Source organism: Ruditapes philippinarum, unplaced genomic scaffold (assembly GCF_026571515.1).
Source record: "Ruditapes philippinarum isolate M1 unplaced genomic scaffold, ASM2657151v2 ctg6405_1_1_1_1, whole genome shotgun sequence".
Taxonomy (NCBI): Eukaryota; Metazoa; Mollusca; class Bivalvia; order Venerida; family Veneridae; genus Ruditapes; species Ruditapes philippinarum.
Genome location: NW_026858499.1, coordinates 37517 through 96168, shown reverse-complemented (window position 1 = coordinate 96168; position 58652 = coordinate 37517). Strand labels below are relative to the sequence as shown.

The 58652-nt window shown below is 32.3% G+C and overlaps 1 protein-coding gene across 1 annotated transcript; it reads right to left on the bottom strand.

Annotated features, from left to right (window-relative positions):
• Window positions 1-28536: 28536 nt before the first annotated feature.
• LOC132753361 (LON peptidase N-terminal domain and RING finger protein 1-like) lies at window positions 28537-53626 on the bottom strand. The gene is made up of 11 exons (XM_060743820.1): window positions 52988-53626; window positions 36056-36174; window positions 35301-35423; window positions 33425-33661; window positions 32730-32790; window positions 31417-31581; window positions 30943-31139; window positions 30538-30659; window positions 30120-30290; window positions 29674-29858; window positions 28537-29408 (listed from the first exon to the last, which is right to left on the bottom strand). The coding sequence occupies exons 1-11, from the start codon at window positions 53568-53570 to the stop codon at window positions 29119-29121; spliced, it is 2253 nt and encodes a 750-aa protein (XP_060599803.1). The 5' UTR covers window positions 53571-53626; the 3' UTR covers window positions 28537-29118.
• Window positions 53627-58652: the final 5026 nt, after the last annotated feature.

The following is a 58652-nucleotide window of genomic DNA, read 5'->3' as shown; positions in this document are numbered from 1 at the left end:
TACAGATCAGTTTTACCTAGTTTTGGAGATAAAATCCATGATTTCTCTTTACCATAAATTTTTAAGTAATATAAATACACTTTATAACTATATTTATTATTTTAATGTCACAGGGTGTTGAAAATTTGCAGTCTGACCAGGACTCGAACCTTGGAAAAATGTTTTATAGGTCTACTAACTGAGTTATGCAACCTCTTACATGTTTTCTGACCATAACAGTGAGCAGTTCTATATTATCCCTACTGTATTTAAATTCATTCTTGAATTTCTTATGGTACTGAGAACACTTCACAGTGACACTGAAGCTATAAACAGCTCATACTGTGGAGGCACCAAATGTCACAGGGTGAGGAAAATGTGCATACTGATCCATACTTAAACTGGGGACCCTAAAAATACCAGCATCTTACATTTTTACCTCTAGTAAGTAAGACAGTTCTATTCCTAAACACTAAAATGTTTTCTTTATGGTTTAAATGACTGTTAGAATAAGAAACATTTAGAATACAAGTTGAATGTTCTATGTGTTTTATGTCAGGACTGTCAGGACCTCCAGGAGCCGGGAAAAGTACTTTTATTGAAGCATTCGGGAAGTTCCTTACTAATGATGGTCATAGGGTAGCAGTATTAGCGGTGGACCCGTCATCTTCACAAACAGGAGGTAGGTCAGTACCTCCATATCTCATATATCTTACCTCAGTATATCCATGATTTTATTCTCTTTTTTTTATTCATTTATATTGACATTAAATTACTAATTTGTATATATTAACATACTGATTGAAGTCAATCTCTATACTGTTGAAATCAGAATCAGCCATATCATACATTATAAGTTATAAAGATTTTTGACAGGTTATATGGCCTTAAATTATATTAAACTATATAAACATCATAATTATCCAATGAAAAGCAATGTTACAATCTTGCAGAATTATAAAACTATTTATACATGTATTTCCTCTTATAGCATGCAAGATTTCTGTGCTAATGATTCAATTTATTGATCCAAAAATGCAAAAACAGACATATAATTTTATGTTTAATACAAAATTATGTATGTGATGATTGTATTATGGCATATATTTAGGACATATCTACAGCTTTTATGCCAAAACAGTTTGGTTTTATTTCATGTATGTTGTTGTTACTCCAGAGAAATCCAGTTTGGTTTTATTTCACGTATGTTGTTGTTACTCCAGAGAAATGTATAAAGAGTTAATTGTAAAATTTTAAGGCTAAAATTAAATATTATTTCAATTGTAGTTTGCTTCTTTTATCATTTCTTTTCAAGGTTCTCTTCTTGGAGATAAGACGAGGATGCCGGAGTTGTCATGTGACATGAATGCCTACATTCGACCTTCACCTTCAAGGGAAGTTTAGGTGGTGTAACTAGGACAAAACCAATGATGCTATAGTACTGTGTGAGGCAGCTGGTTATGATATTATACTTGTAGAGACTGTAGGTAAATATATTCTTACTCCTATTTATGTATATAATATATCTTTAATGAGGGTCCAACCGCCCATAAGGGCACAAAAAGCAGCTGCTTTTTCTATCAAATATGGACCCCGGACATGTCACCAGAGATGCCCTTAAATGTTGTTTTGAAGCACATAATAGTGATAACTTACCTCCAATTTCCACAGAGTTTAGCCAAAGATGTGAATTTTAGCCAAAGTAGGTCACTGCATGGTCAATGAAAACCTCATGAAAAGTATGAGACAAATTATGAAAAAGTTCTGGTTTTTGTTTGTTTACCACTATCTTGAGTTCTTCACATCTTCTCCCGATGCCCTGTGCCTTCTCTGCAGCATGCACACACCAAGGGTGTGTGGAAGAATGACGTCATTTAAAGCACCCAACCTGTCTTACACAAGGGTTTTTTCTAGCACTGATGTAAATAGTAGATAATCCTATCTGATATGCAAGAAAACATGTAGATCTATACGTTATATTCTTTTTTAAAATGCATCTATTATTATTTAAGTTTATTGAGAAGAATTCAATGTAATTATTTCTTTAATATTTGGTAGGTAGGTAGATACCTTGTGTGGTTCCTCTTACTTTGGGTTGAGTAAAGGAACTTTACAGTGCTATGATATATTTTTATGCTTTGGTTATACAGCCTTTATTAATTTATTGATAATGTCTCTTCATTTTTGGTAGGTTTATATTTTTAGTGATCTCTTTACTTTGGGCGGAGTTTGGGTCTTAGGGATCACTAGAATCAAGGCTGCTGGTGTTACAAATACTTTTGCTCTTACTTACTTTTTTCATTGATATATGTGCATTGATATATGTGCATTGATATATGTGCATTGATATATGTGCATTGATATATGTGCATTGATATATGTGCATTGATATATGTGCATTGATATATGTGCATTGAAATACCTTGACATATTACTAAGCAAGCACCACCTGTAGTGATAAACAGTTAAACATGTCTAATCTGAACTCCTCTGGACCAAAAGAAAAGTTTGGATAAGAAAGGATTCCGGATTAGAAGGGTTCCGATTAGCAAGGCTGCACTATATTTATTATAATAACAATAAAGAAGATATGTTTGATTATTGAAGGTGTTGGCCAGTCAGAGTTTGTGGTTGCAGACATGGTAGATTTGTTTTGTCTTCTTATACCACCAGCAGGAGGTGATGAACTTCAAGGTCAGTTACTGAGATACCAATAGTCATCATTAGTATTGATACAAAATACATACCATGTTATAAGAGCTATGATACAATATGTAAAAATGGTATACTTCTGCAGAAATTAAAGAGAACCATTTAACCATTATTACAACTTGCTTTACAGTTTTGATGTCATAAAAATTGAATATTTACAGATACATGCATACATAATTTATGATGGTAACCTTTCATAGTAAGTCTGACACAAAAATTCTAAATTCTGGAACTTCTAAAATTTTGAAACTTTTGAAATCTGAATAATTTTCTAAAGTAGATCTATCAATTTGTGATAATTTATAAATGCTGGATGTCCAAAGTCAGTGAAAGATTAGAATTAAGTGGAGCAAACTTTTGAGGGAAAAAGCATAACATAATTTTATACAACTTGTTCAATAAATTCAGTACTTTTGAATCTACTCTCATTTAATATCCTCTAAATCATGTCTTTAATATAACATGCACGAATACTGATAACTTTCTGAAAAAAGAAATTGGGGGGGGGGGGGGGTTATATATTCAATACTACTCAGTTTGAGAAACTTAAACATCAGACAGGGTGAGCTTTTGTGATCGCTTTTCGTCCGTCGTCCGTCCGTCCGTCCGTAAACTTTTACTTTAAATGACATCTCCTCATAAACCACTAAGCCAATTTCATCCAAACTTCACGGGAATGTTCCTTTGGTGGTCACCTTTAAAAATTGTTCAAAGAATTTAATTCCATGCAGAACTCTGGTTGCCATGGCAACCGAAAGAAAAAACTTTAAATATCTTCTTTTAAAAAACCATAAAAGCTAGAGCTTAGATATTTAGTATGAAACATCTTCTAGTGAGTGTCTACCAAGTTTGTTCAAATAAAAGACCTGGGGTCAAAATTGGCCCCGCCCCAGGGGGTCATTGATTTTCCCTGTATGCATATAGTAAAAACTTAAAAAATCTTCTTTTAAAGAACCCAAAGAGCTAGAGCTAAGATATTGAGCATGAAATATGTTCTAATGGGTGTCTACCAAGTTTGTTCAAATAAAAGCCCTGGGGTCAAAATTGGCCCCGCCCCAGGGGGTCATTGATTTTCCCTATATGCATATAGTAAAAACTTAAAAATCTTCTTTTAAAGAACCAAAAGAGTTAGAGCTAAGATATTTAGCATGAAACATGTTCTAATAAGTGTCTACCAAGTTTGTTCAAATTAAAGCCCTAGGGTCAAAATTGGCCCCGCCCCAGGGGGTCATTGATTTTCCCTATATGCATATAGTAAAAACTTAAAAAATCTCATTTATAGAACTCAAAGAGCTATGGCTAAGATATTGAACATCAAACTTGTTCTAATGGGTGTCTACCAAGTTTGTTCAAATAAAAGCCCTGGGGTCAAAATTGGCCCCGCCCCGGGGGTCATTGATTTTCTTTATATGTGTATAGCAAAAACTTAAAATCTTCTTTGAAAAAACCCAAATAGCTAGAGTTTAGATATTAAGCATGAAACATCTTCTAGTAAGTGTCTACAAAGTTTGTTCAAATAAAAGCCCTGGCCCGGCCCCAGGGGTTTCATTGTTTTTAACTATATGTGTATAGTAAAAACTTTAAAAAAAGTTTTCTTTTAAAAAGCCCAATGAGCTAGAGCTTAGATGTTTAGCATGAAACATCTTCTTATGGGTGTCTACCAAGTTTGTGCAAATAAAAACCCTTTGGTTAAATTGGCCCTGCAACGTTGGGGGATGGGGGTTGGGGGGGCCTATATACAGGTGAGCGGCCTCAGGGCCATCATGGCCCTCTTGTTTGTTAGTCCAACAAGTTTTTAGCTCACATGTCACAAAGTGACAGGGTGAGCTTTTGTGATCGCTTATCGTCCGGCGTCCGTCCGTAAAATTTTACTTTAAATGACATCTCCTCATAAACCACTAAGCCAATTTCATCCAAACTTCACAGGAATGTTCCTTTGGTGGTCACCTTTAAAAATTGTTCAAAGAATTTAATTCCATGCAGAACTCTGGTTGCCATGGCAACCAAAAGAAAAAACTTTCAATATCTTCTTTTAAAAAATCCTAAGAGCTAGAGCTTAGATATTTGGCATGAAACATCTTCAAGTTAGTGTCTACCAAGTATGTTCAAATTAAATCCCTGGGGTCAAAATTGGCCCCGCCCCGGGGGTTCATTGTTTTTCCCAATATGTATATAGTAAGAACTGAAAAAATCTTCTTTTAAAGAACCCAAAGAGCTAGAGCTAAGATATTTAGCATGAAACATTTTCTAATTGGTGTCTACCAAGTTTGTTCAAATAAAAGCCCTAGGGTCAAAATTGGCCCCGCCCAAGGGGGTCATTGATTTTCCCTATATGCATATAGTAAAAACTTAAAAAATCTTCTTTTAAAGAACCCAAAGAGCTAGAGCTAAGATATTTAGCATGAAACATGTTCTAATAAGTGTCTACCAAGTTTGTTCAAATAAAAGCCCTGGGGTCAAAATTGGCGCCGCCCCAGGTGGTCATTGATTTTCCCTATATGCATATAGTAAAGACTTAAAAAATCTTCTTGTAAAGAACTCAAAGAGCCAGAGCTAAGATATTTAGCATGAAACATGTTCTCTCTAATGGGTGTCTACCAAGTTTGTTCAAATTAAAGCCCTGGGTCAAAATTAGCCCCGCCCCGGGGGTCGTTTGATTTTCCTTATATGTGTATAGGCAAAACTTAAAAAAGGCTTTTTTGAAAAAACCCAAATAGCTAGAGTTTAGATATGAGGCATGAAACATCTTCTAGTGATTGTCTACAAAGTTTGTTCAAATAAAAGCCTTTGGGTCAACCCAAATAGCTAGAGTTTAGATATTAAGCGTGAAACATCTTCTAGTAAGTGTCTACAAAGTTTTTGTTCGAATATAAAAGCCCTTGGGTCAAAACTGGCCCCGTCCCAGGGGTGTCATTGTTTTTAAGTATATGTGTATAGTAAAAACTTAAAAATGCTTCTTTTTAAAAAACCCAATGAGCTAGAGCTTAGATGGATTAGCATGAAATATCTTTCTTATGGATGTCTACCAAGTTAGTTTCAAATAAAAGCCCTCGTGTGAAAATTGGGCCCTGCAGGGGATGGGGAGGAGAGAGATCATTGTTTTTCATTTATATGTGTTGTAGTAAAAACTTAACATTGTGAAATAAAAACTTAACATTGTGAAACATTTTCAAATGAGTGTCTTCCAAGTTTGTTCAAATAAAAGCCCAGGGTTTTAAACTGGCCCCGCTCCGGGGCCCTATATACAGGTGAGCGACCTCAGGGCCATCATGGCCCTCTTGTTGTATTTCTGTCACATTTTGAATATATGGATATAATGCAGATAGGTGATTTCATACACAAAAAATATTGGTTTTGCTATTCCTCAAGTAGTGTAACATGAATGCATTTAGAAATATCAATCCCCCATTCTGTGTGACCCTAAACAGTGTTGTATAGTGTGTTGAAATCTTGCAATTTGCTGATATGCACATCAATTTATTTTCATTCTGTCACAACAAAAGAAAAAAGCTAGAAATTCTTGTATGTATGACGAATGTATTAATTTGTTTATCAGGTATAAAAAAGGGTATAGTAGAGGTAGCGGACCTTGTTGTAGTGAATAAATCAGATGGTGATCTAATACCAGCTGCTCGTAGGATACAGATGGAGTATATAAGTGCTGTCAAATATATGAGGAAACGATCTACTGTATGGAAACCTCAGGTAATATTATATGAGGATAATAGGTTTTGTCTGGAAACCTCAGGTAATGGTATTATATATTAATAAAACTACTGTTTAGAAACTACAGTGAAATTTGATATAGGGGGAAAAGATTTTTTCTGGAAACCTGATTCTGTAAAATACATGAAAACTTAACTGAAAACATCAACAACAAGGCATTAATGAGATATGATTTATTCAATTTGACCGATCAAATATGGTGTATATTGGTCAAATATTGAAAATTGTTGCATGTTTCTAAATGTGCGCAACTGAGGGAATCATTTGAAAATATCATGACTACAATGACAACCCCATAAGCATAACAAAATCAGTATCTCTATATATGATAAACAACTTAAGAATAATCTAATCAGATGTCAAATATTGAATATATTGTATAGATCGTCATGTGAATTATCATAAATTTTTACAAATTGGAAATACTTTATTGTATGATTCTACAATAACAGGTGATATGATATTTTGGTAATAACTCTTTGATTGTACAATTATTATTGCTTTGGTTTCCTTTAATAAAGCAATTGATATCAAGGGAGAGTTATTTTTGGTAGTAATTATTGTTGACAGTTAAAGCAGCATGCCTCCAGATTTGTTCTGATTTTTCATGAAAATTTTCAAAAATGCATCTAAAAGTAAAATAGGGTATAGTGTGGAGTGAACGAAGGAAGTTATTTACACATTGCAAACAGCACTTACAATGAATTTCCCTTACAATCCATGTAAATTACCAAAAAACCACTTACTGTGTTACTTGTTAGGATGATTAATATTGCAAAATCAGTCATTAATCTTACATAACATATAAATCATTAATTGATCCTTGAATCTTTTTACTTTTCTTAAAATCTTAATACATTTTTCTTAATTTTGATTTTATTGAAATATTAAGCTTAGACTGGATGCGTGCAGTTTTATATATTATTGAATTACCAGTATGTTATATATTATTGTATTACCAGTATGTTATATATTATTGTATTACCAGTATGTTATATATTATTGTATTACCAGTATGTTATATATTATTGTATTACCAGTATGTTATATATTATTGTATTACCAGTATGTTATGTATTATTGTATTACCAGTATGTTATGTATTATTGTATTACCAGTATGTTATGTATTATTGTATTACCAGTATGTTATATATTATTGTATTACCAGTATGTTATGTATTATTGTATTACCAGTATGTTATATATTATTGTATTACCAGTATGTTATGTATTATTGTATTACCAGTATGTTATATATTATTGTATTACCAGTATGTTATGTATTATTGTATTACCAGTATGTTATATATTTATTGTATTACCAGTATGTTATATATTATTGTATTACCAGTATGTTATATATATATTGTATTACCAGTATCGTTATATATTATTGTATTACCAGTATGTTATATATTATTGTATTACCAGTATGTTATGTATTATTGTATTACCAGTATGTTATGTATTATTGTATTACCAGTATGTTATATATTATTGTATTACCAGTATGTTATATATTATTGTATTACCAGTATGTTATGTATTATTGTATTACCAGTATGTTATGTATTATTGTATTACCAGTATGTTATGTATTATTGTATTACCAGTAAATGTTATGTATTATTGTATTACCCAGTATGTTATGTATTATTGGTATTACCAGTAATGTTATGTATTATTGTATTACCCAGTATGTTATGTATTTATTGTATTACCAGTATGTTATATATTATTGTATTACCAGTATGTTATATATTATTGTATTACCAGTATGTTATATATTATGTATTAGCCAGTATGTTATAATTATTGTATTACCAGTATGTTATATATTATTGTATTACCCAGTATGTTATATATTATTGTATTACCAGTATGTTATGTATTATTGTATTACCAGTATGTTATGTATTATGTATTACCAGTATGTATATATTATTGTATTACCAGTATGTTATATATTATTGTATTACCAGTATGTTATATATTATTGTATTACCAGTATGTTATGTATTATTGTATTACCAGTATGTTATATATTATTGTAAATTACCAGTATGGTTATATATCTAATGTATTTACCAGTATGTTATATATATTATTGTATTACCAGTGATGTTATATATTTTTATTGTATTACCAGTATGTTATATATTATTGTATTTACCAGTATGTTAATATTATTGTATTACCAGTATGTTATGTATTATTTACAGGGTACTAAGGAATCTTCACTCACGAAGGAAGGTATACCTGAACCGTGGGGTACAATGAATATCCAGGTTTATCTGTCCTACAAGCTTGGTGAGTTTTGCGAAGCAAAGCCGTCGTTAGACAATATAGGGTTGTGGATGGTGGAACTATGTGAAGGGATTTCATATAATGGACCTTGTTCTTTGAAGCATTTCAGCTCGTGAATAAAATAATAGGTGACCGTGGAGGAAAAAAGTTTTTCGAAGGTGAATCTACTCCTCCAGGACAAGGGGGGCTGATTACTTTCTTAAAACAATTTATAAAAGGATTTTAGGATAAATAAACATATGTGCCCAAATATTTATTTTTAATACAAGATTTATAGTTAAATTATATGAAACCAGTTAAAATATAAGGATTTTGAAGAATGTATAATAGTTAAGATAAAGACCAACATAGGAAGTACAGTTAATTTTGTTAAACGTTTTTACATACATGGTTAGCAAAAAAATATTGTTCAGGGAAAAATTAATTACAATGTGTTTTAAGATTACATCTATGTTGAGTGTATCATAAAAAGAATTACTTTTATTCACTTCTTTGTCATTAATCTTCTGTCAGTTCATATCTCCATAAGTCACAAAGTAAATGTCTACAAAACAAACAGAAATGTTCTCTGGTTAAAGGCAACCTTTGACATTTATGAATAATTTCCATTATTTTCATAATTCTTTTATGAAACATTCTGATATAATTTGTCCACAAGTTAATTAATTTAAAATGATTAATAATGTTCCTGTATTATTTTCCAAACAAGACTATAAAATTATGTTATCCAATCAAAAATGCTAAAGAGAAAAAAAGAGTTACTAAAAAATTGAAATGTTTGTTGTTAAATAACCCGTAGATAACCACCAAAATTTCACTTAAAATTCTTTCACAAATATCAAAAATAAAGTTGTATTACAAAGTACACTTTCTGGTTTTTCCCTGACCAAATTGGTGATACTTGACTAAGGCACATAGGGTTTTAAAGCTTGAACTGTTCGCCAGAATAATTGGGAGCTAAGGCATCACCCATTTTCTGTGTCGGCGTTCCCTGGTGGTTAAGTTTTGTGTGAAGCTTGGTATCTCTATAACTTACTGAAAGGGAATGGATTGAAACTTCCACACTTGTTTCTCTGTGATTATCTAACATTGATTGCCACAAAGTCCCAATAAACCTTTTGTTTTTTTTGCATTAATTTTATACCCGTTTTCGACTTAGAAATTCTTGGGTTAAAGTTTTGGGTTGTATTAAGCTGGATCTCCAAACTTACTGAAGGGTTTTTGTACCCTTTTTTGGGACCAAATTTTATGCATTTCATAAATAAATAAAGCAAGTGATTTAAAACTCGAATAAAAAACCCAATAACAAAACAAAGCCTTGGTACCTTTCTGACAATTTTTATGGGTATTCATATAGGTTTAAAGCATTATTATAACTCGGATAAAACACCCTTTGTGAACAACTTTTCGAAAAATGGGTTCAGAAGGCCTTAAACAGTCCCTCCGACAGTTTTTTGTTTCAGCATATTGGTTTAGTTATACATGTCCAAAAAAAAAGATCAACCTGCCACATGTGAAAAAGTGCTCAAACAAAGTCATGCCTCTGCATTTATCTGCCACCCATGAAAAGTCCCAGTTAAGTTTGAAACATTTTAAGAAAAAAAAAAAACGTAATTTTATACAATGGGTGTTTACCAGCGTTTCTTACATACAATGGTTAAAAACCAGCTTGATTTTCTGAAAACACTGAAAGATTAATCACTTTGACCAAAAAGGAAATATTAAAGAGAGCCCAAGCCGCACTTGGTACTAGTATTTCGTAAAATATGGCAAAGACTGGTGTTTTATGACTGTTCAGGACAGCCTAAACAAATAAGATTAGATAGTTATTCTGTAGAACTATCGGGGCACCTAGAACAATAAGATAGGAGAAGTTATTCCCTGTAGACTGTCAGGAAAGCCTAAGAACAATAGATTAGAGAGTTATTCTGTGGATTGCCAAAGGACAGCCCTCTAGAACAATAGATTAGAGAGAGTTATTCTGCTAAAACTGTCAGGGCAGCCCCCAAGAACAATAAGATTTTTAAAGTTATTCTGTAAACCTGTCAGGACAAACCTAGAACAATAGATAGAGAGTTATTCTGTAGATTTGTGTCGTACAGCCTAGAACAAAAAGAGAGTTTATTCTGGTAGACTGTCAGGGACAACTTAGAACAATAAATAAAGAGTTATTCTGTAGACTGTCAGGACAGCCTAAGAACAATTTAGATAGAGAGTTATTCTGTAGACTGTCAGGACAGCCTAGAACAATAGATAGAGAGTTTATTCTGTAGACTGTTCAGGGAACAGCCCTTAGAACAAAGATAGGAGAGTTATTCTGTAAAACTGTTCAGGAACAAGCCTAGGACAATAAGATAGAGAAGTTAAATTCTGTATAGGACTATCGGGGAGCCCATAGAACAATTTAGACAGAGAGTTTTCTGTTAAGACTGTCAGGAAAGCCTTTAGAACAATAGATAGAGAGTTATTCTTGTAGATTGCCAGGACCCCCTAGGAACAAATAGATAGAGAGATATTCTGTTTAAACTGTCAGGGCAGCTAGAACAATAGGATTTTTAAAGTTATTCTGTAGAACTGTCAGGAGAACAGGGTGCTTAGAACTCAAATAGAATAGAGAGTTATTCCTGTAAGATTGCCAGGATAGCCTAAAAAACAATAGAGAGTTTATTCACTTGTAAGACTGGTCAGGAACAACCTTGATAGAACAAATAAATAAAGTGATAGTTTTTCTGTAGACTTTCAGGACAGCCATGAACAATAAAATAGAAGTTATTCTGTAAAACTTGGCCAGGAACAAGCCCTTAAGGACAATAAGATAAGAGAGTTATTCTGTAAACTGTCAGGGCAGCCTAGAACAATAGGATTTAAAAGTTATTCTGTAAACCCTGTCAAAGGACAGCCCTTGTAGAACAATAGAGAGTTTTTTCTGTAAACCCTGTCAGGAACAGCCCTAGAAAAAAAGAGAGTGATTCTACAGACGTCCAGGACAGCCCTTTAAAACAAATTAGATAGAGAGTTATATCTGTAGATTGTCAGGGAACAGGCCTAGAACAATAGAAGAGAGTTTTTCTGTAAACTTTCCCAAAGACAGCCTAGGAACAATAAATAAGCGAGTTATTCTGTAAACTGTCAGGACAGCCTAGGACAATAATAGGAGAGTTTTATTCTGTAAAACTTGCCAGGGCATGCCTTAAAAACAAATAGATTTTAAAGTTATTCTGTAAACTGTCAGGAAACATCCTAGAAACAATAGATTAGTGAGTTATTTCCTGTAGATTATGCCAGGGAACAGCCTAGAACAGATAGAGAGTTATTCTGTAGTAACTTGTCATAGGAGAAACAGTCTATAAGACAAGATAAATAGAGAGTTTTATTCTGTAGACTGTCCGGACAGCCTAGAAAAAGATAACGAGAGTTATTTCTGTAAGATTGTTCAGGACCGCACCTAAGAACAACTAAAGATAGAGAAGTTATTCTGAAACTTTCAGGACAAGCCCAGGACAATAGATAGAAAGTTATTTCTGGTAAACTAGTCAGGGGCAGCCTAGAACAATTTAATTTAAAAGTTATTCTTTGTTAAGCTTTGTCAGGTGAACAGCCTAGAGCGTTAGATAGAAGTTATTTCCTGTAAACTGTCGCCCGGGACCCAGCAATAGAACCTAATAGAGAGTTATTCTCTGAAGGAACTTTGTCAGACAGCCCTGGAACAAATTAGATAGAGTAGGTTATTCTGTTAGAAATTTTGTCAGGAACGGCTTAGAAACAATAAGATAGAGAGGTTATTCTGAAAAACCGTCAGGACAGCCCAGAGAAAAAAAATTTAAATAGAGGTTATTTCTGTAAACTGTCAGGGACAAGGGCCCTAGGTGACCAATAAAGAAGAAATAGGGTTATTCCCCTGTAAAACTGTCAGGGCCCCAACCCTAGAAAACAATAAGATTTAAAAAGTTATTTCCTGTAAAACTGTAATGAACAGCCTAGAAAAACAATTTAAGATAGAGAGTTTATTCCTTGTAAACTGAGTCAGGTACCAGCCTTGAAACAAATTAGAGATTTATTTGTAAGACCGTCAGGGCCAGGGCCTTGAACAAATAGATAGAGAGATTTCTGTAGATTGTCAGGGACACCTAGAAACCCAATAGATAGGAGTTAAAATTCTGTAGACTGTCAGGAAAGCCTAGAACAATAAATAGAAGTTATTCTGAGACTGTCAGCAGCCATAGAACAATAGATAGAGAGTTATTCTGTAAACTGTCGGACAGCCTAGAATTTAATAAAAAAAGAGTTTATTCTTAGAACTATCGGGGGCAGCCTTTAGAAACAATACGAATAGAGAGTTAGTTTTGCGTAGGACTTGTCAAGAAAAGCCTAGGAACAATAGATGGACAGTTATTTGTAGATTGCCAGGACAGCCTAGAACAATAGATAGATTAGTTATTCTTGTAAACTGTCAGGGCAACCTTTAGAACAATAGATTTAAAGGATTAATCTGTAAACAGTAATTAAATAAATGTTCTCAAACAACATTTTCATAATCATTTGTAAAAGTTGCTGCTGTTTAACCCAATGGTCACAAATTTGTTTTATATTTAAGTTTTTTTAAATTGTTTTCCTATATTTTTGTAATTTTTAATACTTTGGCATTTTCTCCCTAAATTCATGATTGTGTGTTTAAACATTGTTTGCCTTTGAACAATTTAAAAAAAAACCACAAACAAAAACTGCGTTTTATGTTTAGTCTTGCAGCCAATTTAAGGGTTCAATGGAAAGGGAACATTTAAGCTGGGAAATAAAACCTTACAAAAAACATTTCTTCCTGGATAACATGACTGTTTTTTTTTATGAACAAAAAAAAAAAAAACCAAAAGGAGATTTGGGTTTATTTGTAATAAACTTTATATGTAAAGTGATAATGATTTATTACATAAAAAAATATATATTGAACTTAAAAATGCTTACATAATTTTTATTTCTGGAAATAATTTTTTTAATGTTTTTATGGATAAATGTATGTATACTTTCTCTAAAGTTATTTTAAAGGACCAGACCAAAAAGGTAAGACTTTTGTTAAATTTATGTACAAACAACATTGAACATTGCCCATGTAAGTCAACAGAAAGACTTACAAACCAATAAACTATAAAAACTGGTCTAAATCCTTGCCATCATATCATGGTGGTATTAAAGTCAATAAAATGTTTAACCAGCCAAAGCACAAGCCAAACCCAACTTAAAGTCCAAGTGGGAGCAATGCCTTAGCAATTTGTTCCCCAAAAAAATTTAATGGTTGTGTCTTAGGAAAAAAAGATAGGCAAAGGTATAGAGCAGGACAAGTTTTGTTACACAACATAACTTAATAAATACTGAAAGTTCATTGTCTATATACAGAAAATTATTGCATACATTTATTTTGTATAAGGTAAACAGGAAATGATTGTAGTTATGTAAGGTTGTTTTGATGTTTGTTTTGTGGGTCTAAATCACTGACCATATTTAGCAGGTTTATATTGTTGTTTGTTGTTCTAATGTTGTTTACTTGCCAATTCAGGCATGACCCTGTACAAATAAACAAAGCAAGCTTCACGGGTACCCATGGACTGCCCAGCTTTTATTTATATATCTATTAGAAAACAACTAACAAAAATTAACCAACATTGCAGATCCATACTTTCTATAAGTGATCAATCATCCCAAAACTTTTCACTGAATTCACTTATAAAAATATGAAAAAAGGTCCATTGCATTACAATTGAATAAAGACACTCAAAGAACTTTGATGCTCAGATAAATTCCTATGTGATCTTTCAAAGAAGACAATTGGTCTCTTAATTGACATGTTTAGTGATCCAAGATGATGTTTTAGATACTTTCAAAAATTTATTTTTAAAAACTCTTAACATGAATGCCCCATACAAAAAAAAACAAGTTAAGCATCAAAATCAAGCTCATTGGTTCAATGAAGACATAGCTACTTCAATACATAAAAAGAACTATGCAAAAAAAAAATAATATTGAAGACTTCAAATACTAGAAATCACAAGTTAAAGAACTGACTTGTACTGTGAGCAAAAACAGACTTCTATTATAAGGAGATTAACTTGTATAAAAAAGAAAGAAAGTTAAAAAAAACTTTGGAAAGACTTGAAAAATTTGTCTGGAAAAAACCTCAAGGATTTTCAACAGAGTCACCCTAAAATAAACATACTGAGAATGGCAAACCAAATACTGATCCTAACATATGAAACAAATTTATTAAAAAAGCTAAAAATAAAACAGAATTATCACATAATCACATACAAAACATTCTTTTATCAAAAGAATGCAAAAGAAACAAATAAATTTTAAATACCCTTTGTTGAACAAAGTTCTGTGATACAAAAGCTTAACTGTGAATCTTCAGATATTATAGAAAAGCAACAGTTACTGGCTTAAGACAAAATTGATGCCAATTTTATTAAAAAAGATACAGATGTCATAAATGAATCCCTAAAATTTCATTGTTCCATTTTACAGTAAATCTATTTAAGTTATCAGAAAATTGAAAAATGCCATTCTCTTGTCAATCTACATATAAACAAAAAGGGGGCCAAGATGGCAAAATGAGAATCGCGCACCCTGACACAATCAAACTCATCCGGCAATTACTTTAAAATAGCACATGGGACCAAATTTGAATCGCCCAATTGAGTCTGTCCAAAAAATTGACCAACTTACTCAGTTAAACAAAGGATTTTTTCCATAATTTTGTGGACAGGCGTTGTGGTGCCCCTCTTTATTTTTGACCCCCAAGTGAACCTCCTATAATTCGATACTTACTTAAGTAAATATCAATAAAACCAAACTTGCAAAACCTTTTTCCGGGATTATTTGGATAACAACAGAAGCCACTGGAGACCAAGTTAACAAAGATTTTTTTTCCTTTTTAGCTCCTGTAACCTAGCTTTTTCACAAGATGTCCCATGTTTAAAAACCACGACCAATTACCTAGAAAAAAACATCCTGACCCCAAGTTTTGTGTCATGATTTAGGGCAAAAAATGTGACCACTACAGTGATGGTTACAAAAAGGTTTTTCAAAATATTTAGGCAGTGGGTGAACTTTGTTTGAACCCCATGCGTGACCCATATTTGGATTTTGGACCTAGGAAATCATCCAAAAAAAAACTTTAAGACCCCAATTTTCCAGGATATTGGATTTAAAACAGTAGCCAATGGAAGTGTTATAAAGTTTTTTTTTTTTTTTTTTTAAGCTCCGTGGACCCCTATTTTTTCATTCCCAGTTAATGACCCATGTTCAAACTTTATCTGAGCAAGAATTACCCCTAGAACAAGCATTCTGACCAAGTTTTGATTGATTTTGAGGGCAATTTGGGGACCCACTTAATAGGGTTAAAAACCCACAATTTTTTTTTCATTTTGGTTAAGTGTGACCAGGTTTTATGACCCCAAAGGGAACCCCCCCTTCGAAACTTTTACCTAGAAATCAATCAAAACAAACCAGACCAATTTCTGAAAACACTGAAGATTAATCACTTGACCAAAAGGAAATATTAAGAGAGCAGCGCACTTGTACTAGTATTTAAATCGCAAGACTGGTTTTTATGACTGTCAGGACAGCCTAGAACAATAGATAGATAGTTATTCTGTAGACTGTCAGGACAGCCTAGAACAATAAATAGAGAGTTATTCTGTAAACTGTCAGGACAGCCTAGAACAATAGATAGAGAGTTATTCTGTAGACTGTCAGGACAGCCTAGAACAATAGATAGAGAGTTATTCTGTAAACTGTCAAGACAGCCTAGAACAATAAATAGAGAGTTATTCTGTAAACTGTCAGGACAGCCTAGAACAATAGATAGAGAGTTATTCTGTAGACTGTCAGGACAGCCTAGAACAATAGATAGAGAGTTATTCTGTAGACTGTCAGGACAGCCTAGAACAATAGATAGAGAGTTATTCTGTAAACTGTCAGGGCAGCCTAGAACAATAGATAGAGAGTTATTCTGTAGATTGCCAGGACAGCCTAGGACAATAGATAGTGAGTTATGCTGTAGACTGTCAGGACATCCTAGAACAATAGATAGAAAGTTATTCTGTAAACTGTCAGGACAGCCTAGAACAAGAGATAGAGAGTTATTCTGTAGACTGTCAGGACAGCCTAGAACAATAGATAGAGAGTTATTCTGTAGACTGTCAGGACAGCCTAGAACAATAGATAGAGAGTTATTCTGTAGACTGTCAGGGCAGCCTAGAACAATAGATAGAGAGTTATTCTGTAGACTGTCAGGACAGCCTAGAACAATAGATAGAGAGTTATTCTGTAAACTGTCAGGACAGCCTAGAACAATAGATAGAGTTATTCTGTAAACTGTCAGGACAGCCTAGAACAATAGAGAGTTATTCTGTAGATTGTCAGGACAGCCTAGAACAATAGATAGAGAGTTATTCTGTAGACTGTCAGGACAGCCTAGAACAATAAATAGAGTTATTCTGTAGACTGTCAGGACAGCCTAGAACAATAAATAGAGAGTTATTCTGTAGACTGTCAGGACAGCTTTGAACAATAGAAGAAGAGTTATTCTGTAGATAGTCAGGACAGCCTAGATCAATAGATAGAGAGTTATTCTGTTGACTGTCAGGGCAGCCTAGAACAATAAATAGAGAGTTATTCTGTATGTAGACTGTCAGGACAGCCTAGAACAATAGATAGAAGATTTATGCTGTAGACTGTCAGGACATCCTAGAACAATAGATAGAGAGTTATTCTGTAAACTGTCAGGACAGCCTAGAACAATAGATAGAGAGTTATTCTGTAGACTGTCAGGACAGCCTAGAACAGAGAGATATTCTATAAACTGTAGAGCCTAGTCAATTCTGTAAACTGTCAGGACAGCCTAGAACAATAGATAGAGATTATTCTGTAGATTGTCAGGACAGCCTAGAACAATAAATAGAGAGTTATTTTCTGTAGACTGTCAGGACAGCCTAGAACAATAAATAGAGAGTTATTCTGTAGACTGTCAGGACAGCCTAGAACAATAGATAGAGAGTTATTCTGTAGACTGTCAGGACAGCCTAGAACAATAAATAGAGAGTTATTCTGTAAACTGTCAGGACAGCCTAGAACAATAGATATAGAGTTATTCTGTAGACTGTCAGGGCAGCCTAGAACAATAAATAGAGAGTTATTCTGTAAATGATGTCAACAACATTTCATAATCATTGTAAAAGTGCTGCTGGAAAACCATTTTGTTTTATATTTAGTTTTTTATTGTTTTCCTATATTTTGTACTTTAATACTCGGCATTTTCCCATTTATGATGATGTTGTTTAACATGTTTGCTTGAACAATATAAAAAAAACACCAGAAAGAAAAAACTGTTTTATGTAAATAATTAGTCTTACAGCATTTAAGTTCAATTGGAAAGGACAACTGGAAATAACTTTACAAAAAAATATTCTCCTGGATACATCATTTTTCAAAGATTTTAGAATTTTCATTCAATATTTTTATTTTTGTAACTTTCAATTTAATTTTTTCCTGTGGATTGGGAAAATAATATACTATTTTCAATTGGGAATATGACCCAATAACGGCTATAAAATAAGCCAAAAGAAATCCCTGTCCTGTGACCTAGTTTTTTCGCCGAGATGACCCATATTCGAACTCATCCAAACAATTACCTAGACAAGCATCCTGAAAAAGTTTGATGATGATTGAGGCAAAAATGTGACCACTTAGATCTCATGTTAACGAAAAAAAGTGGACGGACGACAGACTTTCAACGACCCTTAAAGATCATCCTGAGCAAGCTCAGGTGAGCTAAAAAGTCTAATGCTGGTATGTTTTCTTAAACTTCTACAGGAAACAGTGTAGTACATGAAGTCAATGAAAATCTTCTTTCACTGAAACTTTACTTTACTGTAATTAATACTTTAAGTTTACTTTAACTAATTAATGTTTACTTTTCATTTACTTAAATTAATTTACTATTATGATTGTAATATTATTCTAATTTTGAAAATGAGTATTTTGGCCATATTATTTTGCCAACTGATGATAATAATAGCTGAAAACAATATCTTATGCAAGACTTGTTTTATTAAAAGGTTATACATATACCTGATTTGTTTCCATATATAGAAATCATTTAATATTGAGGTAAGTAAATAATTAACACATTTTGTTTTATGTAACCAATATGAAAATAAATTACATAAATCATAAAAAGAGGAGGCCATTCCTATTAATGAACATTGTAAATAAAATCCCTCTATTGTTTTCCAATATCATAAATAACCTTACTTCAATACAACTAGGGATTATCACTATGTAGTCTACTAATGTATTATTATCAGCAGCATTCTGTTACATATGTTGCTTATAAATACTACTGTTCTAGAATGATAAGTTTATTTTTACATTACCTACAAGCAATGTCCAATAAAAAGTAAATCAGCTTGTAAATTTAAGTAACTTTAAATCTATAACTTAATTTAAAGTGCAAATATAGCCTCATTTTCCTTTTACATTTAACAAAGAGGGTCTGAGACCCTGGACAGACGTTTTTATTTATTTACCCCTTTATGTTTGATATGAAATTCAATGGTTGTTATGTAAGTCTTTGATTGATATCGGACATCAATGGTTGCTATGGAAGTCAGTGTTTTCAATGAAAGTCACTGGTTGCTATGGGAAGACACTGCTTGGTATGGCTGTGAATGGTTGCTATGGAAAGTCACTGGTTGCTTACAAAGTCACTAATGTTGCCATGGGCCATGGAAAGTCACTGGTAGCTATGGCAGTCACTGATTGCTTCGTAAAGTTAGTGGTAGCTATGGAAAGTGACTGGTTGCTAAGGAAAGTCACCGGATGCTAATAAATGATTCACTGGTTGAAATTCACTGGACATTTATGGTTGTTATGGAAAGTCAATGGTAGCTATGTAAAGTAAATGGTTGCTTTGGAAGTCAATGGTTGAAATATAAGGTCATTGGTTGCTATGGAAAGTCAATGGTTGCCATTGAAAGGCACTAAGGTCTTTTGGTTGCCATGGAATGTCGATTGTTGCTATGAAATTCAATAGTTGCTATGTAAGTCAATGGTTGCTATTGGAAGTAACTGCTTGCTATGGGAGTCAATGGTTGCTATGAAAAGTCACTGGTAGCTATGGAAAGTCATTAGTCACTATGTTATGTCAATGGTTGCTATGGAAATTTATGGTTGCTATGGAAAGTCAATGGTTGCCATTGAAAGGCACTAAGGTCTTTAAATTGGTTGTCATGGAATGTCAATTGTTGCTATGAAAGTCACTGGATGCTATGGAAAGTCACTGGTTGTTATGGACATGAACGGTTGTTATGGAAGTCACTAGTTGCTATGGAAAGTTTGTGGTAGCTATGGAAAGTCATTGTTTATTATGGAAGTCACTGGTTACTATGGATAGTAAACGTTTGCTATGAATGTCAATGGTTGCCATACTTGTCACTGGTTGCTTTGGAAAGTCAATGGTTGGTATGGCAAGTCACTGTTTGCTATGAAATTGATGGTTGTGTAAGTCAATGTTTGTTATGTAAGACACTAGTTGCTATGGGAAGTCACTAGTTGTTATTGAAGTCATAATGATTGCTATGGTAAGTTACTGGATAGTATAGAAATTCACAGGTTGCCTATATAATGAACATTTATGGTTTGTATGGAAAGTCAATGATTGCTATGTAAGTCATTGCATGGTTGTTATGGGAAGTTACTGGTTGGTATGGAAGACAATGATAATGAGCTATTGAAAGTCACTTATTGCTATGGAAGTCAATGGTTGTCATGAAAGTCACTCAGGTCACCAAACAAAGACATCAGAAAAAGGGCTGTGTGACTAAAATTGTAAAAATTTAGTTTTTACACAATAGTTCCTTTGACATTGACCCCAGTGACCCCTAATTCCACAACAAATAAGGACTATTATAGGTATCCACCTACCAAATATGGAAAATGTCTTAAATAATTGAAGTAATGATAAATTCAACTTGTAGGAATAGGTTAACCATACCAATTAGGATTTAACACTACAGTGTTGGAACAGGTAACCTCTAGATGTGTATGAAATCATGTTCACAAAGAAGAAAAATATCTTCTTACATATTTCTCATTCATTATCGTGTATAAATCGTTGTGAAGAGATTTTCGTTGCCTGAAAAGGCAAGATTTTATCATTTCATCATTCAAGTACCGGAATACGGTATTTAATATGGTGCTCAAACACTTTTTTAAGTCTCACTCTTTTCAAAGTGATAAAAAGGGAAATAAATGGGAAAAATCAATGGCACAGTTATTTATAACTTGGTAATATCATATACTTTGTATTGAGTGCGAAAAAAGCCACTAGAACTTAAGATATATCCAACAGTTTAATAGGTTATATTCATATCCATTTTCAAGGTGCTGAAAAGGGCAATGACTTAATTGGGAAAAATGGAAATCATAGCTACATAACTTGCAAAGATCATGTACTTTGTATTGATAAGTAAGTGTGTAAATTTTGAAGGCATTGGCACAGGTAGAACTTAAAAGATCAATCCAACTTGCTTGACGAAGATTCATTAACTATACCAAGGGCGTAAAAAAAACCTTCACTTACAGCAGGTTTATTTGCCTAACCATTTATCTGACTTCTTAAAATGATGAGTATAATTATTATATCTTGTCAATATCAAGTTAGGACACATTTCATTACCTGTAGAAACTAGGCAATGTTAATTTTGAATAGATTAACAGAAGTAAGTGTGCAAATATGAAGGTCAATTTTTAGGTTTATTATATAACACAATTGTCATCAATTGAAGAACAATGTAGGGTTTGAGATTTATTGTTATAAGTTCTATCATATGAGCTATCATACATATCTTCATGGTGTTTAAATTTCCTTGCAATTTAAAGGCTAATTTTTTTCATAACAGTTTTCAAAATGCCTAAATTTTCCTCTGTTGTACAAAATTTGCAACATCTTCACAATATTTAACTGATTTACTCAAAATTACTGTGCATAAGCGTGTACATGGTATACATGGTATGAGAATATGCAATTTTGACATAATATACAATATTATATAATTTTGATGATAATACAAAATGTTCTAATAGCAAGAACTTCACTACATAAATAAATTGTTATATAAACTGTACTTCTTTCTTGGTACTCTGTTATTTTTCTTTATAAATATGTACATGTATAGCAATGACCATCTTTTTCAGAAATTTATATAACAGAAATGTACCTGTTATGATATGGTGTAGGGATTGGCTTTAATAATATATTCATTTGTGAAAATTATGAAACATAATTTTGTTCACATTTAGTAGATATAGTTATGTTATTTAAAAGCTTACATTAACCTTTGTCATTATCCTATTACAATCTACATCTCTCCCCCGAGGAAATTACTTATACAACTGTCCACTGTGTTCTAAATTTATCTAACTTTATATAAGTGAAATAAGTCCTGTATACATCTCATTTCCTGTTATATAAAGGGTAAAACTTAAACATTTACAAAGCCGACAAATACCATCTCAGCTGTAGGTCTTGTTTCAGGGGAGCAGATTCTTTTTATTTAATTAAGTCAAAAAAGGTTTCCTGGTATAAAAAATTATATAAGAAAAATATTGTAAATAATTTATATAACAAAAGTCCGACTCCATGACACTGTCACTTTATATGTTGGGAAATGCTTGAATATAAACCCTTTTAAAGGTATAATCAACCATTTGCGTTTACACAAATTGTCTGTTGCAAGGGTAATTCTACATATCAATTATCTTACGCTTTTGGACATTTAGTTTCTGAAAATATAACTAATTATGTAGCATCACTCGAACTAGAATCATTATAAAACATTTGTTGAAAGTCATAATTATGAGGATAATTCCTGGAAAAATTTTATCAAAATCTACAGAGTGGTTTGATAGATAATGACATTAATAAAGAGATCTTGTAGACAAGTATGAAAGCAAAGGAACGAAGGCTGCCCATCAAAAAATGTTCTAAAATCTAGAACGCATTTTAAGATTGACTACTGATGAAAGACTGGTTGTCTTACAGAATAATATTATATCAGATGTTACTAATATTTAAGTTATTGTTAAGTATGTTCTAGTTTTCAATTTACTCATTCACTACTTCATAGATATGTCTTATTATAATACTGCAGGTTTGTAACTTCGTTTTCATAGGATAATGGTGACGTTTACATATTTTTATATACACGGCTGTCGTCGATTCATAAAGAAATCTTATTTTTTTTCTCTAAAAAAATATGCTTGCAGTACTATAAATTTGTTATAAAGATTGCTGACTCAAGTAAAATTATTTTGTGACCTACATTAAACAGATATATGGTTTTATTCATTAATTTCATTTGGCCCACTCAAGGCATCTGTAAACCTGAAGTATTGCAATGATTATTTTCAATATAGTTTTAATTTTCTTCAAAAGTAATACAAAACAATTTGTTTATCATTTATTTTCTATTTCATTTTCATTATAAATACATACATTATTACAAGATAATATATTTTTCACACGAGACAATAGAAAAATGTTCATTTTCTTATCAATGAAAACTAAGTTTGTAACACAATCAGATTATCTATGGTAAGACGAGACACATGATGACTCTACACACTGGTTAATTTTTACATCATAACTTTATTTGTTAACATGAGGTCAATAACACTAGTATACAAGTATAAACCTAGTGAAACACTATTGCACTAGAATAAACACTTGAATAACACTAGTACAACCCTAGTTTACTAGTATAAACACTTGAATAACACTAGTACAACCCTAGTTCACTAGTATAAACACTTGTTTTACACAAGTACACTAGTGTAAACACTATTACACTAGTATAAACACTTGTATAACACAAGTACACTAGTATAAACACTAGCATAAACACTAGTTTAACACAAGTACACTAGTATAAACACTAGTTTAAAACTAGTATAAACGCTAGTACACTAGTATAATACTAGAACTAACATTTGAATAACACGAGTAAACTAGTATTAACACTTGTATAACACTAGAACACTAGTATAAACACTAGTACATACACTTGTATAAAAGTACCACACTAGTATTACTCTAGAATAACAGTTATATAACTCAAGTACACTAGTATAACAGTAGTAGAGTTACACACTTTAGACCAATAGTATACTAGTATAACACTAGAATAGCACTAGTACACAGTCAGTAAATGCTGTGATATTTGTCTCCCTGTCTTACATCAGTACATGTGTTTTATTGATCAATATTGCTACAAATAATGAACATGTTTTATTTCATTTTATTGTACATATTCTCATAAAAATACAGGTACTGTCATATATATATAGATAATTCAGTATGTAACAGTTATACAAGAGGGCCATGATGGCCCTGAGGTCGCTCACCTGTATATAGTCCCCCGCCCCCAGGCCAATTTTTACCCAAGGACTTTTATTTGTTTATTTGAACAGACTTGGTAGACACCCATAAGAAGATGTTTCATGCTAAACATCTAAGTCCTAGCTCATTGGGTTTTTTAAAAGAAGATTTTTAAAGTTTTTACTATATACATATAGTTAAAAACAATGACACCCCTGGGGCAGGGCCAGTTTTGACCCCCGGGCTTTTATTTGAACAAACTTTGTTGATATTTACTAAAAATTGTTTCATGCTTAATATCTAAACTCTAGCTATTTGGGTTTTTTCGAAGAAGATTTTTAAGTTTTTGCTATACACATATAGGGAAAATCAATGACCCCCTGGGTGGGGCCAGTTTTGACCCTAGGGCTTTTATTTGAACAAACTTAGTATACACTCATTAGAAGATGTTTCATGCTTAATATCTTAGGTCTAGCTCTTTGGGTTCTTTAAAAGAAGATTTTTTAAGTTTTTACTATATGCATATAGGGAAAATCTATGACACCCTGGGGCGGGGTCAATTTTGACCCCAGGGCTTCTATTTGAACAAACTTGGTAGACATTCACTAGAAGACGTTTCATGCCAAATATCTAAGCTCTAGCTCTTATGGTTCTGTAAAAGAAGATTTTTAAGTTTTTACTATATGCATATAGGGAAAATCAATGACCCCCTGGGGCGGGGACAATTTTGACCCCAGGGCTTTAATTTGAACAAACTTGGTAGACACTCACAAGAAGATGTTTCATGCTTAATATCTTAGCTCTAGCTCTTTGGGTTCTTTAAAAGAAGATTTTTTAAGTTTTTATTATATGCATATAGGGAAAATCAATGACCCCCTGGGGCGGGGCCAATTTTGACCCCAAGGCTTTTATTTGAACAAACTTGGTAGACATTCACTAGAAGATGTTTCATGCCAAATATCTAAGCTCTAGCTCTTACAGTTCTTTAAAGGAAGATTTTTTAAGTTTTTACTATATGCATATAGGGAAAATCAATGACCCCCGGGGCGGGGCCAATTTTTACCCCAGGGCTTTTATTTGAACAAACTTGGTAGATACTCACTAGAAGATGTTTCATGCCAAATATCTAAGCTCTAGCTTTTAGGGTTGTTTAAAAAATATATTTTAAGATTTTTGTTTCGGTTGCCATGGCAACCAGAGTTTTGCATGGAATTAAATTCTTTGAACAATTTTTAAAGGTGACCACTGAAGGAACATTCCTGTGAAGTTTGGATGAAATTGGCTCAGTGGTTTATGAGGAGATGTCATTTAAAGCAAAAGTTTACGGCTTGACGGCCGGACGCCGGACGGAAAGCGATCACAAAAGCTCACCCTGTCACTTTGTGACAGGTGAGCTAAAAACAAAATGTGTAAAACAAGTGACAGATTTATACAGTAATTCAGCTTCATAAACCTTGATATTGTTAAAATAAAGATTAAGGAGCCAAGTTAAAACAGTATTAAAATCAAACATAATAATAAAGTTACATATATGTACTAATCAAGAATTTGTTGCAATCTAAAACAAAGGATTACTGGAGAAAACTTACAGGTTTTGTGTATGATCCTAACTGGATACAAATATAACCTACAAAGATTTATGTCATTTTTATCTTTCGAAAATTTTAATGAGCTTGTAAAAGTAGCATTTTAGAATTTAAAATATCAATAAAAGAGTGAATACAATAAAATGTCTATTCAATGGTGAAATTTAAAGTTAGTTATCATAAGATTGCCACAATTTACAATAAAGAAAGACCAGTGTAGTATATGATTTATTATTAGGCTTCAACTCTTAACATGCTAAATATCTGACACATACTTGTCTGTCTTTAAATCTTGAAAAAAATATTCAAATTATTTAGGGAAAATTTCAAAATATTTTTAACTGACTGAATAGTTCAGATCATTGTCAGTTAATACAGATATTTCAGCTTATCCTGATCATTCTGTACTTGTTGGGAGACATGGCAGAGATGGAATCTGTGGCTGCAGACTAAGGTTTAATGGTAACAAAACCATCATGAATCGTGTAAAAGCAATGTGCATTTCCACGGTAACAGAAAGCTACCAACATGTATACAACTGCATTATAAACAAATATTTTCAGTTATAAGTATAACCATTTTTTCAAACACAGATAACAACATATAAATGAAAGGAAAATTTTAACACATTAAAATCACTGCAGACAGAATTTTGTTTCACCAAAAAGAAACGAACAAAATGAATATTAATTAAAAGAGATAAAAAAAAAGAAAGTTAAAATATAATAACATATGAGGTTATTAACAAACAAGTATTATGTATGACAACATCTTCTGGTTTCTGTAACAGCCGTCCTGTATATATACATACACATAATACTTACTCCATGAGGTAGATACAATCTTTCCTTACATTTATACAATATCTAACTATAATGAAACAGAACAATCTGTGCATGAATATAGGGATAAAAATGTTAAAGGGGTATCCAGTTTTTTGACATAGAAGGCTTGGAAGATTTTTTTTTTGAGATTTGTGTCACATTGGATGTAAGTTTGGACCAAAAACCTTGTGTGTAAAATGTTAGTTCAAAAGTCTAATTACTTTTCCAGAATAATCTTTTTATTTTATTTTTCAAAATAACTTGAAATGAAATAAATTTATTTCACTCCAGTTTGGCTAAGAATCACACTACAATTTTACTTTGAGTATATTTTTTTTATCATCCTTAGCATATCTTTCCATTTAAATGTCATTCTTGATCTGTGTAAGGATTTCTTTAATCTGTTTATAGTTTTGAAAACTCCTATAATTCTAACTCCACACAGACGATCGTCACACAGATGATTGCAGTGAAATATGAAAATACCTACTTTATACTCGGATACCATCAATTTGTACACTTAAAATCCATGGAATAAATCTCAATTTTCTCATCTTTTCCTATATACTTTTATTTCTTTCACAAAAAAAGAGGTTAAAACATTTCATCAAATGTTGATTATTTTCATTGTTTATAAATTTATACATCTCTGATACTGTACACAAATTAATGACATCCCAGTATAAAGTGTTATAATACAAATGAAACGTTACATCTGTACTTGTCAAACAAATTAATATTATCATGTCAAATATCATTTAAGTTTTAATCTTAAATCACAACATTAAGCATAATTCAATTTACAAAAATATACATAGAAAACTAATATGTTTAAATCTGTTTGTTTTTTTCTCTCTAAAAGTAATATGTTTTTTTCTTTACCAACACTCAGTATTCAACAGAATGAGCATTTGAAATAAACATATTATTTATAAAACTTACAAACTATATACATTCCTCAGCAAACAAATAAATATACATTTTTAAATAATAATTTACTTATATAAACCATTAACAAGAAACATGGCAATGCCACGAAACCAGGTTTTCAATTATCTCCATTGTAGATAAATATGTTGTATTTGAAAAACAAATACAAGCAATAAACAATGTAACTATGTGCAATGTAAAACATGAATAATGTAGGAGGAATTGCCACAGAAGAAGTGTTCACTATATATTCTGTATAAGGAAAAAATATATTCTGTATAAGGAAAAAAAAACAAAGGGCCTTAATTAGGTCAAAAATTATCCAATCACAAAACCTCTACAATATGCGCCAGGGCACTTGATGATATGGCTTCTGTGAAAGTTTGAACAAAACCTGTTGAGAAATGTAGGACTAGTTCAGCACAGAAGAATTTGATCATTATATATTGAGGAAAAAAAACAAAGGGGCATAATTAGGTCAAATATTATCCAATCGCAAAACCCGGACAATATGTGCCAGAGCACTTGATGACAAAGCTTCTGTGAAAGTTTGGTCAAAATCCGTTGAGAAATGTAGGAGGAGTTGCGCACAGCAGAAATTGTTCACTATACATTCTATATAAGGAAAAAAAACAAAGGGCCATAATTAGGTCAAATATTATCCAATCGCAAAACCCCGATAATATGTGCCAGGGCACTTGATGACAAAGCTTCTGTAAAAGTTTGGTCAAAATCTGTTGATAAATGTAGGAGGAGTTGCGCACAGAAGAAATTGTTCACTATATATTCTATATAAGAAAAAACAACAAAGGGCCGTAATTAGGTCAAATATTATCCAATGGCAAAACCCCGACGATATGCGCCAGGGCACTTGATGACAAAGCTTCTGTGAAAGTTTGGTCAAAATCCGTTGAGAAATGTAGGAGGAGTTGCGCACAGAAGAAATTGTTTACGCCCGCCCGCCTGCCCGTCCGCCCATCCGCCCGCCGACATACCTCAATCTAATAACCAGTTTTTTCCTTCGGAAAACCTGGTTAACTATTCATTCTTTTAACTTCCAACAAATGAGCCAATTTCATATAATTGAACTAGTGCTTTTTTCTTTATTCAACTTGACAAATTAATTATTCTTTACAATCAGAAGCACTGATATAATGTATGTTAACAAAAGTCTTCCATTTTACAGTACAGAATATTACTAAGACAGTACTAGAGCATCAAGCATTAATCAATTGTTATATTGTGTTATCTCCAGATGTATTTTAAAACAATAAGCTTATTTTACATGTCCTACAATCTAAGCTGACAATATCAAAAGGTAAAATAAAATCAGACCATCTGATGGTAGCATGATCACTAACAAACTGAAATACACTTTATTATCTGCTATTTTTGCATATATCAATGTTTGTATATAATCATGATGATGAGTTGCCTCCCCTAGTGAACTGTCTAATGTATATGTTGTCTTACTGTTGTTCACAGATACTCGTATTTTCACACATCAGTTAATCATTTTATGATTTGCTGGATTAGTGAATGTAAAGTATGATGATAGTTTAACTGATGTATCTGAATAAAATATTGATAACAAGAATCATAACTGACACTACTATAACTAGTCACCTACTATCACGTTTATTTTTCAAGAATCCTAACACTTTCTTCAACCCCAGTAGACGTTCTTTGTATGATTGCATAGCTAACATAGCAACCTGAATTCTAGGATCAAGTGGAAGAACTGCGATCATCCACCAGTGCCAGGCCGTGCCATTCGGACCAATATTATTATCATTATCTACTGTAGGAAACTCTCCAAGATGTTGACGTATCTGATCTTTCTGTGACTGTGGTACACCCTGATACCAGCTATAACATATACCATATAACTTGTCTGACAATGCCTTTAATTCTGTAACAGGAAGGGAGATAATTATAGAAACATTGTTTCAAACAATATACAGACATAGTGGAATACAATACTATTTTGTATTACATCACCAACACAAGTAATCATTTCTATTTTGACATTTAAATATTTTTGGTTAAAAAAGAACTCAGATAAGACTATCTTTTACAACAATATACCTTAATTTCTAGCATTATCTTAACTTTAAAGGCAAGGACGTGCTATGTTTTTCTCTACATAAGAAGTAATGTAAATGTGTGTCACTGACCTTCAGGGTTTTCTGGTTCAGTGTCCTGTAAAAATTCCACCTTTGCTGTACTGTATCCTTCCCTTTGACCTCTACTTAATACCTTAAACCTCTTCCCGCCTACTGTATCTACCAGAGATCTGCCGTCCGGGAAAAACTGAACATCTCGAATCTCTAGCATACACCCATACTCGGAGAAATCCTCTCTAAAAACAATAGATCATCATCATTGTGACTGTTTATACATACAAATGTCATCTTCATAAAATAACATGTTTATAAATCCCTCAAAAATCGGCAGTCAATTACACCATTCCTGTATCTGAACAAACAATATGGTTTAAAGGCCATACAGAAATTAACAAAATAAAGCCAAACTATAACAATGTAATTCATACATATTTCAAGATAATTTCTGAGCATATACATTATTTTATTTGCAAACAAACAAATCATGAATCACTTACTCTCCGTCCCCTGTTGCTGTACACATTCCAAATTGACGACTACCTGACTCCATACACTGTCGTACCATCAACCTGTAACGTGGCTCAAATATATGTAGAGGACATGGAACATACGGGAATCCAAGGGTACATACAAATACAGGTATTTCCAACTGATTAGCCAATCCTAGCCTGAAATATATAACAGAACAATTCATGTTATGTAAACAAGCGAATATATCATACAAAAATCTGCATGCAATGTAACCATATTAAATTGAAGTAAAATATTGGACATCAAGTATGTCTTATAAATCTTATCATTTTTTCTGCTGGAAATTTCGAACACATTCACACAAACAGTAAGAATTTGGAAATTAAACAATAAATATTACAAATATCTGTATATGGTATTAGAAGAAGCTGAAGAAATATTTACCCTGATATTTCATTAAGTTCCTCTTCATGTTGTTGTTTTCTCAGCCTTGTCTCCTCAAAGAAGTATGCCTCTAACAAATTCTCTACAGCAGATGTCACAGCTTGCCTCCTCTCAGCCAAATACTACAACAACAACAACACATTGTTACTTTAGTACTCAAATACTTCAACAAGAAAACATTGATACTTTAGTACAGTACTATATAAATTTTTACTGCATAAAACCTGATCTAAATCTCACCCAAAATTTACATTATCTCCTAATTCATGATAAAACATGTTGTATAAAAGCTTAAAATAGTCAAATCAATGAAAACTTTTATATCATCATTTCATTAATAACAAAGATATGACAGCTGGACAGTGTGACAGTAAGTACAACATGATCAAATATTTTAGTAATTACCTCAGCCAAGCAGCTCTTACAAAGAGGACACTCAGTTTTATGATCTAACACCTTATCAAGACATGGACGGCAGAAAACATGACCACATGGTGTTGTTACAGGTAGATGCAATAGACGGTAACATAGACTACATTCAAAATCTTCTTTCTTTAATAAACTTGCATCTACGTCTGGCTTGTTGAAATTTCTCGGACAATCTGAAAAATTAACCAAGTAATAAAGCATTCTTGACTTATTGAGCAGTCTTAACAAAAAAACATGTCTATTTATAACTTTTTATTCAAGTATTAGAAATCCCTAACACATTACTGTTCAAGTTTTTAAGAAAATTCCGCTCAAAGTATTTTCTTCAAGTCTTCACATCTTGTCATTTGAATGAAAAAATTCTGTTTATGTATACATAAAGTTTTAATGATAATATAACATAATTAAAACTGTATCTGTGTCATTTAATTAACATTGTTAAGAGTTTACCTTTATTATCATTATCAGTTTGATCAGAACTTGTTGACATAGCAACCTCCTCACTGCTGCTTTCATCACATGTCTGGTTGAGGTAATACATGTTGGAAGCCAGGGAATTTGTTCTCTTTGGTATCTGTACTGGCGTGCTGGCACGTGATCCTGGTGCTGATATGCCTACAATATCAAACATGTTACCATGACTATACTGTTTTATCATTGTAAATTCATCTACAACTTCAAGCCTCCAAGATATGTTGATATGTTAAGTACAGTAAGGTAAATGAAAATATATTTGCAAATTACACTACAAATTTTGTTTTGTTTAAAATATATGTTATATACAAAATTTGTTTAAAAAAAAGTTCATCAGCAAAGATTGTGTGCAGGTGTGATTTCTGTTCCGTAAATATATAACAAGATGATTTTGACAATATCATTATAAATTTAAGCTTTCTATACATAACAATAAAACCATTTTATAAGAGCATAATTATACAGTGACAGAATTAGAAAATTCTGATAATACTTAAACAGATTCAGTCTTGAAACATCTGTTTTTGTTAAAGTATCAAAACAAATTCTTTTGAAATAAAGCATCTTGATATTTAAACAATTTGACTATGGACTATTCTGACCTGTACAATAAAATAATGCTATTATTATCAGGTTTGCCAAAAACGTGGATCAGAATAGTGACCTTGAACTTCAGTTGTATAACTGACCTTGGCTTGTATAATATACCATGTTTAAGTCAAGATTAAAGGTTTACAAGTTATTATGTGAGATTATGCTGATCATTCTTACACAACAAATATTATCTTATGACCATCCATATTATATGATAATATATGCAATTTACTTACTACATTATAACATCATGAAAACAGTACACAAATATTATTATGTACTAGATAAAGATTTGAAAAGAAGTTTGTTTTTTCTGAATAGGTTAGAGTTTATTAGTAAGTATTTACAAAATCAAATTGGTCAGGCCCAGCACAGCCGCAAGACCAATTTAATTCTTATAAATGTTAACTGACTAAGTGTTTTAAATCATTTTTTTAAAAGTCGATTTACTAGACTGATATACAGTTTGCCGATTTAACAAACTAAATATGTTACTATTCATTTGAAATACTGCAATCCTTATGGATAAAAAAGATTTTCTAACACTTTTCAAACACTAATACCTTTTCAAACCCAATTACATGTACAATAATTATAATATTCTGTTTAACAAAAAATGTTTAATAAAAGTTCTCTTATTATTTTGTCTTTAATTTAATTTAATAAAATAAAATACATCATGTGAGGGTCATTACATTTTGATGTAGATTCCTGAGAAGAACTTCCCCCATCTCTAGTGTATATCACCCCACAATTCTGGAAAATAAAAATATTGTTATTATATAACACTGCGTTTTTATATAACACTGACTAATAAACCAATTAAGTTATGCAAACAATTTCAGTTTTTATATTAAAATATGAGACACAAAACATTCAGCTTAATGGAGATTAAACCATCACATGTTTATATAACAACATTCGGGAAGTTATATAACTGTCACGTTATAAAACATGTAACATAATACTGCACTATCTAATATCATCATATTACTTTATGCAGGCAGGTGACAGAGAAATGCTCTACTTTAATCCTCTATTTTCCTAATTATATAAATTCCTTGCTACTTTGTTAATAGAATATAAAAACGGTGAGATTGCATAATAATTTTTTTATGTGTTTCATAACTAATTTTTTGCTCATGTCCCTATTGGTGATTTATGTATTAGAGATAAATGCTATCCATATCATTGAACATCGCTAGAGTAAGACCTAACATTTATTACTATATAAATCATTTATTATCTATTTGTCACAGTCATGAGATGTATGAAATTACATTTTAAACGGGTGACTAGTTAACTGATATATTAACATATATTATCTGATATAAACATGGTTAAACTTTTCAATGTACAGAAACATTTTAAAACTAATAAAGACAGATACCTGATCATCAGTGCTTGCTCTAGCCCTGCCTTCCAGAAAATTGGTTGCCGTGGCAACAGTATCTGTAATAATCTCCTTCAATTGTCTCACAGTATCAACAGTTACACTGGGAAGAAGTAATGATGTGTCAAAGTTAGAGCGAATTAAACGATCAAGTAATGATGGATTTAGTTCCCGTTGTAGTACGGCTGTTTTTGGATCATCTGGAGACAATGGTACTATGATGTTATGAAGTGCCTACAATAAAATAATTATCAGCTATAATCTTGTATTACATATACATATATATATCTGGGGACAATGGTACTATGATGTTATGAAGTGCCTACAATAAAATAATTATCAGCTATAATCTTGTATTACATATACATATATATATCTGGGGACAATGGTACTATGATGTTATGAAGTGCCTACAATAAAATAATTATCAGCTATAATCTTGTATTACATATACATATATATATCTGGGGACAATGGTACTATGATGTTATGAAGTGCCTACAATAAAATAATTATCAGCTATAATCTTGTATTACATATATTCAATTTCATTATATATAAAATATATCTAACTTTTCTCTATGAAGATATACTTGGTGACATTGAAAATGTAGTTTATTACAGAAATTATCAAACATCACAGATGATTTACATCTCGTGATAAAATAAGCTAATAAATGCTTGTATCTTATTCAAGCATGTTCTAAATTTTAAACTCACTCTTACATAACAAAAAAAATGTCGCATATTAAACGCTTTCATTTTATTTACACATTTCTGTAATATCATTATGTAACACAATTTTATTTTAGTTATATCAAATCAGAGAGACTATAAGTCTATGGAATACTTTTAAACTGATGGGTAATTGATAAAAAAAATCTTTTTTAAAGTACATATAACTTTAAAATATATGCACACTAAATATAAATAATATAAATTAATTTTTTTTTTATTTGCATTTAAGTAAAACATACTGCCTTTGAGGACAACATACCAAACATTTATATAATATCTAAACTACAGGGTTATTCTGTTTATTATTGGGATATTTGTATATATATATCCTACATTAGACACACCTACTAGTATATCAAACACATTTCGATTGCATATATATTTAACAGACTGATTTTATATTTAACATACTGATTACATTTAAAGACACACTGATTTTATAAAACTTACATTTAAAGACACACTGATTTTATATAACCTTAATAAAATTTTAAGTTACATTTTATATTACATACATTTAAAGACACAATGTTTTAATATAACTTATTCATATTGATACATACTCTGATTTAATATAACCTACATTTAATGACACATTGATTTTATATTACATACATTTAAAGACACAATGTTTTAATATAACTTACATTTAAAGACACACTGATTTTATATAACCTACATTTAAAGGCACACTGATTTTATATAACCTACATTTAAAGACACACTGATTTTATATAACCTACATTTAAAGACACAATGATTTTATATAACCTTAATAAAATTTAAAGTTACATTGACAAATTTTTGTCATATATAATATACAATAATATACAGTACACACAATCTTTCAAACAAGTATTTATAACAGGTGCAATGTTACAAACTTGTGTTGAATAAGAGACCTACAGCTTTATGGACTTTTGCTGTCATAACAGGTATCAAATGCTATGCAAATATCAAAGGCTACATAGCTGCTTTACATACTTTTTTAACTTCCTTTCTTGCTGGTGCTTATATACCCTGGTCCCACCCACTTTAAAAAATAACAATAAACTTAGCATCTTTTAAACATAATGAAACCGCAGCTCCATGTCACAGTCAGTGTTTAAAAAAATTAGTAAAATAATAATCCTACCTTTGAGAGATAATCTTTGGCAGTATCTATAGTAGAATCTAAGGCAAGACACTGTAATAGTGCAACAACCGACTCTTCATAGCGTTCTAAACCATATAATGCACAACCCCGTCTAAAATAACCCTGAAATACAAACACAATGTTACACCTTGGTCTTACACTAGTATACTAATTGCACTAATTGCCCTGCACAGGTCATCAAAAAATGATGACAGAGAATGATTAAAGTTTGTTTCAAAATTTACTTCAATTAGATATAAGGATTCTTAGCCAAATGAATGTCAGGACTTATTCATTTAAAACATTTTAGCATGGTCATTTCAGAGATTTACAGTTTCAAGTTTTGAGTATAGCAGATAATCAATACAAATTGAAAGATATATCAAATTTTTTATTTCAGTTATAGTTGTCCAAATTTATTCAATAAAAATTTATCAAGAGCCTGATAAAGTGATAATGATGCTACATGGAGATGATCCAGTTATTGCCATGGATTTTGTGAAAATTTTACTATGTTTAGGTCCAACTAAACTGACAATTTAAATCAAAATCAAAGTTAACTTAAGTAACATTAAAATTTCAAACATTAAGATTTCAAATAACATTTATAGAAGAGGCCAATGACCTCTGAATAAAACTTCAAAGTTTACTGCAACATAGGTCAATCACCTAAAATCTTTAGGTAAAGTTCTGATTTTGACAGTGAAATATCTTTATATATTTTAATTCACACTACATGACTATAGAAAATTTACCTTTGGCCAGTCTGGTCTCAGTTGTAAAACATGTTCAGCATCATCAAGAGCTTCCTTAAAGCGGTCCAGTCTACAGAAAGCATGGGAACGGTTACTCCATAATATATGATCTGTTGGTGCTAAAAAGCAACAAAACAAGAACTGTAACACTGACAGCATGCTGGAATGTTTTCAATAATTTGAGATATAAGAGAAGTGCATTAACCAAGAGGAATAATTCAACGAAACTCCATGCTAGAGTTATGCCCTTTCATCACTTGAGACCTACAAACATGACAATACCTGTAGGATACCTGTAGGATGATTCTGGGCTCTGATGGAAGGGCCAAGACCTTTTTAAGCCCCTCCTCTTTTGACAATCTTTCACTACTTCTTCTTATTGCTCTCACCACTTTTTATGTTTAATTATATATACTTATATCTATTTCTGTTCACTCTGCTGTATAATTTTTAACAGCATAATTTTTCAACAAACATTTTAAACTTCTAATATATTGAGTGTCTCCGGTCCAGTGTTGGTCTAGTTTTATTTTCAATTCATGAACACTTTTTTGAGTCTACTACATTTTTTGGCAAATTATTCCATGTTTTAATTACACGTCTTGAGAACTGATGTAGGCAATGAGTTGTTCTACTACGATGCATTTCTAGTTTTAAATTATGTCCCCTTGTTGATGCCGAATGACTAAAAAAATTTCAAAAACACAGTCATCTAAGCCTTTTACTATTTTGAAAGTCTGAATCATGTCCCCTCTTAATCTGCGATGTATAAGACTTGGCAGTTTAAGCTTTTTAAAACGGTCAATATATGTCAGATCTTTTAATGATGAAACTAGTTTTGTTGCTCTTAGTTGAAGTTTTTCTAGACTTGATATATCTTTTATTAAATATGGATTCCACACAACATTTGCAAATTCAACATGAGGGCAAATCAAAGCTGTATTATATTATACAATTTCACAAAGGTGTATTCATTTAAAAATTCTAAAGACCGGTTAATAAGGCCTAAAATACTATTTGCCTTATTAATTTTAATAGAAATATGTTTGCTAAATTTAAGATCTTTTTCAAAAATAACTCCTAGATCACATTCTTCTTGAGTATCCGATAAAGTCTTGTTATTCATAACATACTGTTTTTGAGGATTTGCATGACCATAATGCATCACCTTACATTTATCAACATTAAAGTGACATTATGCTCATATTTTCCTATTCAAGTAGAGCTGAATTGACTTTATATTTCAAAAGATTGACTGTCAAAATGGTGTTCAACCAAAAGTTGATATTGGAAAATGTTCAGGATAAAATTATATATCTGCCTAAAATATAAAAAGACTGTCCCACTCTTTTATAAATTATGCGTTATAAGTAAATTCTAATGCATATTTACAGAAATTTCATTTGGTTATGTGAGTTATTTATTGTTAATGTGAACTTAATTATAAAATTAAAGGGAATAATGACAAAATGAAAACTTATTTTGATCTTCACCCGTTCACTGTTCATTTCCCATTTTACTGCCCAGTTCATAATTGAGTCAATATCATTTTGGAGGACATCCGAATTGCTAGTTGGTGTATACAATGAACATTATTGAAAATTTAAATAAAAACCTTAAATAATATTAATAAAAAGAAAATAGATACCTACTGTAGATTGAACTGGGTCCTACTAAACACTGCTAAGGACTGCTAAGGACCGCTAAGGACTGCTAAGGACTGCTAAGGAGCCACAAAGGACTACTAAAGAGGCACAAAGGACCTTAAAATACCTCCTAGGCCATTCTTATATTACCTGGTATTATTTTTAGTGAAAAAAAAATTCTAATTTTAAGAAAAAATATGATTTTGGTGAAAATTTTATGAGTTGTCGGACCGCTAAGGACTGCTCTAAGATACACAAAAGACTGCTATGGAGGCACAAAGGACCTTAAAATACCTCCTAGGGCATTCTTATAATACAAGGTAGTATGTTTAATGACAAAAATGTATTATTTTAAGAAAAAATATCATTTTAGTGATAAAATTTATGTTTTCTAAGAGTTGTCGGACCGCTAAGGCCTGCTCAGGTGCACTAACAACTGCTAGGGAGGCACAAAGGACCTTCAAATCCCTCCTAGAACATTCTTATAATATATTGTAGAAAGTTAATAGACAAAAATGTATTATTGTAAGAAAAAAATATAATTTTGGTGATAGAATTTATGCTTTCTATAAGTTGTCTGACCGCTAAGGACTGCTCAGGTGCGAAAAGGACTGCTAGGGACCTTAAAATATTTCCTAAGGAGGCATAAAGGACCTTAAAATAACTGTAAGGGCATTCTTATAATACATGGTAGTATGTTTAGTGATAAAAAATGTATAATTTTAAGAAAAAATATCATTTTAGTGATAAAATTCATGTTTTTGAAGAGTTGTCGGGCCGCTAAGGACTGCTCAGGTGCACTTACAACTGCTAGGGAGGCACAAAGGACCTTCAAATCCCTCCTAGAACATTCTTATAATATATGGTAGTAAGTTAATAGACAAAAATGTATTATTGTAAGAGAAAAATATAATTTTGGTGATAGAATTTATGCTTTAGATGAGATGCAGGACCGCTAAGGACTGCTCAGGTGCGAAAAGGACTGCTAAGGACCTTAAAATATTTCCTAAGGAGGCACAAAGGATCTTAAAATACCTGTAAGGGCATTCTTATAATACATGGTAGTATGTTTAGTGATAAAAAATGTATAATTTTAAGGAAAAATATCATGATAGTGATAAAATTCATGTTTTTGAAGAGTTGTCAGACCGCTAAGGACTGCTCAGGTGGACTAACAACTGCTAGGGAGGCACAAAGGACCTTCAAATCCCTCCTAGAACATTCTTATAAATTATGGTAGTAAGTTAATAGACAAAATTGTATTATTGTAAGAAAAAAATATAATTTTGGTGATAGAATTTATGCTTTCGATGAGTTGCAGGACCGCTAAGGACTGCTCAGGTGCGAAAAGGACTGCTAGGCAGGCAGAAAGACCTATAAATATATCCTAGGGAGGCACAAAGGACCTTAAAATACCTGTAAGGGCATTCTTATAATACATGATAGTATGTTTAGTGATAAAATGTATAATTTTAAGGAAAAATATCATTATAGTGATAAAATTCATGTTTTTGAAGAGTTGTTGGACCGCTAAGGACTGCTCAGGTGCACTTACAACTGCTAGGGAGGCACAAAGGACCTTCAAATCTCTCCTAGAACATTCTTATAATATATGGTAGTAAGTTAATAGACAAAAATGTATTATTGTAAGAAAAAAATATAATTTTGGTGATAGAATTTATGTTTTTGATGAGTTGCAGGACCGCTTAGGACTGCTAGGGAAGTACAAAGAATCTTAAAATACCTCCTAGGGGCACAAAGGACTGCTAGGGAGGCACAAAGGACATTTAAATACCCTCTAGGGCATTCTTATAATATATGGTAGTATGTTTAGTGAGAAAAAATGTATAATTTAAAAAATAATATAATTTTGGTGATAGAATTTATGCTTTCAATGAGTTGCCGGACTGCTAAGGACTGCTCAGGTGCACTAACAACTGCTAGGGAGGCATAAAGGACCTTAAATTACTTCCTAGGGCATTTTTATATTATATTGTAGTAAGTTAATAGATAAAAAATGTATTATTTTAAGAAAAAATATAATTTTGGTGATTGAATTTATGTTTTCGATGAATTGGAGGACCGCTAAGGACTGCCAGGGAGGTACAAAGAATCTTAAAATACCTCCTAGGGGCACAAAGGACTGCTAGGGAGGCACAAAGGACATTTAAATATCTCCTAGGGCATTCTTATAATATATGGTAGTATATTTAGTGAGAAAAAATGTATAATTTTAAGAAAAAATATAATTTTGGTGATAGAATTTATGTTTTCGATGAGTTGCCAGACCGCTAAGGACTGCTCAGGTAAACAAAAGACTATAAGCAAGGCCCAAAGGACCTTAAAATCACTCCTAGAACATTCTTATAATATATGGTAGTATGCTTAGTGAGAAAAAATGTATTATTTTAAGAAAAAATATAATTTTTGTGATAGAATTAATGTTTTTGATGAGTTGCTGGACTGCTAGGGAGGCACAAAGAACCTTAACTTACTTCCTAGGGCACTTTTATATTATATTGTAGTAAGTTAATAGATAAAAAAATGTAATTTTTTAAGGAAAAATATAATTTTGGTGATAGAATTTATGTTTTCGATGAATTGCAGGACCACTAAGGACTGCTAGGGAGGTACAAAGAATCTTAAAATACCTCCTAGGGGCACAAAGGACTGCTGGGGAGGCACAAAGGACATTTAAATATCTCCTAGGGCATTCATATAATATATGGTAGTGTGTTTAGTGAGAAAAAATGTATAATGTTAAGAAAAAATATAATATTTGTGATAGAATTTATGTTTTTGATGAGTTGCCAGACCGCTAAGGACTGCTCAGGTACACAAAAGACTATAAGCAAGGCCCAAAGGACCTTAAAATCACTCCTAGAACATTCTTATAATGTATGGTAGTATGCTTAGTGAGAAAAAATGTATTGTTTTAAGAAAAAATATAATTTTCAGGATAGAATTTATGTTTTTGATGAGTTGCTGGACTGCTTAGGAGAGCTCAGGTGCGCAAAGAACTGCTAGGGAGGCACAAAGGACCTTAAATTACTATCTAGGGCATTCTTATAATATATGGTAGTATGTTTAGTGAGAAAAAATGTATAATTTTAAGAAAAATATAATTGTGGTGATAGATTTTATGTTTTCGATGAGTTGCTAGACAGCTAAGGACTGCTCATGTGCGCAAAGAACTGCTAGGGAGGCACAAAGGACCTTAAATTACTTCCTAGGGCATTCTTATAATATATGGTAGTATATTTAGTGAGAAAAAATGTATAATTGTAAGAAAAAATATAATTTTCGTGATAGAATTTATGTTTTCGATGAGTTGCTGGACCGCTAAGGAGAGCTCAGGTGCCCAAAGAACTGCTAGGGAGGCACAAAGGACCTTAAATTTCTTCCTAGGGCATTCTTATAATATATGGTAGTATATTTAGTGAGAAAAAATGTATAATTTTAAGAAAAAATATAATTTTCGTGATAGAATTCATGATTTCGATGAGTTGCCAGACCGCTAAGGACTGCTCATGTGTGCAAGGACTGCTAGGGAGGCACAAAGGACCTTAAGTTACTTCCTAGGTCATTATTATAATATATTGTAGTAGGTTTATAGATAAAAAATGTAATATTTTTAGAGAAAAAATAATTTTGGTGATAGAATTTATGTTTTCGATGAATTGGAGGACTGCTAAGGGGCACAAAGGACTGCTAGCAGTGTGGTGCTCAAAATCAGAAAAGCATAATTATCAATTTAAATTCCTAAACGCAACCAGTAAAGTTGAGGTACCAACCCATATTGTGTCGTCATGTGGTGAGTACACTATTGGACATAGACCAGCCATGGCAAAAAAAAACAGGCCAAAAGACCCGTCCAAAAGTAACAAGAACCTTCACACCAAGGAAGTGAACCTGTGTAATGATTCTGTAGGAAACAACAGACATCTTGTTCTGTCGAGCAGCACACTTTCACAACCTTTAACACATAGCTGTGGCAAAAAAACCAGGCCAAAAGACCCGTCCAAAAGTAACAAGAACTTTCACACCAAGGAAGTGAACGTGTGTAATGATTCTGTTGGAAACAACAGACACCTTGTTCTGTTGAGCAGCACACTTTCACAACCTTTAAAGGAAATAAAAACCAATATGACTTAGATCATTGAAATAGTACTTGTGAAATCTTATTTGCATATAACTTATTTATCTCTATATTTATGTATTTGTAAATAAGTAGACATAGAAACATTAGGTCCTGCTGAGAGTGCACATTGCCTGCAGCACAGTAAATGGGCAAATTATTTCGGAACAAACAACATATAATACAGGCTTTTTTTTTGTAAATATATTGCATTTGCAATTACTTTGTTAGGTTTTCCCAAATGCCAAACTTAATTAATACATTAAATGTGCCTTAAAGTTTTTTATAATAGCATGACTCAAAATATAGATACAGACATTGTTATACCCTAAAATTGCCCAATTTTATATGTAATGTAATACATAAGCATCTTTTTTGGATTTTTTGGGGGGGGTTTTTTGTTTTGTTTTTTTTGGTGATAATGGAGTAACCACCACTATTATCTGTTTCATTTTCTTACTTAATTATTTTTACATGCACATAGAAAATGTAATGACCTTTCCGATGATATATATCACTTGGTATAGGTAATCCTATATATAATACAAGAGCACCGCTAGGCGGAGCATTATATGCCCGAAAGTACTCTTTCTTTTAGTGAGGAAGACATGGGAATTAAATACAGTATTACCTCCTTCAAAAACCAATCCTCCTTTATAGCTGAAGAACATTCATGTATATATACAGTTGCTGTTTTCAAAGCACCACAATCAAGTTGTTATCTTGTAAGTAAAAATGCTATAACGGATGGACACCAAGACGTCAGGGGTATAAAGCTGTTAATCCTATAAAATTTTACAGCTGTAGTTCGATTAATACTTGAGTTATTGAGCGAAAACTGTTTCCAGTTTAAAGGTGATAGTAATCTCTTGATCTTTGACCTTGTGACCTCAAAATCAATAGGGGTCTTCTACCCAATATGGACAATCATCCTATGAAGTTTGAATACTGTGGGTCAAATGGAACTTAAGTTATGCTTCGGAAACCATTTTACGTATTAAGCTAATAGTGACCTTGACCTTTAACCTTGTGACCCTAAAATCAATAGGGGTTTTTTACCCAATATGGACAATCATCCTATGAAGTTTGAATACTGTAGGCCAAATGGAACTTAAGTTATGCTCCGGAAACCATTTTCAGTATTTCGCTAATAGTGACCTTGACCTTTGACCTTGTGACCCCAAAATCAATAGGGGTCTTCTACCCAATATGGGCAATCACCCTATGAAGTTTGAATACTGTGGGCCAAATTGAACTTAAGTTATGGTCCAGAAACCATTTTCAGTATTAAGCTTCTAGTGACCTTGACCTTTGACCTTGTGACCCCAAAATCAATAGGGGTCTTCTACTTAATATAAGCAATCATCCTATGAAGTTTGAATACTGTGGGTCAAATGGAACTTAAGTTATGCTCCGGAAACCATTTTCAGTATTTAGCTAATAGTGACCTTGACCTTTGACCTTGTGACCCCAAAATCAATAGGGGTCTTCTACCCAATATGAGCAATCATCCTATGAAGTTTGAATACTGTGGGCCAAATGGAATTTAAGTTATGCTCCGGAAACCAAATTGCTAACAGACGGACGGACGGACGTACGGACGGACGGACGTACGGACGGACGGACGGACAGACGGACGCCAGGGGGTATAACATAATATGCCCGAAATTCTTTCGGGCATATAATAATTAAAACATTTTTAAAACATTTTTACCATAACACTCATTAAGAAAAATAAAATGTGATGAAAAAAACTAAAACACCCCCTCACCCATCATAAAGTATCCAATTGTGAAACAAATGTGCATTACGCATGACAAAACCATGTTACTGGTGCTTATTGATAGTCTAACAATGAAAATGTTACAAAAATTGCCATTTTCTCTGGCAATTATGTAACAGTTGTCTGTAACATCCGTCCCTATCATCAGTATTAAATATATATTATGAGCTGCGTCACGACAAAATCAACATAGTGCGTTTGTGACCAGCATGGATCCAGACCAGCCTGCGGATCCGCGCAGTCTGATCAGGATCCATGCTGTTCGCTATCAATTTCTCTACTTGTAATAGGGTTTGTAAGCGAACAGCATGGATCCTGATCAGACTGTGCGGTCGCAAAGCCATTATGTTGGTTTTGTCATGACGCGGCTTATATGGTGCTTACTTAATATCACAAAGGGAGTTTTACCCTAAATCTCCAAAGCAACCGATATTATTTTTTTCTACGAAAATTATTTACATAAAATAGATTATATGTTACTCTAACCTTAAGTGGACCAACAATTTATCAACATAATATTAAAGCTTAAATGAATTTCGGACACATATATAGAGGATATTGAATGAGTGTAGTTTAATACTAAATTTATTGAAAGAGTTGAATAAAATCATATTATGCGAGCCTCTGGCGAGCATAATACTGTTTTATTCAACGAGTTCAATAAATTTAGAATTGAATCTACACAAATATAATAAGAACAGTGAACTGTTAAAATGAGTAATTCTACAATGACGTGCCCATAGAGTAACGCTATGTTTATATATAGCGCAAATGACGTCACGTCAAAGTGTTATTACACTAGTGTAATATCGTTTTTATTAAATGGCTTTATAACACTCCCGCGCCAGGGTTTATGTGATAAAAATATATATATATAAATATTTTTTTTTAAGGAACTGAAGTGGACAGATGTAACAGAAATGAGCAAATGATTCTTTTTACACTAAACTTATCTTGTTCTCATGTTGTATGATATGGAAGTAGTTAGCTTTGTAACTGTACATAGAAATATTTCACACTAAAATTAAATAGAATAATCATAACAGAATAATCTTATCAGGCTATATATTCACAGAAAACTATTAAAATAGGATATATAGAATGTTGAAGTGACATTGTGGTTAAAATTAATCAATGTTTAAAACATAGATTCTTTAAGATCATTCTTCAATAAAAAACAAATCATCTATCCCAGCCCCTCATAAAACAGTGGGATATGGATCCTAACTATATATTGATACAGATGGGGCTGGCACATTATTGGAAGTTAACAAGCTGTATATTGGGAGCTGTGTATTGTATATTGGGATGTGTGATATATTACAAACCAGTGGGGGGGTGCCAATATAGGGTGATATACTTCAAAACAGTGGGAGAGACTTTCTGTTAGAGAATGCCTATTAAGTAGGCTGTAGATCAATTAAGTCTAAGGATCTATTGAACATCATTTTTTTATTGGCCAAATATATAGTCAATATAAAAAACAACCCAAAAAACAAATATATTTCACCACCCTGAATAAAGTATTTGTCTCCATATTCCAGCACATTGTCATATCACTTGACCAATATAATTATTATAAGAAATGGAAGAAGATCATAAGAAAAAGGATTTTAATATATGGTTATGACCCCAGTAATTGAAAAGTGATAATAATTAAAATTTGTTTGTAAACAAAGTCCTAAACAAATATTTTGACTCTATAAATTTTAATGAATGATCAGCTGTCCATTTATACTGAAACATTAACATAGAGAACTATCAATACTGGGAAATAATGAACTTATAACACTGAATCATAATAACATCTTCATATAATAATGTTACTGACATTTCACATAAATAAAAATAAAATTTCATCAATTGGTAGTAATAAATTAAAAACAATTTAAAAGCAGATCTGTAAATTTTTTAATGAAAATTTTTATTTGTTGGTATTTACTATTTTAGTAAACAGAAATTCAAGCTTATGACAACTTATAATTTACTTCAGCCTGTATAATATCTATTAAAAACATAAATCTGATTATATCACTATATATTGTTTTGTAAATATATATAGAAAGTTTCTGTCTGTATGACAATTTTCTTTAACACAATGGTAATACATTATCTGGAAATAAAGAATATTCCTTTCATTATCAATGTTCTTATTTAATTCAGAACAGTTCATTCAATTGTCTATGCAGCTTTTCATTTTATTTATGTTAGTCAGGTCTGACAGTTTCAATTTCAAATTTCATTTAAATATTCAACAGTTTGGTATCATTCACATGCATTTTTAACCATCCATTATTGGCCAGTATTTTTTTTTAATTTACAGTTGGAGTCATTTTCTGTTTTGTTTCTCTTAAACTATACAAAATTCAACAGGCTTCATTTAAATTGACTCTCCTAATAATTTACCTTCACTTTGAAGGGTATTCAAATAGGCTTAAGAACTACTGGCAACTGCATTAATTGAATCTTAAGCCCCAGAAAGGTCAACTTTTTTTTTCTTTTATTTCTTTTAGCATTATATAATTAAGAAATAATACATCCCAAATAGTGATTTTATCGCTCAATAACATCACTGTTTGGAGTTCAGATGCAAGTTATATCACGAGGTATTATAAAACCACCGATTTGGACAAATATTATTTTGATTCTAACACGACATCAACAAAAATATGCTGCCATACCTGATATTTTAGCTAAATTGCACCTGATTTGTTTCTGTACTTATTTTCAGCGCATCACATTTTTAATGGTTACGTCACATGTATAATGATTACGTCATATGTCTAAATATAGAATGTCACTAGTGATTTTATTGCATAATAACACACGTTCGGTTCTTCTTTGTTCAATAGGGAAAAATACTGGTCGTGTTAGAATATATAATAACACATAATTTGTGTTTCTCATCTCCTTTTTGGGAACAAGTGTTTATTTTGATTATTTAATTAATATAGGACTATTCATTGCCTAAATAATACTGAATCATATATATAGTACATGATATTTCCAAAGTTTTAAAAAGTAAAATATTTTATATTTTACAAGATTAAGAATTATTTAGGGACAAATTTAGAGTCTCATTTGGTAGTTTTTAGAGATTTTCTTTTTAATGAGGCTTTTTTCAGTAGTAAAAAGGTCAAACATGTTACATGTAACGGAAAGTGGGATACAGTAATTTTTTTATACATATCTAAAAAAATTCAGAAAAACACTAGTTTTGCTTAGGTGAAATGTTAGCGGAATGGTCCCATTTGTTTCTTACCAACAATAAATGGAAAACCATGTTTCATAATATAAAGATAAACAAGCAAATTCGTTGAATTTATATCCCCCGCCGAGTACTGGTTATTATTAACACAACAACTGAAGACATAAGGCTTTATTTATATATTAGTCATGGCATAAACTGTAAAATTCTTTGAACTTGAAGCCTTGTACCTTCAAACAAGAAGAGTTTTTAAGTTTTCACTATATACATATAAGGAAAATCTATGACCCCCTGGAGTGGGGCCAATTTTGACCCCAGGGCTAAAATTTGAACAATTTTGGCAGAGGACCTAAATGTTATATCATATATCAAATATCAAAGCTCTAGGCCTTGTACTGTCAGACAAGATTTTTTAATTTTGCATTTTTGAAACTCCTTTTCTGGCCCCGTGTGACTGATGATTGTGATTGAAAATTACAACATTTTACTAAGTCAAGGGCAATAACTCTAAAAATACTAAAAATATCCAGACGAAAATACCCAGGTGCACAACTGCACATGCTGATCAACATTCCCATAAAGTTTCGTTGAATTCTAGCCATTAGTTGCAGAGAACTACTCCGGAAACGAAATTCGGACAAAATTTTACTGAGTCAAGGGCAATAACTCTAAAAATACTAAAAATATCCTGACGAAAATACCCAGGTGCACAACAACACATACTGATCAACAATCCTGTAAAGTTTCATGACGCTAGGTCAAATACTTTTTGAGTTACATGCGACACAAGTTGAAAATTACAAAATTTTACTAAGTCCAGGGCAATAACTCAAAATACTAAAAATATCCAGACAAAAATACCCAGGTGCACAACTACACATACTGATCAACATTCCTGTAAAGTTTCATGACTCTAGGTCAAATACTTTTTGAGTTACATGCGACACAAGTTGAAAATTACAAAATTTTACTAAGTCAAGGGCAATAACTCTAAAAATACTAAAAATATCCAGACGAAAATACCCAGGTGCAAAACTTCACATGCTGATCAACATTCCCATAAAGTTTCGTTGAATTCCAGCCATTAGTTGCAGAGAACTACTCCGGAAACGAAATTCGGACAAAATTTTACTGAGTCAAGGGCAATAACTCTAAAAATACTAAAAATATCCAGACGAAAATACCCAGGTGCACAACTTCACATGCTGATCAACATTCCCATAAAGTTTCGTTGAATTCCAGCCATTAGTTGCAGAGAACTACTCCGGAAACGAAATTCGGACAAAATTTTACTGAGTCAAGGGCAATAACTCTAAAAATACTAAAAATATCCAGACGAAAATACCCAGGTGCACAACTTCACATGCTGATCAACATTCCCATAAAGTTTCGTTGAATTCCAGCCATTAGTTGCAGAGAACTACTCTGGAAACGAAATTCGGACGGACGGATGGACGGACGGACGGAAGGACGGAAGGACGGACGGACAACGCCAAAACTATATCCCCCTCCCGATTCCATCGGCGGGGGATAATAATTGTAGATTATTTCTGAAAAAGGGACATTCTATAATCTCACCTTCTACAGGTGTCTTTTAATGTATATATCAGACCTATGTTGTTAATTTTCCATTTTCTTATAGTCTATTAGGGTCATGTACCTTAAGTAGGTTTCGGATATCTTTATTTTTGAAATAAATATTGCATTTAAGTAAATAAAAATTAATTTGGGCCATGGGAAGAGTACCTCCTCGTGGTGTGGCCTGGATGCAGATCTATGGGTACATCTGTAACTAATCACTCTTCAAATACAGTATTTTTTATTTTGTATATATTATCAATTGATTGACTCTTATTAATTTGATAATTTATCATAATGTAAATTCTATCACCAAAATTATATTTTTTCTTACAATAATACATTTTTGTCTATTAACTTACTACCCATATATTATAAGAATGTTCTAGGAGGGATTTGAAGGGGTCCTTTGTGCCTCCCTAGCAGTTGTAAGTGCACCTGAGCAGTCCTTAGCGGTCTGACAACTCTTCAAAAAACATGAATTTATCACTAAAATGATATTTTTCCTTAAAATTATACATTTTTTATCACTAAACATACTACCATGTATTATAAGAATGCCCTTACAGTTATTTTAAGGTTCTTTGTGCCTCCTTAGGAAATATTTTAAGGTCCCTAGCAGTCCTTTTCGCACCTGAGCAGTCCTTAGCGGTCTGGCAACTCATCGAAAGCATATAGTCTATCACCAAAATTACATTTTTTTCTTACAAAAATACAATTTTGTCTATTAACTTACTACCATGTATTATAAGAATGTTCTAGGAGGGATTTGAAGGTCCTTTGTGCCTCCCTAGCAGTCCTTTTTGCAAGTGAACAGTCCTTAGCGGTCTGACAACTCTTCAAAAACATTTTTTATCACTAAAATGATATTTTTTCTTAAAATTATACATTTTTTGTCACTAAACATACTACCATGAATTATAAGAATGCCCCAACAGTTATTTAAAGGTCCTTTGTGCCTCCCTAGGAAATATTTATAGGTCTTTGTGCCTGCCTAGCAGTCCTTTTCGCACCTGAGCAGTCCTTAGCGGTCCGGCAACTCATCGAAAGCATATAGTCTATCACCAAAATTACATTTTTTTCTTACAAAAATACAATTTTGTCTATTAACTTACTACCATGTATTATAAGAATGTTCTAGGAGGGATTTGAAGGTCCTTTGTGCCTCCCTAGCAGTCCTTTTTGCACCTGAACAGTCCTTAGCGGTCCGACAACTCTTCAAAAACATGAATTTTATCACTAAAATGATATTTTTTCTTAAAATTATACATTTTTTGTCACTAAACATACAACCATGAATTATAAGAATGCCCCAACAGTTATTTAAAGGTCCTTTGTGCCTCCCTAGGAAATATTTATAGGTCTTTGTGCCTGCCTAGCAGTCCTTTTCGCACCTGAGCAGTCCTTAGAGGTCCTGCAACTCATCGAAAGCATAAATTCTATCACCAAAATTATATTTTTTTCTTACAATAATGCAATTTTGTCTATTAACTTACTACCATATATAATAAGAATGTTCTAGGAGGAATTTGAAGGTTCTTTGTGCCTCCTTAGGAAAAATTTTAAGGTCCCTAGCAGTCCTTTTCGCACCTGAGCAGTCCTTAGCGGTCCTGCAACTCATCGAAAGCATAAATTCTATCACCAAAATTATATTTTTTTCTTACAATAATACATTTTTGTCTATTAACTTATTACCATATATTATAAGAATGTTCTAGGAGGGATTTGAAGGTCCTTTATGCCTCCCTAGCAGTTGTTAGTGCACCTGAGCAGTCCTTAGCGGTCCGACAACTCTTCAAAAACATGAATTTTATCACTATCATAATATTTTTCCTTAAAATTATACATTTTTTATCACTAAACATACTACCATGTATTATAAGAATGCCCTTACAGGTATTTTAAGGTCCTTTGTGCCTCCTTAGGAATATTTAAGGTCCTAGCAGTCCTTTTCGCACCTGAGCAGTCCTAGCGTCCGGCAACTCATCGAAAGCATAAATTCTATCACCAAATCATATTTTTTTTCTTTACAATAATACATTTTTGTCTATTAACTTACTACCATATATTTTAAGAATGTTCTTGGAGGGATTTGAAGGTCCTTTGTGCCTCCCTAGCAGTTGTTAGTGCACCTGAGCAGTTCTTAGCGGTCCGACAACTCTTCAAAAGCATGAATTTTATCACTTAAATGATATTTTTTCTTAAATAATACATTTTTTGTCACTAAAACATACTACCTTGTATTATAAGAAATGCCCTAGGAGATATTTAAATGTCCTTTGTGCCCCCTAGCAGTCCTTTTGTGCCCCTAGGAGGTATTTTAGATTCTTTGTACCTCCCTAGCAGTCCTAGCGGTCCTCCAATTCATCGAAAACATAAATTCTATCACCAAAATTATATTTTTTCTTACAATAATACATTTTTTATCTATTAACTTACTACAATATAATATAAAAATGCCCTAGGAGTAATGTAAGATCCTTTTGTGCCTCCCTAGCAGTTGTTAGTGCACCTGAGCAGTCCTTAGCGGTCCTGCAACTCATTGAAAGCATAAATTCTATATCCAAAATTATATATTTTTTTAAATTAACTACATTTTTTCTCACTAAACATACTACCATATATTATAAAAGAATGCCCTAGAGGTATTTAAATGTCCTTTGTGCCTCCCTAGCAGTTTATTTGTGCCCGCTAGGAGGTATTTTAAGATTCTTTGTACCTCCCTAGCAGTCCTAGCGGTCCTCCAATCATCGAAAACATAAATTCTATCACAAAAATTATATTTTTTCTTAAAATAATACCTTTTTTTATCTATTAACTTACTACAATATAATATAAAATGCCCTAGGAAGTAATTTAAGATCCTTTGTGCTCCCTAGCAGTTGTTAGTGCACCTGAGCAGTCCTTAGCGGTCCTGCAACTGATTGAAAGCATAAATTCTATCACCAAAATTATATATTTTTTTTTAAATTATACATTTTTTCTCAAAAAACATACTACCATATCTATAAGAATGCCCTAGAGGTATTTAAATGTCCTTTGTGCCTCCCTAGCAGTCCTTTGTGCCCCTAGGAGGTATTTTAAGATTCTTTGTACTAAGTACTTCCCTAGCAGTCCTAAGCGGTCCTGCAACTCATCAAAAACATAAATTCTATCACCAAAATTATATTTTTTTCTTACAATAATACATTTTTGTCTATTATCTTACTACCATATATTATAAGAATGTTCTAGGATGGATTTGAAGGTCCTTTGTGCCTCCCTAGCAGTTGTAAGTGCACCTGAGCAGTCCTTAGCGGTCCAACAACTCTTCAAAAACATGAATTTTATCACTATAATGATATTTTTCCTTAAAATTATACATTTTATCACTAAACATACTACCATGTATTATAAGAATGCCCTTACAGGTATTTTAAGGTCCTTTGTGCCTCCTTAGGAAATATTTTAAAGTCTCTAGCAGCCCTTTTCGCACCTGTGCAGTCCTTAGCGGTCCTGCAACTCATCAAAAACATAAAATTCTATCACAAAATCATATTTTTTTCTTACAATAATACATTTTTGTCTATTTACTCAACTATATATTATAAGAATGTTCTAGAGGGATTTGAAGGTCCTTTGTGCCTCCCGTAGCAGTTGTTAGTGCACCTGAGCAGTTCTTAAGCGGTCTGACAACTCTTCAAAAACATGAATTTTATCACTAAAATGATATTTTTTTCTTAAAATAATACATTTTTTTGTTACTAAACATACTACCTTGTATTATAAGAATGCCTAGGAGGTATTTTAAGGTCCTTTGTGTTCCCCTAGCAGTCTTTTGTGTATCTGAGCAGTCCTTAGCGGGTCCGACAACTCATAAAATTTTCACCAAAAACATATTTTTTCTTAAAATTATAAAAAATTTTCACTAAAAACAACACCATGTAATATAAGAATGGCCTAGGAGGTATTTTAAGGTCCTTTGTGCCTCTTTAGTAGTCCTTTGTGGCTCCTTAGCAGTCCTTAGCAGTCCTTAGCGGTCCTTAGCAGTCCTTAGCAGTTTTTAGTAGGACCGGATTGAACTTGGACCAAAATCTCTAACTTTTATAATTTAACAAAGTGGTATTATTCTAGGTTTAAATAGTAGAGTAAAATTATCAATTTATCATTATATTTTAAATCTTTGAATAAACATGATGATATTTTAATCCCTTTCACACTGCCTTTGTTCTTACTCCACATCCCAAGTGTATGTGAAACTAAACTAAATTTTACAACCCTTGTCGAACAGAAAGTTCTTTAAATTTCTCGTCTTTCCACAAATTTACAGTGATATCCATACATTTAAAGACTTGAAGTTTCTATAAATAAATAAACATTAACAACATTTTCAATATACCCTGTAAAATGAAAGTAGACAATTATATGGAGTAGAAATCTACTTTAACACCGCTAAAGACTGAACGCTTATTCACCTGAATAATGAAAAGCGTCTAATGATATTGATGATTATGAAAGACTTTTTCGGTTACATAACCTAAACAATTTTAAATAAAAGATTGTACATTGTTCTTAATCAAAATATCGATGAAAAACTCACCCATTTCAATAGCATTAGTATATAGACTTATCGCATCCTTAAAGTTACACGACTGAAAAGCCCAGTTTGCGTCTTTTTTAATTTTGACCGCTTTACAATGATCCGGAAACCAATTTTCAACGACCTGACTTAATAAAATGTTCGATTTGATCCTTGAAACATTTAGATAATGGTTTACTGTCCCACAATTCTTGCACTGTTTGGATGTCTCTTTACTTAAACATGAACGACAAAATGTGTGTCCACATGGTATAGTCACAGGGTCGTTCAGCATATTTCGGCATATTAAGCAGTCGAACATTACCGTGCTGTTCATAACGGCGTCTACCTGTTTTTCTTGCTTAACGCAATTCACCAAAGATGAAACCAAATGTTTTAAATCCTTGTGAGAAACACATCCAACTCTACAGGCTTTCGAATATGCAGTAAATGCCTTCTCAAAGTGACCAGCCTTGGCAAAACAATCAGCTAATCCAAGAAGTAATTCGGGTTTTGGTCCATGTTCTGATATAGATCGTTCATAAATATCTGCAGCTAAATCATAATTTCTAGAACTAAACGCCTGCCTAGCTAGATCAACCATTTTTCCAACATTACACTTTCTTCTGGATCGGATTCAGTACTTACATAAACACAACAATACCATGTGACTAGCTTTCTTCGTTTTGATTGGCGTATCGAGGGGTTATGACCTCAACCGTTCTCAAATGTTATACAACGTGTTATATATATACATGAAACTGTCATTATATAATTAAATGGTTTAAAAAGAAGAATAAGTCATATGACAGAATCATCAACATGTAAGGTAAAGAAGACATATAGGTCTTGATACAAATTGTTTTATCTTTTTAAAATAGATTTTCCCGTATCGAAAGAGCTGAATTTGGTTTATAAAATAAATGTCGTTCATTTATATAAGTAAGTCAAGTTCAAGTTCACGTTCTACATGGCGTAGTATGTAGGGCAACGACTTTATGGACAACTATTGGCCATTGTGTGCATTTCATTGAAAAGACACAAAACTTATTTTCAGGATTGTTATTTAATTAAGACGTACAATGATCACAAAATTTGACAAAATAGATTCTTAACATTAAAAAAAAAATATATCTTATTTTTAGCACAGAAACGACATTTGACAATTGTAATACAGTAAAATCCTCAAATGTATATGGGTTATATATTTATATATTATTATATATATAGTTACCTATTTGATTGCCTTTTGCTGAATAATGAAAGGAACCTTACTATTACTACTTAATTAACTGGTTTTCTGACTATCTTACTAACAGCTAGGCACCAGGCGGTTATCCTACCCCAGGGGTCGAATCAGTATGGGCGATAGTAAAGGCTGGATCAGTACCCCAAGGCTCCATCCTTGGGCCTCTGCTATTACTTGTTTTCATCAATGACATCGTGGAAGATATGGTAATCGCTATAAGATATAGGCTCAAAAATTAATCTTTTTGCTGACGATACCAGTTTACATATTATTGTTGACTACGTACCCTGCTTCTGCTGCTGAAACACTGAATATATCAGCTTGGGTTGAAAAATGGCTGGTTACTTTCAATCCATCGAGGTCTGAATCTATGATTATCTCTCGTAAAAGAAATAAACCCTTTCATCCTTCACTTCTTATGCATAACCAACAAATAACAACCGTAAACAGTCACAAACATCTGGGCCTCCACCTTTCAGACGATTGCTCGTGGCATTGTCACATTATATATAACTATATTACCGAACGAGCCTGGAAGAGGATACACATTTAATATGAGGAAATTGAAGTTTCAGCTTGACCGTAGATCTCTTGAAGTGATATATTTAACTTTCATCCGACCGATTTTGGAATACGCCGATGTTGTCTATCTAAACTGCCCACAATATGAGAAACTTGGGCTTGACAAAATTCAAAATGAAGCGTCTCGTATTGTGTGCGGTGCTACAAAACTTGTATCATTAGATAAACTCCATAGTGAAGTTCCTTGGGAATCCTTAGAATCTCGAAGAAATAATCATATGTTTATCTTACTTTATAAAATGAAAAATGGCTTAACACCAGATAACTTGTGTTCTTTACTTCCACCTACTGTAGGCGAAAATTCAAGGTACGATCTACGCAATGCCACAAATATTCAGACTAAATCGAACACGAACAACTCTTTATCAAAATGCTTTTCTTCAACTGCTCTGAATAAAATGGAACGCCCTTCCAACTGAAGTACAAAATTTACGTTCACTGTTTGCTTTTCAAATCCCATTTGAGACGAAGCAGCTCTTTGTTGTCCGATTTATTTTCTATGAAGGCGATAGAAAATGCAGATCTATCATGCTCGACTTCGTACTGAATGCAGTTCTCTAAATCAGCATCTATTTAAGAAAAATATTTCTCCATCTCCTCTTTGTCAGTGTGGCATAGTGGATAGTAATTACCACTTTTTCTTTCTGAAATGTCAACACTATGCTGACAGCAGGGCCTCTTTTCTTAACACTATATCTACTATTTGTTCAGCAACTCTCCAAAAAGTTATTAAATGGAGACCCAAACATTAGTGATGATGCAAACAGAAGACTGTTTGAAGCCGTTCATACACACATCCGAGAAAGCAGGAGATTCTCTTAAGCATTTCACATCAAGCTCAAATCACTAAAAAATACTTCCATTTAAACTCGGTCGAACTATCCGAATGATCCACATTTCATTCATTTCTTCTCTTTTCTATTTTGCTGAAAGTTTCTTATTTCATTTCTTTCTATCTTAATTAACGTTATTTCTCTTTAATTTTATATAAAAAAATGATGCAGTCTTGCATGTATTCTCATTCCTTTTTTTTGTAGATATTTTTGCTTTACATTATATCTAAATGTTAGAAACAATTTTGACTTTAACTTCTTAAAAACAATGTAAAATCAGATATATTTCAAGCAAGTCACATATACTGTCATACCCTATTTTATGCATGGTAAATCTATAAGGAGAAGGCCTTTATAAGCTCAGTTTTCGGACCCAATCCTTTTTCAACATATCATGTTTGTATTGTGTACATTATTGTCTGTATATATATTGTGAATTTTTGTTCCGAATTAAACTATATATGTTTAAACTAAAAACTATTACAGACGCGCGAGTGTAGGACCCCTCCCCCGGACAAAACCCCCCCCCCCCATTTAAAAATGACAAAGTGGACAAAGCCCCCCTCCACTAAATTTACCATAGGAAAAAGCCTCCCCAACCCCCACCAAATAAAAGACCAGACTGATAACTATCTTTTTTCACACGAGGCGGTGTTCGGGAACTTCGGTTTATACTTAAATAAATCTAAACAAGTATGCGCCTTTAACTTTTATTTCCTTGATAAGCGTTGATAATCGATTCTCCGAAAATATTCATTTACATTTGTACTGTACAATATATAATAAACATAAAAACATTCATATCATCAATAAATCATATATGAATTATACAATAAATCAAATTAGAACTTTTGTATCTTTAAATATCAGTCACGTGATATCTTGATGATTAGATAATGAGGGTCTCCAAGCCCTTGATGTTCTTCTTATCATTTTCTTCGGGCCACAGTTCAGCTGGTAGGAGCACCCGGTGCTTGCTGATACAATGGTTATCATGGGTTTCGTATATGAATTATACAATAAATCAAATTAGAACTTTTGTATCTTTAAATTTAAATCTAAATTATCTTTTTAAAACAATTGCATTTATTTGTTAAATTAAACATACCGATAACATCGGTATGACTTTTGATTTAAACTGACGAGATTCTCAATAACAATTGTATGATGGACGGGGGCGGGGGGCTTTTGTCCTACCTGTATTTTTGATGGGGGCGGAGGCTTTTCTCCTACGATTAAAATCATGGAGGGGCTTTTGTCCACCTTGTCATTTATAGATGGGAGGCTTTCATCGGGGGGGGGGGGGGGGGGCTTTGTCCGTAACCCCAGACGCGCATGCAAATACATTCAAGCTAGAACAACTTAACAGCAAATATTTGAAGTTATGTAAATTAGTTAACAATTTTAAGGTAATTAAAATAGTATTCACCTAGCTCATTTGATCATGCACATTCCTAGACTGTTATACGGATATTTCATTGATGAATTTTTCTATGATAAATAATTATGATCCATAGCAAAGTGTTTGTTATGATTTTTTTGTCTAATACTAATAGTATACTCTTTCATTTAAATAGCTTTTAAGTGCGAGTTTCTAGAAATGTCATTGTAATGAATAAAATGTTAAGACATATATAAATGTACATCACTTGTCGTGCATTTGTTAAAATTATTATTTATTTCTTCTTTTTTCTGTTATCATTATCATCGTCTGTTGGACAAACAGGTAATATGGAACGAAATTATTCCCCTAAGAGGGTCTAAATAACGTGACTCTCCACAGTTTACTGTGGTTAACTCATTTACTAAAAAAATTCCAATTTTGTGATTTATGTCAGGGCTTCCGTTAATGGAAGTTTGGGAGTCATTTAATCCTTGATTTTGACTTGTGACTTCCAAAATCTAATACTTTTCCTTCTTTACCTATATAATGTGACTTCCAAAATCAAAGATTTTGCAGTCTCGAGATTTGACTTCCAAATTTTGAAAGTTAATCGAAGCGATGAATATGTGGGTTTTTTTTATCACTACAATTATAATATTAATATACATTGTATATGTTCAAAGAGCCTCTTCTAGCATTGTATTCATTACCAATCAAATTTATTCATATTTACATGAAATGTGTGAAATAAAGGATCTTTGACTTGACTTGAGCAATGCTGTTTACTTTAAGCAGAAACTTTTATTACACGTGATATAATTAAGTTTGGGCGCGCTGACGATTTCTGAATTCATTGAAAAAAAAAGCAACAATTTTGGATCTACGTACGTTGTTTAAATTAATATTTTGGTGATTACAGTAGTTTTTCATTCTTAATCTACTTAAATGATTTAGTTTAAACATAGTTTAATTTCAAACAATGAATATACAACATGTTAATAATACATTTACAAAAATAGATACACGAATAAAAAGGATTAGAGCAGAAAGCTAAGCTTGTCTTCTCTTATATATTTAATTGTACTATATGCAGTAAAATTATGGCAGTATTTGTAACATTGTTTGAAACAATGAAGTTTATTTTTAATATATTTGGAATGACATAAAAAAATCAAAGATTAAGCTGGAAATTAAACATAGTGTAACTAGCTAGATATTGTTCAAATGATCTTATTTTTAAGAGCATAAATGATTGTATAGAATGAGAAAGAAGGTAAAGGAAATTCATTCAGATAGGTCAAATTGGCAAATTATTTTGTGAAACTCAGCTCATGGAAATCGATTGAATGATTTATTTTCCAAATAACATTTTGCGTCTGTACAGTCTGACTAGAATGAACACTTCTAAATGGACATTATTTTGATGAAATCTTCGAGACTGCAAACTAACAACTGCTCCGTTATTAATTTTGGAAATTGTAATGATTTTTTTTTTAGCACACCTGAGCACGGTGCCCAGAGGTGATACATTTACCGAGGACTGTGATGACGTGTTGTCTATCAACCGCCACCATAATCACCAGTCGTTCATTTTCCTTCGTTATTCACATTTGTCCTCCGAAAAAGGGCAATTCTTGA

What these genes read in the sequence shown, in the direction of transcription:
- LOC132753361 (XM_060743820.1), bottom strand. Translation starts at nt 53,570, where the DNA reads ATGGTTGATCTAGCTAGGCAGGCGTTTAGTTCTAGAAATTATGATTTA. An exon ending in CCAAAGATTATCTCTCAAAG is followed by an intron (nt 33,662 to 35,300) that starts GTAGGATTATTA and finishes ATTTTATTGTAG; the next exon opens with GCACTTCATAACATCATAGT. An exon ending in AACTGATAATGATAATAAAG is followed by an intron (nt 31,140 to 31,416) that starts GTAAACTCTTAA and finishes TTAATTTTTCAG; the next exon opens with ATTGTCCGAGAAATTTCAAC.